The sequence below is a fragment of the Nicotiana tabacum genome, chromosome 6, assembly GCF_000715075.1.
Source record: "Nicotiana tabacum cultivar K326 chromosome 6, ASM71507v2, whole genome shotgun sequence".
Taxonomy (NCBI): domain Eukaryota; kingdom Viridiplantae; phylum Streptophyta; class Magnoliopsida; order Solanales; family Solanaceae; genus Nicotiana; species Nicotiana tabacum.
This window is the reverse complement of record NC_134085.1, coordinates 125,552,935-125,625,023: the sequence shown is the minus strand read 5'-3', so window position 1 is coordinate 125,625,023 and position 72,089 is coordinate 125,552,935. Positions and strand designations below refer to the sequence as shown.

Genomic DNA, 72,089 nt, shown 5'->3' with positions numbered 1-72,089 from the left:
TATATATAATTTTTGGTTGGGAGATCATTAGCACCGATATGAGTTATACCACCATCTTTGTTAGCACGGAGTCTGATCACGACCCGATCGGCTAGGTCGTCCCTTTGGAGACATTACCACGATCACAATTTTCCAGTTTTGAATTTCCAGTTTTTGATTCCTAGCACAATACCACCATATGTGCGGCATGGCATTCGATCACGGTCCGATCGGCTAGGCTGCCTTCCCACATATGCCGTGTGAGTTGGCGTTACCAATTTACAAATGTTACCAAGTTCATCCCAATTAAGGGGAATAACCACGATCCACACCTACACCGGCACGTGTAGTTTCAGGTATGAGCCTTATGACCCACCCTTCCTCGGTTTTGCTAATGATACCCCAAAAAAACATTTTTGATTTGATTTAATATTGCACACAATTGTAGTATAAATAAAAGTATACAAATATAGCATAAACACAACCATGCTTAACTCAATACCCTTCACATTTTATAGTTTTTATTAATGTCCTCAATCTCTCTCGATAACAGTATTTCCTTGGCTCGTTGGGCCTTTCACAAGATTCATCTTTTTCATGCCACAAAGGCCGCATTTAGTTTTTCACATTTTCCATCTCCTTTATTTCCAAGGATCACCAACCAATATCAATGTACCGAATATTCCAGAAATCATATATTTTCAAGTCAATAGTAATAAAATTATCAAACACAAAGGATTCTTCCCAAAGGGGCACATGTCGACCAACAATTAAAATACACATTGAAGTTATAAGCAAGCAATCACCTCAATTATCCTTGAATTACCCCTTTTTCCATCATGACAAATGCACAATTTCAACATCGGAATGTGTAAGGACTAGCATTACAATGAATGTACTTATAAGGCAAAGCATTATCTAAAACAGCCACTTATGGGCATAGTCCAGGTACAAGGCCTTTGGCCATTCTATTTTTGAAGTTAGTTTATATGAGTTGTGTCGAGACTTATTTCATAATTTATTTCATATTTTATCATTCGATTCATTTCCAAACATCTTTATAGTTTATCAACAAATAGGCACATTTAATCAAGGCATTTAGTACACATAAGAGCAACTAGGAGCATTAAACAAATCGAATTCTTCTCAACCGATTAGTATACTAACCTTCATTTAAAATGTGACTCAAGGCTATACCATTTTGGTAGACAAGCCACACTTAAACTTACAAAACAATATGGAATTCACTTCTAAGAGAGAAAGTTTAGCCTACATACCTCAATTGAGCTTTCCTTAAGTCCTACTATACTCTGAGACTCTTAGCAACGTCAATCTCTTTTAGGAACATGACAAATCGAACCACAAATTAGAGAGGTGATCATAGTTCTAGCTCATGTGAGCATATTTCCAAACACTAAGTCGGTGTTATGCTTTTAAAATTATTTGTGAAAGATCCTACCATCCCACATCCCATCCTTAGCTCAAAACCTCACCAAATACTTTAAGAACTCATGCATGCAAGATATCCACTCTCATTCTCATGGATTACCCTTCTAATGGTCTATCCTAGTTATATCTAGTAATGAAGAGCTCGGGTTATAGAACCTTACCTTTTAGGAAGAAAACCTAGGTGTCTTTCCTGACAAATCTTCAAGGTTTAAGCAAGATATTAGGAGAAATGTTGATGAAGAACTTCTTCTCCCTCTAGGACCCTCTCTCTCTCTAAATGCATCAGAAAATAGGCCTAAAATGAAGGGTAGTGTATAATGTATCGACGTGGGGTCGGGTAAGAAAATTAGAAATTTGGAGCCCCGGAACAGATCTGCGATTGCATATGTGATTGCATAATTGACATGCGTCCCGCAAAAGGGACCACGAAATGGCTCCCCAAACATAAACAAACTGCCCGAGTATGCGACAAGAAGAATGCGTTCTGCATACCTGTTCTGCGGTCGCATAATGCACCGCAGAACTGTCACTCGCAAAATTTCAAAGAGATTATGCGATGACTATGCGACCCGCATATTGATTATGCGATCGCATAATTGGCCGCATAGTTGACCTCAAAATTAACCATCAAACTGCCTCACTCTGTTGTGACTATGCGGTCCGCATAGCTATTATGCGACCGCATAATGGACCGCAGAAACGTGCTCTTCTGAAAAACATTATTCCTTAACTTTTTAATGCACATATCAATCCAAAGGGAAGCTCGCCGCGAAGAATTTTACGAATTTCTAACACATATTTCTAACTTGGCACTATAAGATCTCGGATTTTGAGCAAACATTTTTACGGGGCCTTACATGAACTAGGATTTCAAGCATATGAGTTCAAAATTCTAAGTATTTAAGTTATTGGATTCTAAATTATTAAATTATAAATAATCAATGAATTATTCAAGATAAATACAATGTTTGAACTAAAGCTACTGGGTTCGCCGAACACGTAGTCAGAACACTGGCTCCGCCCTTGGTCAATAAGCTCCCATTTAGCCATAAATTTTGGCAATTGTTTTTTGAAATTATTTCAACAACATTGTTTGTTCATGAAATATGATCAGTTTTTGAAGAAAAAAATCAATTTTCCAAAAAATGGTTTAAGGCAGTTTTTGGTGAAATTTTTTCTCGTAGTATTTTCTTACTCCACATTTTTTCATTTTTTATTTTCAGTCTAATAAATATTAACCTAATTAAAATAGGAGAAACATATATCTTTTAGCCGTTCCTAAAAAACAGTCTCTCTCTCTCTCTCTGCCTATATATATATAATTGACCAGTTTGCTGAAACTAACTGCATTTGTCAGCCAAAAAATATATACAATTTGTATATTATATGTATATAATACACACACATATTTATGCTGCTTATTATAAAATTTTTTTTTTTAGAAAAATGGAAGAAACGGGTCTGGGGTGGGGGACCAAGAAGAGATGGAGGTTTAAAAAATGGAGGATGAATCGACATGGAAGACGGAGGGGATATAAAATATCTATGTATAGCGCCACTATACCTGGCGCTATACATTAATGATGTATGTATAGCGTCAGGTATTGTGGCGCTATACCTGGCCATGTCAGCTTTTACAGTATAGCGCCACAATACCTGGCGCTATACATTAACGGTTCCGTTACTGTTAATGTATAGCGCCAGGTATTGTGGCGCTATATATAAAAATGTAACTTTTTTTTACCACCTATTTGTGTAGTTTGAGTAAAAAAAAATCACATTTTGGTTCCGGACTCTTAAACTTTGCTAGAGTTTTTGGGGTTTTTGGAGTTTTTGGGGTTTTGTTGTTATTTTTATTACGCATTTTTATGGTACTAATATATCATCTCCTGTTGCTTTTTTGAGCCGAGGGTCTCCTGGAAACAGCCTCTCTACCCTTCGGGGTAGGGGTAAGGTCTGCGTACATATTACCCTCCCCAGACTCCACTTGTGGGATTATACTGGGTCGTTGTTGTTGTTGTTGTTGTTGACACAGTTACCCACAAAAATAAAATTATTTAATTTTATCTATCCATTTATTTTTCTACTCATAAACTAATTACATTTCCTGCCCATAGTAGTTTTTGTGGGGAATTTTTTCTTTATTCTCCAATTCTTTATTATTTCTATGCTTCTTTTCTTCTTCTTTTTCTTTTTTTTTTCTTTTCTCCTTTTCTTTTTTCTCGTTTTCTTCTTATTTTTTTCTTCCTTTTCTAATTTTATTTAACTTCTTTTTTATATATATTCTTTTTCTCTTCATAATCTAATTTCATTTACCGTTTTCACTATTTTTTATTATTCTTTTTTTATGCAATAAGAAAAAATAATTGATATAGTAAATATTTGTTCACCTTTTTTAATATAACTAGTACAATATACCTTTTGTTTTTTTTTCTTCCTCATTTTTAAATTCAATTATTAAACTGAAATAATATCAGTTGTCACTTGATCTAATTCACTGAATATCACATTGACTGATGTTGAGCACCATAAATTACATAATCAGATTCTAAGAATCAACACGTGATTGTCATGCAAACCTTGATCTCCTTCCCTATAAATATCAATACACACTCTATCATTAGCAGTAACACAACCAGTTATAGAGCAAGAAAACATAATCTACGACAACCAAATCTTCATATATACTAGTTAGAATAAAAATGATAATAAAATATTAAAAAATACAACAAAAGTATAAGTAACAAAAAAGACTTCTAATACCATGTGATACCAATATGGTATATATGTATACCAACAGAGCATATGCTTTCTCTAGAATATTGCTACAACTATCTGCGACTATACTACTGTACCAAAACATTAAAGGACGCAACAAAAGTATGAGAAAATTACATGCTCGTATTGCAAGCTAGATATTCGCAAAACAACTTGCTCATTTCGTATACTAAGAGGGTATATAGTTGTATGGGGTCGTTCCAATAATTGCCTATAACTATAAACACTATTACATAATACACATAATTTATGTCCATCGGCACACAAAAATTCCAGCATTGCAACTCACGTTCATATAAATAATTTCATAATAGAATTCACTTAAAATGCAGCTAAAACAACCAAAACAATGTTCAAACTACCATATGATACCAATATGGCATATAACTATACCAACATGGTATACAATAATTTTACTAGTTAATTCCCCACAACTATATGACTATACTACTATTACATAACACACATGCATAAAGAGAAAAATAAAAAAATAGTGTACCACGTATTAATATAATAAGGTATTTCAAGATATTGTACTATATTACTATTATTAAAAGAAAATCAAATATTGTACCAATTAAATGCAGCTAATACAACCAAAAAATGATTCAACTAGCATATGATACCAATATAGTATATAGCTATACTAATAGGGTATATAGTTAGAATGAATTGTATACTAAAACGATATATTTGTATATTATTTGGGTATACAATACAAATTCGTCTTCTTCTTTGGTTCAACTATATTTCAACCCAAATTTCTAAAATTTACTACAAAATCTCCACCAAATTGACTAAAACTTTAGCTACAACCTCCAATCAACTTTCCAAACTAACCCATACAGGATCAGATCAAAATAATTAAAAACTCAAACAAATCAAGTTATGAGTTTCAAGCTTCAAGGTCCTTAAATGGTGGATTTAAATTTATGTACAATAAATCTCCAATAACAAGCATCAAGGGTACAATTTACACATCAAAGAACAATAACTAACGAATTTTAATAGTAAAAATAATATAAAAAATCAGATTTGGCATTTTGAACTCATTCATATCGAGTTTCAAAAATTGATCTGTTCTTCCTATAATCTACCATTTGGTTCCTCGAACACACAAAACACAGTTAGACAAATACTATCATTTGGGAGTTTTCGAACTATTTAGTGAGAAATTCCAGATAGATGATATTACCATCAGTAGATATTACTATATTAGAAAAAAATGTAGAAGCGAAATTGTAGTTTCAGTGATTCAACCTCAGTTCGAAAAAGCAGTTATGAGGAGAGAACATTGTCATTTCATTTAGTTACGTAAAAAATTCAAAAGGGTGAAGGAGACAAGAATATGCTCGATTGTGTTTTCTTTTCTTTTTTTGAAATGGTAAAAGTTTATGCTCGATTGCTTTCAGAAAAATTGCCATTCAAATCACAAGCAGGTCATAGATGTCTATTGGAAGAGTTTATACAAAATTAATAACCGAGTAAATAGTTTGGGGCACATGTGTAGGAGTAGTAAATAGTTTGGGCCTGGGCATTAAAGGGTAAATAGTTTGGAATTGATAGGTATAAAGTGAGATTTTCTCTTTGTGTTAAAAAATAATTTTTGAAAATTAAAGTTGTGTTTGGAAAGAAATTGTGTTTGAAAAAAAGTTAAAGTTTTGTGGGGTAAATTTCACAAATGGCCATATAACTATGACTTTGTTTTTCACTAAAGTCATAAAACTTTATTTTTCCACACAAAAATCATAAAACTTTTACTAACTCACACAAAAATCATAGTGACCAAAAATATAAATTTTCAGTAGTATTTTCTTGTTACGTAATTTTTAAAAAATAATAATTCAACTGAAATAGGAATGACCCAACCTGGCTCGACCCGCCCAATCTAATACCCATATATTTAAATTAAAATAATACTAAAAGTGAATCATTCAAAATACGATACTTCTATCTTTTATTTTTCTTTTCAAGATTTTCATTCAAATTTATAGCATTTTTGGTTCAAGTGCTCTCTAATTATACCTTTTTTTGTCTTGTTTTTTGTCAGAATCTCATGCATTCCGAACTAAAGTTTTTATGGGGGAAGTTCACTTTTAGTATTATTTTAACTTACATATATGGGTATTGGGTCAGGCTGGGTTGGGTCATTCCTATTTTAAGGGAAAAATATAAAATTAACCGGCCGGCCGAAACTAATTGCATTTGCTAGCCAAAATATATATAGGGTCCCCCCGACATATAAAACTCGAAGAAAAAGGGTCCCACATTCGAGTAGAGTTTCGTGCTATTGTTGATTCACAATTTCGGAGTCAAAATTTCAATCTTTTTGCTTTGCCAAAATTCTAAATCGAGGTATTTCGATTTATTTTTAAGTTGAAACATTTATAATAATATATATTATTTGATTTGTATGTGTTCTATTTCGGTTTGTGTTTTTTTTCGATACTAGCATGTTAAATTTATCCGAATTTAATATTAGTGTTTTCTAATAAAATATAAATTAGTAAAATAAATTTGTCTGTTAATATCCTGATTTATATATATGTTTTTTTATTCCGTTTTATATTTTATTTGCAATTAAATTTATTTGTTGTTTATGCTTAGTTTAGATTATTTTTTAGCGTAGTAAAATCCAAACCTTTTTAGCGTAGTAAAACGTAGACCCTTATAGCGTAGTAAAATTTAGAGCCTTGTAGCGTAGTAATGTGTAGTATTTTAGCTTAGAATTCTTTTTGTTTAAGTATCTTACACTAGTATTTGAAAATGCAAACTTTGTACAATTAAGTTAATAATTGTATCAACACACATAATTAGTAATTTGTACAATTAAGTTATTAAAAAACATGAATTTAAATTATAATAAAAACACATTATATATATATATATATATATATATATATATATATATATAATTTGTACAATTAAGTTATTAAAAAATAATAATTTAAATTATAATAAAAACACATAATATATATATATATATATATATATATATATATATATATATAATTTGTACAATTAAGTTATTAAAAAATAATAATTTAAATTATAATAAACACACACACACACACACACACACATATATATATATATATATATATATATAATTTGTACATTAAGTTATTAAAAATATGAATTTAAATTATAATAAAAAACACATAATTATTAATGATAGTTTAATGATTTTACAGTTAACGACAAGGACGCGACTATACATCCCGGCCCTCGGACGTTGGATCTATTAGCCCTACAGCCCCAGCATAGATCCGAGTATATATGAGACGGATAGTTGCTTACGCAGACTTTTCGGGCTAGGAGAGTGGATCTATTGTGGGAGTTTTTGAGTCCTCCCCGCGTTCTACATCCCCGCGTGGTTCATTACCTGGAGGAAATGGGATTACATAGGATTATTAGGATTGGCCGGATACAGCTCGACTATGCTTTGATCACGGCGTTGATTGAGCGCTGGCGACCGGAGACACACACTTTCCATTTGCCAATCGGCGAGGCCACCATCACACTGCAGGACGCTGAGATTTTATATGGCTTGTCCGTTGATGGCTTGCCAGTTTTACTGCCTGCGACCATGAGATATTATTTGCGGCAGGCATATTGGGATATGGTGCACATGCTCACGGGTTTCATGCCGGAGGACGAGGAGGTAGCGTCTGGGTCCAGTCGTATACAGTTGGTCCCCATTAGAGACCACCTGGTGCAGATCCACCATACTATCACCGACGAGTCAGTGGAGGTGGATGTACAACGATATATGAGGCTGCTGTTGCTCCTTCTATTTAGGAGGGTCTTGTTCCCGAACACTTCGGGGAACCTAGTGAGCCTCCGTTTTTTGCATCATATTGCCCGGTTCGAGGATACAGCCATCTACAGCTGGGGTGGTGCTGTCATCTCATACCTATACAGGCAGATGTGTCGGGCTTGCATCGGCACACAGAGAGACGTTTGTGGCTTTCTGCCGCTTCTACAGGTGACAATATATTCAAATAATATGTCCATTAGTTACAATTGTACTTAGTTATAGTTAATCTTATAATTTACGTCAACTTTGTATGTTAGGTTTGGGCCTGGGAGCGATTTCTGCAGTTTCAGCCACCTCTACCACAGCTACCGGCTAATGTAGAAATTCCGCAACTCCCTCTAGCCTGTAGGTGGGTTATGCGTCGTACTCTTGCACGAGAGTATGATGCCCATCATAATCTCCCCCTCTGCAGGGATGTGTTGGATCTGCTGGATGACGCACAGGTGAATATCTAACTAAACTTACCTGTTATAGATTAACTTAGTGCTGCGCATACTAACTTTTTGTGTTCTTATTTGATAGTTCATCTGGACGCCGTATAGTGATGAGGTGATAGGTACCCTGCCAGCGTATTACACGTTCGGCCGACATATTTGGAGGGCTTCTGTCTCGCTCATATGCCTCGATATTATCGAGCATCATGCCTCCGAGCGGGTATTTCGCTAGTTTGGCCTGCCGCAGCCTATACCGACTCCGCCTGCATGGCATGTTTTACATTATGAGAGGGATGATCGGTCCAGGGCGGACGACACATTTATGGCATGGCTTAACGAGCAGTTGGGTACTTGGGACAGGCGAGGGGACTTGACCCCACCTCCGCAGCACTTTCCTATTCAACGTTATATGGCATGGTACCGCACTGTTTCCCGACTTTTTATCGGGAACCCAGTTCATCAGGCACATAGTCGGTACGTCCCATACGCCGGGAGACACGAGGCTCTGGTATATTTTCTATTAATATTAATTATATACCTGTAATTTAGTGTCAAATATGTAGTTTATATTTTTTACTTTGTGCAGGCGATTGGATTGCATACCGTCTATCATATGGGGCAGCAGATGCAGAGTTATGTCCACGATCCTGTGGCCATGCAGGAGTATAGTCGTCGATTCATGGATGTGGCTGCCCAGACACTACAGTGAGCCCGATCGGATCAGCGTTTGGCACACGATGTTGATTATATGGACCCAACGCAGTACCATCAAGGTCGTGGTATCCCACGAGCTAGTGGTGCCCGACGTGCAGGTGGTGCCGAACGACGTGGTCGTGGGCGGAGAGGAGGTAGTCCCCAGCAAGGGGGCGTTGAGGCTCCTGCTGTTGATGTTGCTTCTGATATGGCAGGTGGCATGCATGAGACGGACATGCCGTCTTACAGCCTTGGAATTTATCATACTCCAGTGCCATCGCAGGTGACCCCATCGGGTCAATTATTGATCACGGACTCAGATATTTAAGGAGTGGATTGGGGTAGATACTTCCCAGGCCCGTCCACCACTGTTGAGGATTGATCGACCCGAGATTTTTATAGTGGGCACCGACTGAGTTATGGCTCCACATCACATGCGCAGGTATGAATTTATTAGTATTGAATTTGAATTTGTTTTAACTGTAACTTATTTATTTCTTTAACTTTATTAATTTCCTTTTTAAGGGTTCATGCGATGCTGCGACAGATGACTATATTCAGGATCCAGACATGATGATGGTAAGACAATATAAATTGTTGTGAATTGTTATGTATTTTCCTATACTAAGTTTCATATTATTATGTAGCCTTCTACTGGAGCTGACAACACTACGGATACATGTCATCCTGCGCCGCATCCAGCTATAAAGAGACGACTTGATGATGATGATCCTGATAGCGTACCCGGGCGGGAGGGGATGCGCCTCAGGCCAGCGGCTACATTGAGACACACCGGATGCGGGACACATTGACATTGCCCAGACAATATTTTTGTATAAATTAACAACAATATTTAATCGAATATGCTCATTACTTTTTTTAGTTCTCCATTTGTTTGATAGTTTCATAAAATAAAATGTAGAACAACACAAGCAGTTAAACTTAACTTCTACTTTAATTAAAATAAAATTTAGTACAACAAACAAGGAAAACATTACTACAGCACAAACACAAACATAGCATGCCAACACAATCAAAATACATGAAATATGAAAAATACACTAAACACATACATAGCCTGTTTAGCCCATGTTGCCATTTATTTTCCGCTCCAACCACTTAAATCGTTCTTGCAGTTGTTCTTTTTCTTCTTCTACATCTTTCAGTTTCGCCTTCACCTCCGCAAGTTCCAATTTATATTTTTTTTTACGTTCCTTTTGTGCTTCACAATTCCATTGCGTTTTCCATTTTTCTTCTCCCACATCCTTCAGTTTCACCCTCAAGTCTGCAATGATTGTATTGCTTTCTTTTTCTTTTTCTCATTGTCTTAAACACGTATTATAAAGAAACTGCAGTTGTTCTCTGTAACATTCCTGATAACATGGTTCATCGACCCATTCCTGAAAATCACAAATAGGTTCGCCGGGAACCTTGCAAATCTGGTTCATACAGTACCAGTATCAGGTCCTTCCTCCTCATCCTGTTCATCACCATCCTCACGAAAAAAGGGTGTCTCGTCTCCGGATTCATCGGCATTGTTATCGTAATCACTGTTCTATTCCTCACTCTATGCATCTGCCAGATCCCGATGTAATACGTCGTTTTCCGTCAATTGAGTGAGTACAGATGGTTCAACTTGCTCGTTTTCACTGCACAACCAACAAAAATATTAGCTATCGAATTAATAAATGATATCCATATGGTTTTATATCACTTCACTTACAAGTCGTAATGTGATGAAATTCCATGATGGACGTTTTCAATTAGGTGATGACTACCGGATGGGCCACTTGTAAAATTCATATCCGGTCGGTACCCCCTATTAAATATATGAGCGTTAATACAAATTCAAGTACGGCAAAAATATACATAATTAACACAAATGAAAATTAAAGCTTACCACTCGTCTAGTGAATTATGGAAAGCAGAATATAAATTATTTTCTCGTTGCTCATTCGCCGCTGGTGATAAGTTTAAATCAATGAAAACTCTTTCATCCGGAACCTGTCCGGCAAAAACTGCTCCAGAATAACCACCCAATGACTGAGGGTTATCTCTGCTACGCACAACCTCGTTTTTGGGAACGTCTTCGACCTTCACGTACATCTCCAACATTGTGATTACAAGAAATTCCTGACATTCGTCCGGAGTCCTCAAAAAATCACTCAAAGTTTCATCATCGCCGATGTTAAACTCCGAGTAAAAAACAACCCCTTGCGGAGTGACGGAATACGGATATCTTCCAGTTACTTTAACTATAACTGAACGTTTCCTCACACTCAGTTTTTTGCATAATAACGATATCAATTTATCGTACTCTATTGTAAGTGGCAATTTAACATGACACTGAGCAGGTAAACTGTAGCCCACAGAATTATTCTCCATCACAACCTCACCCCCCAATATAATGAAACTCTTATTCTACGCTCTTCAGACATAATGAAAAACTGTTGGAGAATTTAAGAACAATAAACGTTTCAACAAGAGTTAACAAATTTTTTTTGGATGAATTTCTATACAATCCTAACCTCTTTATATAGGAAATGGCTAGCCGGATTTTTTTTATATGTATAGCGCCAAAAACGTTGGCACTATACGCTTTTGAATTATTGAAGTCCGAAATTATTGGTGGGGCCAGGAAAATCTATTATAGCGCCACAATACCTGGCGCTATACATTAACAGTAACAGAACCATTAATGTATAGCGCCAGGTATTGTGGCGCTATACCTGGCCATGTCAGCTTTTACAGTATAACGCCACAATACTTGGCGCTATACATTAACGATTCCGTTACTGTTAATGTATAGTGCCAGGTATTGTGGCGCTATATATAAAACTGTAACTTTTTTTTTACCATCTAGTTGTATAGTTTGAGTAAAAAAAAAACACATTTTGATTTCGGACTCCAAAGTTTAACGTGAATACTTCGAATATAATATTAGGGCCTTAAAATAAAAACTAGGGCCAATGAAGAAGTACAACATATTTAGTATAGCAGCAGTCAAAGGACGCACAAAAGTAGAAGCAGACTCGCCAAACGAAGTGAGCCACGTGACAATCTTTGTTACCATTGGCCATCTCTCTGCCAACGTTTTTAAGATACTCTTCCGGTTTATATAAACCTATTTCCTCTTTGATATGTTCCAAAAATAATGACTCCTTTCTAAATTTGAAAATAATTTAGCTTACACTTACAATTCTACCCTTAATGAGAAGATTTTATAACCACACAAATACTTTGGGGCCCCTTTTTAACTTGTTTAGGACCACAAATTTCAAAAGTCTTTATTTCTTCTTAAACTCAGTCAAACAAGTTCAGTAAATTGGAATGGATGAGTAATATAGATTGACATCGACCTGCACATATCACTTCCTAATCCTGTCACTAATTAAGATTTTGATGCTCTTTGCTGCGCTAATTATACAGGAATCTTTCTTTTAAAAAACTAAAGATAAGTACCACAAGATAATAGAAATATGTTTTTGAAGTGTCTAACAACTCTTTGAGCAATAAAATAAAGTGTAATCCCATTTCTGGCCCTGAATTAGTGGTCTCTTTATCTTTGCTGTTGCTTTCTGATATGTGATTACTAAAACAAGATAAAAATGAGTTTTGCCCGGTCTTTCACTTTATTTTATTTACTGTTTTTGTGCTTTTCCTTTCTTTTTTTGTTTGGGTAATATAAGACTGATGGAAAGAGACATATGGAATAATTAGAGAACAATGATCAATATGGAAACTTTGGGTTCTGTGGTCAGAAAATGAAGATTGATACATCAACCCAAAAATAAAGATCCTTCATATATCTTGGTTCTTCTTTATGTATTTCTAGGAATCCAATTGCTTACTTTTTATTCTTAAGATTGTTCTATCTTCATCCTCTTTCCTTTTTCATCCTTGGGTTCTGGTCTTGTTCTTTTGTTTTTAGCAAATTTTTAATGCCTTCATTAATTCTTTCATAGCTGAATGTTTTTTCTAAGATTTTCAAATCTCATCGGTGCATCCTAGTAAGTGTAGATTTTCACAGCTAGGGTTTTCCACAGTCTTTTGCAACTGTTTTTTTCTTTTTGTGTGTGTGTGTGTGTGCTGAAAACTTCAGTTTCTGAAATAGAACTCTTTTAGGGTTTTGAAGTTGTTAGTATTTATTTCTCAGATTTAGTTTTTTCTTCCAACAATCTTTTGGCTTGTGAATTTCTTGGATATTCAGCTTTGCCTTAATTTCTCTTTAAACATTTGGATATCAACTTCTTCTTGCACGGGTTTTCAGCTACCTTAATTTATTGGTAAATTTTCGTTCTTAATATTCGATGAGTTTCATCCTGATTAAGAGCATTTGTCATTGACAAAATTAATTGTGCAGAAAATAAAAATGGTGAGAGGAAAGGTACAAATGAAACGAATAGAGAATTTAACAAGCAGGCAAGTAACCTTCTCAAAGCGCCGGAATGGACTTGTGAAGAAAGCTAACGAGCTATCAGTTCTTTGTGATGCTGAAGTTGCTTTGATCATTTTCTCACAGAAAGGAAGACTCTACAATTTTGCTAGCTCCAAGTACTTACTCCGATCCTTTTTTTCCCCTTCTGTTATTGAAATATCTTTACAATAATTAATGAACTTGCATACCCTCCGATCCTTTAATTTCATTAAAACAGTGTTTCCCTTATCCAATAATATAATATCAATCAATTGGTTTAACGGGTCCATCTTCGTCTCGTACTCGATCTGTTCGCTATTCACTTGATGCTCTCACTTCTTCTTCTTTTTTTTCCATTGAAAAAGAAAGTTCTCACTGTGTTCAATGTGTACGTTTTCTCTTGCTATTCTAATTTCGATCTTTGAAGCTGCTGTAAGGAGGGGCATGGACTTTTGTGTTTGTGTACTTAGAAAGTACGATGACACTGTTTTTTTAAGTTCGTCTCGTCATGACCTCGTATGCATCAATTGTGTACCCCCACTCAGTCTGTTTGCTGCGTATCGATTATTGTTTCATTACTTCTGAGACATATACTTGGATGTCTCATTTAAATCTTTACTTCATCATGTTATCACCAGTGTTTGCTTCGTTCGATGGAACAGTCCTGATAAATTTTAAGGTTTTACTACCTTCTTGAGCACTCGAGTAAAACACTCCATTTGAGTTTCAATAATATTATTCTTTCAACTTCTTCTCTACATGATTTTTTTTTTTTTTTTTTTGGCTCCGACCTTAAAATAAGTGTATACATGCATCTACTTTTCGATTTAAAAATCTAAATGAGTTCTGGATAAATAACTAGCACATATGATCGTTTAGTGAAACATGTTATATATAATTTCATTTAGTGGTGCTCAATGGAGTCTTGAACAAATATATATATATATATATCACGAAGGAGCTAGCTATATGGAACATGAAGTAAGCCTAGCTAGCTATGGTGAACTTAGATTGGCTAGAAGGTTCTGATGCTGTAGATATCTCATGGTCTTTTTCATCATTTTATGCCACTCAAAGGCCTGTCCTACACACCATGTATGATAGAGGTCTCTCTTAATTTATTACCGTATGATATGCACATTTCTTTTACATCTTGAGGAAAGTTTCTTTGATGAGTGGAGTTATTAGGTAAATGGGAGGGTTTTTTCCCTATGGAATTTGGTGGGGGAGGGGTCGAGGTACGGCTTTTAGTCTATGTTGTTTGGACTCGGAGTGTGAGTATCCGATATGAGTGCGGGATCTAGAGGCCAAATTTATCACCACATAAATTTTAGGATTCGGGTGTATGGATCCGATTACGAATACAAGTACTCGGATAGAACCAATAAATGAATATTACGACACATTTAACTATATATCTCGATTAATTAAAGTTATTGATAAAATTAATAATATTTTATTCTTTATAATATCTAATATTTTATTCATAAGATATCTCGTACAACAGCAAAACATACTCATACTGTATATAACCATAGTCCATATATATAGTATATGACATAAACCTACAAAATGAAACCAAATACCTGATCAATCTATACTTCTTGTTCATGGATATTGTAAAAAGCACCCAAGGTCGGTTGACTAAATCCAGTGTGGATCTCATACTAACACCCACACCTATGTTGTATTGACACAGGTCCGACAAGGATTTTGAAGAGCCCTCGCGACATAGCTTTTAATTGTTTTAGTTCTTTTTGAACAATATATATGGTACATGTAATGTTGATTACTACTGCTTGTACTCCTATATATGCATCTTTTTATGTGTTAGGTCGCCCTCCTTATCTCTCGAGTACCCTCATTTCTTTGGGACTAAATCCAACTAAAGTCTTGTTGATTGTGTCTGAGTTCATTCTTTTCATATTTTCTCTTTTTCAAGTGAAGTGATGCAACTATAAGAAAAACTAGCTCCTATTGGAGACATTACAAATCAAACTATATGATTTTAAATCTAACATAAATTAAATGAGAAAGCAATAACAAGTTACTCAATGAGAGAACTAATTAAAGACAACTAAAGTTAAACCTATTCAAGGATCTTAATATATATGTTGAGTATATAGTGCCTCCATCTACTATACAAAAGCACCCCATACCTAGGTTTCCAAAGTGCAATATAATTTAGTTTTGGTGAAAGCATTACAATTACTTCATTTTGGGTGATTCAGTATGCAAAAGACAATTGAGAGATATCACGAACGTGCAAGAGAAACGGTGGTGGACAACAGCACTGAACTCCAGCAGTACATGGAGGTCAGTGTTCTTTTGAATTACTTCCATGGTTTTCTTTTATGTGCATCAAGCAATTTAGTATAGCAATTTATGGAATAGGGCCTTAAATTTTATAATTGTGTATAGATGAATATTGGATTTCATTTGTATCAAGCTATTTGTGTTTGATCGACAAAATATATATATATATATGTGCAGCTACTTTTGAAGCTATTATTTCAATAGTGTTAGATGAAGAGGAATACTAGAGGAGATAATTAAGAGGGTTATAGGAGAATTAATAGAAGACTTTGTTTTTGGAAGAGAAGTTCTTCAACATTTTTCAGTTCAATTGGCAAGTATAAAGGGGACTAACAGGAGAATTTTAGAACTACGTACTTCTAGATAAAGCTAATCGTCTAGAAAATGCAAGAGTGAATTCAGAGTTTTAAAGATAAGACTATCCTTCTAGAGACGCACAAAAGAAGTTCTAGACAAAACTCAAACTTTATCTAGCAAAGCACTTAGAAAATTTTAATTTATATTTACACCATCACTAATCTCTCAATCTTCAAAAATCTTCAACTTGAAAGACGACTTCGTAAATTCATCCGCAACTTGCTTAGGAGTTTTCAGCTTCACTTCCTTTAATTGGGCAGTGCTTTCTTTGTTTCCACACACATCATTGCTCGCTCCGTTATCCAAATACCGCAAACTATATTCATCCCTTTTGTCTTACTTTTTTTAACCAAGAAGAATTAACATTACGTTCTAGCACTGAAGGAAAACAAAAATAAGGAGGAATGAACAAATTTATGACTATTGTACCACTCAATTTAGATTTGTAATACCTTTTTCATTTCTTCTTGGTGGTAACCACATCCTCTTTTTCCTCCTTATTTGCGACCACCACTTCTAAATGAATCTTGGCCTTTTCTCTTTATTGTCGTAATTGTTGATATTGCTTCTTCCTCAACCATGACCATCACGTCCTCTTCCTTGTCTACATCCTTTATAGCTTTTTTCACCTCCTATCATTCTTAAGTATCCCTTGGTTACAAGAAATAGTTCTAGCTAGTGGATCTTTGTGTGTCATCTTGATCTTCTTCTTCTTCATAGACTTGTAAAGAGCCCTTTAATTGTTCTAACGTCATAGAATCTAAATCTTTAGACTCCAAAATTATGCACATCACATAATTAAAATTTAGGTGTTAAAAAACACATGATTCTCCTACCCATATGGACAACTTCTACTTTCACTCAGTATCTTTTTAATTGATTCACAACGAGTTTCACTTTTGAACGATAATCCAAAAATGGATTCGGATATTTTCATTTTTAAAGCTTCAAAGTCGGCCTTTAGAGATTAAAGCTTTACCTTTTTCATTTTATTAACTCTTTAGAGAGAATTTTGTACATCGCTCTATTTTCTTTTGACCTTCTCAACTTGGCATCATCCAAGCATTAGTGAATGAGAGTGAAAGCTCGTCAATGAGAGAATGTGGCACTCATGGAAGAAGCAACATTAACAACTCTACTAATAAAGAAAGATCAACAATCATTTAGAGATTATGATTGTGGACAAGGAAGAGGGAAGGACGTGGTTGCCATCAAGAAACAAATGAAAAAGGTATGACAAAATCGAAACTTGAGTGCTAACATTGTCATATCTTTGGCCATTACTTTAGAGTGCCACACAACATTGAAGAGAAAACCAACTTTATTGATGACAAGAAAGAAGGTAATGTCAATATTTTTCTCACTTTTAAGAGACAAAAGACTAGGATGGTTGCAGTTTGTGGTATTTTAGCCAATGGAGCAAGCAATTATAGTGTGGATACAAAAAATGTATTGCCAAGGAGTAAGTGGAGCTCAAATATGTGAAGACTTGTGATCCAGCATTGTAGATATTTTTATGAAGCCTCTAAAGTTTAAAAATTTTGAAAATTGAGATCAAGACTTGGAGTAAATCAAAGAAGAAAATTAAAAAATTAAGGGTGTGGATATTCTAGATGTAAATTGGGATTTTCTTCTTTGCTTCAAGCCTTGATCTCAGTCTAAGTTGCTCGGACTCGGGTACGGGTATCCGATAAGGGAACGGATTGGAGTATCAGATTCGGCAAAATCTAAATTTTAAGGTTCGGGGGGTGCGAATCCGGATATGGATACGGGTGCGGAGATTCGGCTAATAAAAAATAGAGCTATAAAAATATTGTAAATTTTGAGAGATATTCTCTGAAAAACTTACATAAATATTGTAGAATTCAATCTTTCATTCTCTAAGATGGACATTATTCTTTCATTGTCCTAACTCCTAAATTTGTTTTATTTTTGATTTTGAGAAATAAAAATCTCATTTTTTCTCCCAAATTTGTCGATGAACTCCGATCAAAGTGTCCGAAGTCAGTTGACCGAACTCGGGATGTATCCTGTCCCCATCCCCATCTTGTATCAGGACGGAGATGTCACCAAAATCGAAGAGTCCGCGCAACTTAGATCTCAGTCTTCAAAAAACTGAAAACTTGAAAGAATACGTAAAAGTGTTTACAACTTGATCATGAGTCTTCACATATTTGAACTCCAAGACTTTCATGAAATACTTTTTTTGTATCGGCAACACATGGTTGGCGCTCCGTTGTCCAAATATTACGAACAACAATCAACCTCGTCCTTCTCTATGATCATGATCTCTAAATGATTGTCTACGTTTCTCTTCATTGTTGGAACTGTTATATTATTGCTTCTTTCTCTTTCCCGACCCTACATTCATGCCTTCTATAACTCTTTTCACCTCCATCATCCTTAAGGGATGCCTTGATTTTAAGAAAGTTGCTCTATTAGCTCTTCTTGTGTCCTCTTGATCTTTTCTTCATGGGGTTGTAAAGAACCTTTCAATTGCCCTCTCATCATAACGTTTAAATTTTTAGACCCCTTAATAGCACACATTACATAATTAAATTTAAATGTTAAAAAATGCATGAACTTTTCCACCACATGGATATCCTTTACTTTTTTTTGCTTACCTTTTTAACTTAACATAACAACATTTATTTTTAGAAGAATAATTCGAAACTTTCTTTATTTTTAAATCTTTAATGCTTATGAACTCTTTGGAGAAATCTTTTAATTTCTCCTAAGCTTCTTTTGAGGTGGTTGCATTGGCTACCTCTTCAAATATGGCATCATCCTAGCGTTGGCAATGGGTGTGAGAGTTTATTTATCTTTCCTTCCTATCTTTTCCAAATATGTTTTTATTTTGAAGCAAAGGTCTCTCATTATTGTCACAATTGTAATTTTCTTAACCACAAGAATCACCTCCATGCGACAGTCAAGCTCAGCACTTGACTTCAGCCTTCCAACACTTAGTTTATTTTAGGGTCATTTAAATCTAATTTGATTGTAAGGTAGCAGAGTGAACAAAAAGCAAATGTTGAAGGCACACAATATACATGAAGCTTTTTTCACAACTAGTATTACTAAGGTGAATACAAGAAAACAAAGAAGCCACCATTTGACCTAGTACGAAGAATACCCTAGTTTAATGCCTTAGAATATTTTTGCTACCCTTAGGAATTCACTCTTTTTATCGGAAATTAGGTGCGACTAGCATACATTTATAGTGCAATCAGCCTATTACACATGACATACTCTCATGAGTAAGTTTTTCCTAATTCAGTTGACATACCCAACTGATAAGCAATAAAAATAGGCATTCACTTAGCCTACAAAACCGCCTTCATTAGACAGTGGCAGAAATAATCGCCCAACTATTTTTTTTTCTTGTGCTTGATATGCTTGTCAACTGCCTCATGTGCATTTCATACGTGTGTCTTGCACCCAACTGCATGCTTTGAGTCAAGGCCAGCGGCTAGCCTTGTCAACTTTGCCATGTCATTTGCCTCTGTCGAGTCCTATGTACATGCCCTGACCGATGCACATGACAAGTTCCACACATGACCATGCTAATTCTGCATTGCCCACATCCTGATTGTGCCAAGAACTTGCTTTGACATCGAGTCGTTATGCCATGATGTCATTACCCATGGTAAGTTATTTGCCCATATTGTGCCTAGGTGCCTGCCCACTCACCCAAGCTAAGACAACACTAGGTTGTCATTGCCATAACACTAAGTTACATTGCCTTATCGCCTAGGACTCTTTTGTTGTTACATTACTTTTTCACCGCACAATAGCCCATGACAAGGAGCAACATGTCAAACTCTTATCATGTCTGTGGCATAATCCGAGCTACTTGGCTAACAGGCAAATAAACCACCACCACCCCTCCCCCCCAAAAAAAAATTCACCGTCCTTGATGAAGCAGGTTCCGTATTTTTCAGCACCACCATAGGTCCCAAATATACACACTATTATTCTCTACCTTGCTGCTCTGCTTTACTATCATCTTCTGTAAGTGGAGCAGTAATGCATTCAAGCTTTGAGCATTTCTTTAACGAATAAGGTCTTTTGCAAAGAAAGCAACCATCAAATTTGCCACTTTGTTCCCCTTTCTTTGAAGTTCTTGCACTTTGCTTTTCCTTCTTGTTGGCATTGTCCCCAACAACATCACCCTTTTCATTTTCCTTTTTCTTCCATTTTGTTGCCTTGCCCTTGTTCTTATGTTTGAACATAAAAGAAAAGTTAGAATCTTCTTGTCCCAATTGAAAGTCACCCAATGCATCCGCAACTGTAATAGTACTAGGAAGGTCTTTCACATTTTGTCTTCGAAGTTCTATTCGCGCCCGCGAATGCACCCATACAGGAATTTTTGTAACTTGTCTTCCTCAAACATATTGCTCATGTCTAGCATCAAAAAATTGAAATCTTTAACATATTCCCTAGCCGTTCTAGTTTACTTCAACTTTTTCAAACAGTCTCTAGCAATCCAGTCCGCATTACTAGGAAAGAATTGATCCTTTAATTTTTTATTCAGACCTTTCCAAAAGTCAATTTTAGGCCGGCCAGTGCTTACGTCGGCTGCTATGCGCGTATGCCACCATAGTTTAGCATCGTCTACCAAGTATATTGTTGTAATAGTGACTTTGTCCTCATCTCGCATATAGGAAACATAAAAGTACCGCTCCATATCCCACATGAAGTTTTTGAGTTTCTTGGCACTCCTTACACTATTAAACTTTTGGCTTCGATATTTTCACGTTAGGATGATCTGCACTATGCTATATGTTACATGGTCAATTTCTTTTTCATTTTGACACTACACGGCAGTCACACACAATGACTCAACCCTCTTCCTTTTTCACTCACGCTTTGGTTTGATATTTAGAATATAAAAGAAACATAAATCAAACAAGGCACATAGTTACAGGAATCACTTCCCAACTTTATATTTTAACTCGTGCTACAAAGTACACATGAAATCGGCCATACAAAAGTTAGCCAAAAGATACCCACACCTTTGGCAAGTCTGTCATGCTCATATATATAGGCACACATTTTGGCACATGCTGCCTTATTCTAAACTAGCAGTTGACATCCCCAACTGCAATGGATTCAAATATTTGAATTTTACAAGATAAGTTCCCCAAACTCACATTGCCCACTTTGCTGAAAATCAAGTAACTGCCCAACTGCATGTATATGCGCGACATATGGGCGTAGCCTTCGAATTTTGGCACTAACAAGCCAACTTGTGCCATGCTTTCCCACCATTCCAGTGTGCAACATGCCTTGCGCGCATGTCTGCCAATGCTGCATGCCCCACCCACTGATAACACTGCCTTGCTTGTGCCCATCTGCCTTGTCATGCCCCTTGCTATGCGTTTGTTGCCCGTTGCCTTCCCCTTGCCATGTCCACGCCAATTTCATGGTCTTATCATATCTTGGCGCCTAATCCACATGCAGATGTACCACAGTCCATGCCCATCAACACCTACCCAAGTTGGACAGTCTTATCAACATGATGCAACAACCATCATAATGTTGTGCCAAGGTCCATCATGTAAATCCCTCGTCACGCCCATGTATGTTTGATCAATCAAGCCGAGGGACTAACAAACTTCCCCTACCATATGAGCTCATCGCCAAAGCAGAATCCAGGTACACCTTGATTTGATCTTGAAATTGCCATAGAGACGACCCTTTCTCCCAAGTTGCATCACACTCTTGTTTCCCTGTCCATTGAGACAGGAACTCTGTCCCTCTATTATTTTTGTTTTGACCCAGCGTTTGGTGATCTAAAATCTTCTCAATAATGTCCTCATATTTCTTGCGCTCTACTAGAGGAGCACGTTTTGACACCGCCCTTGTTGGATCATCAGCATTTTCATGAAACGTTTTCAGTAAACTCATATGAAAAGTTGGGTGTATTTTGAGACATTCCTGTAGATTCAGCCGATCTGCTACTTCACCCACATTCTTTATAACTTCGAATGGGCCGTCATACTTTAGATCATTCCACGATGATGCATCTTGCTACTGATTTTCTTCCAAATCTATGGAGTAAGCTTCAGCAACACCTTGTCACCAACATTGAATTCCAATGTTCGCATGTTTCTGTCGGTATACTTTTTCATCTTTTTAGTCGCTCTTCTCAAGTTATCTGGTGCCTATGCTAGCAATTCATGCTTGTTTCGAGCGTATCTATAAACAATAAGACATTTGCCCCATGATTTCAATTGAGCGACTTCCAGCGGTGTGTCAGGTTGTCTTCCCAACACTATCTCAAAAGACTTATTTCAGTTACCAAAGGCATGTGCAAGTTATAACAAAACTACGCACTATCTAGAAATTCAACCTAGTTTCTCTTATTAGCAGTCACATAATGCCTAAAGTACTCTTCAAGCATATGAGTGATATGTTCGATCCGCCCATCGGTTTGTAGGTGACTTGCATCGAGAATTTCAAATCAGTCCCCAAAATTTGAACAAAACAGTCCAACATCGGCTTGTAAATCTCGGATCCCGATCACTCACAATATCTTTTATACCCCAAAGTGTTTTACAACATGTTTGTAGAATAAATCGGCAGCTACTTCAAAAGAACAAATGGTTGGAGCAACAACAAAAATCCCATACTTTGAGAATCTGCCTACCACCACCATAATTGATGCTTTACCATCAACTTTTGGAAGCCCACGGACACTCCGAAACTGGTAGAGGTTGTAGTAAACCAGCTTCTCTCTTCTGTTTAGTCTTGTCAAGTTGGCATACTAGACAAGTTTTCACATAGGCCTCAATATCATCTTCCATTTTCGGTAAAAAATAATTTCGAAACAGCAACGCCAACATCCTTTCAACACCCGGATGGTCAGCATAAGGAGTATCATGTGTCTCTTTTAGAAGAGAACAATGCAACCCAGCACCATGAGGAACAACAATCCCCCCCCCCTCCCCCGAAGTGAAGCAGAATGTCCTCGATCCAATATTGCCTAACTGTCCATCTTTCACTTGATCCATTAATTTCACATATAATGGATCATTTGCGGCACATAACTTGATTGTATCCAAAAAATTAGATTCAATTTGAGTGAGCGAATAAGTTGCAGTAAATACTCTTTACGGCTAAGTGCATCGGCAACTTGATTTTGTTTTCCAGGTTTGTGTACCCACACAAAGTCATATACAGCCAAGAACTCTTGCCACCGGGCCTGCTTCGGACTGAATGTTTGTTGAGTTTTGAAGTATGTATAAGGCCTTATTTGTTTTTTTTAAGATTAAGATGCCTGAATCTGAATACACATCTGAATATCAAGATGTGTATTAAGATTAAGACATCTGAATCTAAATACACATCTGAATATATTAAAATGTGTATTAAGATCTGAATAAAAATAATTAAGACTGTTTGATTTTTAACATCTGAATGTATAAACTTTATTTTTATTGAAAATTAATAAACATAAAATTCAAATGAAACAAATAATCTAATATTCTATCAGTAAAATATATAATTTTTAAAAATATAATAGTTGGTGGTAGTGATGGCAAACGGGTGAATGCCGACTAGAGGCGGTGGTTGGTGGTAGTTTTGGTTGATGATGATGGTTCATGCTAGTAGCTAGTAGTGATTGGTAATGATGGCAATTATGATTGAGGATGTTTGTGGTGGTTGTGATAGTTAATAATGGCGGCTGGTGGTAGTAGTTGTGACTAAGGAAGGTGGTGGGTGGGTATTGGTAGGTTATAATGATGGACAGTGCTAGCTGTGGTTGATGGTGATGGGGTGGTCAGTTGTGGTAGTTGAGGTGGATGACTGTTGATTGTGGGTGAGAATGATGGTGGTCGGAGTGGTGGGGATAGTAGTTGGTAATAGTCGATAATGGTGGCGGCTATGATTGAGGATGATGGTGGCAAGGTGGTGGTGGTGGTGGTGGTGGTTCAGTATGGTGGTGCCAGCGACATGGTAGTAGCTGATAATGATAGGCGGTGGCGGCAGTTAATAATGAATATGTGATAGCATCTTAATGAAATTAAGTCTTTGTTATAGATCTTAATCATACAGACATATTCAGACTCATTAAGTGGTTGTGAAGTAAAAAAAATCAAACACACTTAATGATTAAGATCTGAATAATTAAGATTCAGCTTTAAAAACAAACGTACTTAATATCTGAGATCTGAATGATTAAGATTCAGACTTCCATTAAGCGTAAACAAATGAGGCCTAAGCCATGTTATCCATACGTACCACGAACTTTGTTTTAAGCAAATAAATTCTCCAAACTTGAAGACAATGAATTACTACAACCATCTCTTTCTCATGTGCAGAATAACGTTGCTCCGTAGTGTTCAACTTTCTGCTTTCAAGTGCAACTGGATGATCCTCCTGGACCAGTACACCGCCAATAACATAATCTGAAGCATCAGTATGTACTTCAAATGACAAGTTAAAATCTGGCAGCTTCAATATTGCTTCGGATGTAATGGCCTTCTTCAGTAAAATGAAGACCTTATCCCAAAAAGAACCGGTCTGCCTCAATCGTTTCAAGCGATCCCTAGCAACCCAAGACGAGTTGATGGGTAAGAACTTGTCCCTCAAAACGTTACAAAGTTTTTCCCAAGTATCAACCTTGGGTCTGCCGGTACTTTCATTGTCTGAATTTGTCGTACGCCACCACAGCGCTGCATCTTCCTAAAATATCGCACTGCTATGGTCAGTTGTCCTTCTCTGGAACTTGAGCAATAGAGAAGTAATGCTCCAAGTCCAATAAGAAGTTTTTCAGTTCTTTGGCGTCTCTAACGCCATGAAATGCATTTGGCTCGGGAATCTTAATTTTGGTGTGTTCTCCACCTCCTTGGGGCACATTTACAATATCCCGTCGAATGATCCAAATTTCTGTCTTAAGTTCCTCATTTTCCTTTTGTAAATTTTCCAACCGCTCTTCAGCAGTTTCGTGGAAAGTCTGCAATTCCACCAATTGGGTATCAACACTCTCACGAACGTATTGAAGTTCCATGTTAACAGCATGGATCTGCGTCAGAATATCAGATGCAGGGCGTCATCAGTTATTTCGACCAGTGCCTCTAACTTCTCAATTCTTTCACGAAGTCCTGCATTTCCAGCCATGATTATTCCAAGATCTTCCTAACGGAACTCTGATACCAGTTGCTACAGAGTAATTTTTTTTCGTTTTGACATTGCACGATAGTCACATACAATGACTCGGGCCTCTTCCTTTTGCACTCACGCTTTGGTTTGAAACTTAGAATATAAAAGGCATACAGAAATCAGACAAGACATGCAATTACAAGAATCAATTCCCAACTTTGTATTATAATACATGCTATAAAGAATGCATGAAATCAGCCTTACAAAAGTTTGCCAAAAGACAGCCACACTCTGCCTTTGACAAGTTTGCCATGCCCACATATATATAGACACACGTTTTGGCACATGTATGGCACATGCTGCCTTATCCTAACTAGCAGTTGACATCCCCAACTGCAAAGGGTTCAATTATTCGAATTTTACAAGATAACTGCCGCAAAATCCATATACCCACTTTGCTAGAAATCAGGTAATTGCCCAACTGCATGCATGTGCTCGGCACATGGCGCGGCCTTCGAATTCTGGCGCCAACAGGCTAACTTGTGACATGTTTTCCCGCATGCCAGTGTGCAGCATGACTTGGGTGCATGCTTGCCAATGCTGCATGCCCAGCTCGCCCATGATGCTACTTTGCATGCGCCCATCTGCCTTGCTATGCCCTGCCTTAGCCTTTCCAACCCTTGCTATGATTTTGCTGCCTGTTGCCTTGCCATGGCCACGCCAATGCCATGATCTTGTCACCTAAGCCACAAGCCGACGTGCCACAAGCGATGCCCATCAACACCTGCCCATGTTGAACAGGCTTGTCAACATGATGCAACAACCATCATAGGGTCGTGCCGAGGTCCATTATGTAAATACTTCATCGCGCCCATGCCATATTGGATCAATCAAGCCGAGGGGCTAACACTAAGCATCATCATTGCCAACAACCTGACATAACAACCTATTTTTCGCCTTCAGGTTTTGCATTCTTGGCTAAGGCCGCATTTTTTTTAAGATTAAGACGTCTGAATCTGAATATCAAGATGTGTATCAAGATTAAGACATTTGAATATGAATATACATTTGAATATTAAGATGCGTATTAAGCTCTCAATACTAAATGATTAAGACTGTTTGTTTTTTTATGAATGTATAAAATTTATCTTTATTTAAAAATTAATAAACATAAAATTAAAATAAAATACTAATTAATCTAATATTCCATCAATAAAAAATATATAGATTTTTAAAATATGGTAGTTAGTGGTGGTAATGGCTAACAGTGGTCCTTGTGAAGTAATGTGGGTGCTTGTGAATGCCTATTAAAGACGCTGGTTGGTAGTGGTTCTGGATGGTAGCTAGTGGTGATTAGTCGCGACCGCGATTATAGTTGAGGATGGTGGTGGTGGGTGATGATAGTTAATAATGGTGGGTGGTGTTAGTAGTTGTGGTTGTGATTAAGGAAGGTGATGGTGGGTGGTGGTAGTTTATAATGGTGAGTGATGCCGGCTATGGTTGTTGATAGTGATGGGGGTGGTTGGTTGTGGTAGTTGAGGTAGGTGAGTATGTGGTTGTGGTTGAGGATGATAGTGGTGGGGGTGGCGGGTGGTGGTAGTGGTGGCGGCTATGGTTGAGGATGGCGGTGGTAATGGTTGAGTATGATGGTAGTGGTAGTTGATAATGGTAGGCGGTGGCGGCATCTAGTAACAAATATGGATGATAGCATCTTAATGAAACTAAATCTTTGTTATACATCTTAATCATACAGGCCTATTCAGACTCATTAAGTAGTTGTGAATTAAGAAAAACAAACACACTTAATGATTAAAATCTGAATGATTAAGATTAAAATTTTAAAAACAAAGACACTTAATATTTGGGCTCTGAACCAGTAAGATTCAGACCTCTACTGCATGAAAATAAATTAGGCCCAAGTCTTTTTCGTCTCTACCTTAAGATATGCAAGAAAAGTTACAACAGACAAGAGTTGCTCATCTAAAAAACAGTTCCCACCAGCGCCTCTAATGCTGCCACTTTTTCTTGCATTTCTGCGTTGCCACCAGCCATGTTCACGAACAACACTGTCTTTGTCATGAAATTCAGCCACTTAACGTCATGATTTTACATACCATTTATCTACAATCTCTCATGCATTTTGAGAACCAAAATTGACCATTCGAAAACACCATTTTTCATGACTTTCTTCGCTGAGACGAGGAAATTGAAAAGAAGTGGTGCATTATTTGTCGTGACTCTAATACTACCATGTTAGAGGAGGAGGAATAGTTGAGGAGATAAGAGGATTGTCGGAGAAGAGAAGATCGAAGAGTATAGAAGAGACAAGTTCTTCAACTTTTCTTATTGCAAATAGCCACTAGGACAAAGAGGGTTATTTATAGGTGTTAAAAGAGAATTCTAGAACAATTTTTAGATAAATTTTATCACCTAGAAAATACAAAGGAGAGTCTAGAGGTTTTTCTAGATAAGATTATTCTAGGCTAAACTCAAACTTAACAGCTAGAAAATTCTTAATTACAATATTACATTTACAACTAATATATCGATGACATTCAGTTGACGATAGATTATTAGTCTTTCTATATCATAAATATTTGTATAATTAGCACTGTGGTAAAGATCTTACAGTGGACAAAATCAAGAAACCTTCCTACCAAAATCTGTAACTGTGACTATTAATAAAATTTAGTTTGTCATTTCCAAACTGAGAAGATCCCTCTTGTATGATCGACAAATATGTGCCACAATTGAGTATGATGAAACTAAGAGGTATGATGAGGGAGATAATTAGCATAAAATCAATCTATAATTTTGCATTTTATGAGATTGTTAATTTTCGACCTAATTTATGACCAAACGATGTACCGGGTAAAACTATAAAGAATATCTCATCGATCATCATAAATATGTTAATAATCCACTTTTTGCATATAACTATTGCAACACTTTCATCTTCTTTTTTATTTATATTTTTTTTAAGTATGGCTTCTTTCGATATTGATTTCATATGCAGCACTTGAAGCATGAGACAGCTAACATGGCAAAGAAGATAGAAATCCTTGAAGTTTCCAAACGGTTATATATTCTCTCCGCTTCTTCTTCAAACTATTTGGAGTATTTACTTAAATTAATGTTGAACTTATTAAATGCCTTAATTAGGAAGCTGATGGGCCAAGGCTTAGGGTCATGTTCAATGGATGAACTACAAGAGATTGACAGCAAGCTCGAGAGGAGCCTGGAAAACATTAGGGCCAGAAAAGTACTATCAATTAATTAATCTTATTCTGCAATATGCACTTTGATTCCTTTTTCTTCCTTATTTCTTGTCTGCAATATCAGACCATTTTATCCAATATTTAGGTGTTTTCGCAATAATCATATATTAACCTGTTCCTTCGTTGGTCATTTTCTAGGCTCAATTATTCAACGACGAAATAGAAAGCCTAAAAGCCAGGGTATGATGAACAGTTGATGCATTTTAGGGTTTTACTTCTTTGGTAAATTAATTGTTTTCTGATATATTTTTTGTCTTGTTCAGGAGAGTCTATTGCTCGAAGAAAATAAAAATTTACGTGAAAAGGTGACCTCTCTGATATTTGCTACTCCTACAATTATTTAATTGACATACCATGTGATATAGGATCCCGTTAAGTTTTATTTCAAGTTTAATTAATACCATATGATATAGTAATCCGTTGCATATTCCACAATTCGTTTTCCCCCTAGACTATTAGTTGAAGAAATTAAAATGCATAGTCATTGGACACAGATGTCCAAGGGGAGTCGATTCGTCAGCAAAGCCTGTACATAGGTTAATTTTGTATATAACGATATATACCAGATGTTGTTTACTTCTTTATAGTTGAATATTAGCTTTAGTGAAAATCCTGACTTATTGAACAAGCAAACTGAATCTATAAGGATTTCTTCTATATATTCTAATTAGCAAAAAGGGGTAATGGAATTGTCTGAAGTTGTAGTTCAATTGCATGCAATCCCATTTGGAAAGAGTTAACTTTGCTACTATGGCTAATCATACCGGTAATAAAGAAGTGATGTTCCAAAATTTGCTGTGTTAGAGGGCATCCTACCTTGATTATTCTTTATTTTGGCAAAACGAAGTTATAGTATCAAATCCCGTTTGACTAAATCATAAGGATTTATTGTACCTTGCTTTTCTGAAATCTAACATTTGTGCAGTTATACAAAGTGTATAAGCATATATAGGTTAATGCAAGTGTTTATGCATGTAAAGCGTTGAGTATTATCATGATTGCATAGTGGTTTTTACTCAATTTCCATTTCTATACATTTTCTCAATATCTACCAGTGCTTCGGTCTTAGTTTTATTTGTAATTAATATTTCCGACTACGCGTAAGTTATGAAATGTAGCCAGCTTATATCATTGTGGCTTCGTTATACTAATTAATCATGTGTTTATTAATTTATACAGTTTGTTAGACTAATATTTGGAATTATGTTCTCATTTGCACATTTGAAAAATCATATATCAACACAGTGCCGCCTAATGCCAACGCCATCAGCACCACCACCACCACCACCAACTCAGCTGAAAGAAAGGGGAAACTGTAGCAAAAATACTCAGAATTTGGAGGTGGAGACTGAATTGTTTATCGGCCTTCCTGCAATGCGCTGCTCATAGCCGCTGGGACAATTAATGGGATATATTTCGATTTGCACAATTGCATACATATTTAGGGCTTTCCTCAGTAACATAACATAGAATAAATGGCTAGCATTGCTCCATTGTTTACACGCATAAGGGCTTGCAAATTCAACAAATAAAACATTCCAATAGAGGCAATCTTTTCCCCTTCTTTTTTTTTTTTTTTTTTGGGTTACCTTTTTGTTGTTTAGCAAGTGTAACTACATTTCCCTGAACAACAGTCATATAGAGAAGTCTGATTTGAGTTGCATATTTACAATATCGTTTCTTTCTTTTGTTTACGTTTTAAACTCAATTTTCTGATGAAATTGTTTTATGGTCATATTCGACAACTGGGAAAAAAGATAGTAATGTTTACTTGCATGAATAAATATTTGGAAACACTTCTAGGATCCATCGGGGAAGATCCACAATGTAACATGTAGGTTTATACGTGAATCTAATAGTTTTTAACCAAACTTTATATAAATATAAATAATTAGATACATCGAAAAGTCAAGGGGAGTCAACATATTATAAATATACATAAAATAAAAAAATTTATCTAGCAATATATTTTAATTTTCCGGCGAAGGGATATCGCTTGACACCCCTAGGTTAAATTCTGGCTCCGTCACTATATATATATATATATATATATATATATATATATATATATATATATATATATATATATTGTGTATAAATATCTAACTGTAAACCTATTTATTATTGTATATTAACAGTTTGTTGTAGGAACCCATCTACTTCAAATTCGGAATCCTCCTATAGGATTAAGGGTTGAAGATGTGCGCGATCTCTCACACATATGGGTTTGTTTTTGCCCGTTACCTTCCTAACTGGTTAAAGAATACAATGTTCACTAGCATGTTTCGGGGTAAATTTCACAAATGGTCATATAATTATAATTTTTTTCATCAAAGTCATATAACTTTATTTTCTCACACCAAAATCATATAACTATGATTTTTTTCATTAAAAAAATCATTGTGACGAAAGACACAACTTTCCGGTAGTATTTTCTTATTTTATTTTTTTCGTTTAATAAATAATAACTCAATAAGAGAAATATATTTTTTTAGCAAATCCTAAAAAATAATAGCTGATAAAATATATTGTATTCTAAACTAAAAAAAATCTTTTTTTTCTTTGTGGGGGTGGGGGGTGGGGGGAGGGGATTCTTTTTTAGTATTATTTTAATTTATATATATGTAAATTAAATATATATATATATATATATATATATATATATATATATATATATATATATATATATATATATATATATATATATATATGAGTATTGGATCGGGTGGAACTAGGTCATTCTTATTTTAAAAAAAATATATAAAATTGACTGATGAGGCTAAAACTACTTGCATTCGCTAGCCAAAAATTATATAAAATGTGTATATTATATGTATATAATATATATAATTTTAGACATATAATATACATATTTTATATAATTTTTTCTAGCGAATGCAAGTGGTTTCGACTCATCAGTCAATTTTATATATTTTTTTAAAATAAGAATGACCTAGTTCGGCATGATCCATACTCATATATATAAATTAAAATAATACTAAAAAAGAATCCCCTCCCTCCCACCCCCTCCAAAGAAAAAAAGAATAAAAATTTAGTTTAGAATACATGAGATTATGACAAAAAATTATGGATAATTAGAGAGCTCTTGAAATAATAATGATACTAATTTGAATGAAAATCTTGAAAAGAAAAATAAAAGATAGAATCATCATATTTTGGAGGATTCACTTTTAGTATTATTTTAATTTTTATATATGGGTATTGGATCAAGTCAGATAGGGTCGGGTTGGTTCATTACTAATTTAACTTGATTATTATTTATTAGACAAAAAATAAAAAATCTAAAAATAAAATTAGAAAACACTACCGGAAAGTTGTAGTTTTCGGTCACCGTGATGTTTGTGTGAGTTAGTAAAAGTTTTACGATTTTTGTGTGAAAAAGCAAAGTTATATAACTTTGGTTAAAAAAAAATTATAATTATATGACCATTTGTGAAATATACCCGAGTCTTCAACAGTTACAAACTATCGCGCAAAAACATTAAATTAATAAATATTTTTCAATTACATTGACTCTTTTCCAGATTACACATTTAACGGGACCTATCCCCTAGTTTTAACGACTTTATCGGCATTTTCTATACTTGAAAATCACAAAGCATTTCCTTACCATTAGTTCGTGTTATAATTACCAGCATGGTCAATTTTTTACTTTCCTTTTATTTTTATTTTCTTTTCTTCTACTGCGTTCGAGATGTTTGTGGCGCAATGTCTGGATACAGTGGTCAATACTCCCAACAATCATCATCTTTTTGCATACTGAAGTCGAGTTGTGGTTGTAGTACATGAGCTAGTTGGGCTTCAAGACCCCAAAAAGAACTCTACGGCTGTGTTTTGCGCTCAAAAGTTTGATAAGATTATTGGGAAAATGACATTGTATAATCGATATTAAAATAATAGCCGAAAAATATATATTTTTTATAATTATATACTTTCTTTATGTTATATACAAAAATTACATATATTTTTTTGTTATCGAATATAAATAATTTCTAACGTGGGCTAAAAGTGAAAAAAATCCAGGACTATTTATATCGTACAAAGTTCTAGTTTTAATTAGGACAATGTTAATGAGATGAAGAAAAAGTAAAGAGTCTTCAGTCCAGCTGGAACTTGTGTTGAAGGACTCGATGACTTCTTTTGTTCAGTCAAATTTGACAAGAACTATATTACTCTTTGCATTCTTCTTTGAAAATTTAAAATCTTTAAAATTTCAGAGAGGATATTACAAGAAATATAAATTAGTTTAGCTTTTAAGAAAAGATATATTAGAATCGAACCACGATATCACCCTAGTACAGTTCATTGTAGAAATGATACCAGATAGCCACTTTAAAGGGCTGCTATTTAAGAATTAGCCAGTGCATTCTGAATTCTAGTTTTTCAATTTAATTTTTTGGGATAAAAATGTCCCTGAATTGTCCTAAAATTAAGATTTTTAGTTCAAAATTTTAGGATAAATAAGTAATGATTAATCTTTAAATGGCGGTTTGTACACCTAGTTCATTCATGTAACAAGAACCCAATAGATCAGATATGCAGCACGAATAATGATCCTAAAGTAATTGGATCGACTATATACCATAGCCCAAAATGAATTCTTAATATGTTCAAGCCCATTGACTAATCTATCTAGTCTTCACTTTTCAAACAACAAACCGAGACATGCTAACAAAATAATTTGTCATCATAATTCCCAAACAGAAACAATTAATATCATTCTGCTGCATCATTTTAACCTACTGTTCCACTATACAAGTATCTATAATCTCACGATTTTAATTACTAGATGAGAAGCAAGATAATAGTTCTCATCATTAATAAGGAAATAATAATGTGCAATATAACTGTTTCGGTGCTTCCATTGGAATGGTTTTGCAGTTTTCTTTAGTTTACTGAGACGTACATTTGCCATTTGATTTCACGGGTTAAAGTTTGAAAAGAGTGGTCAAGTTTACATGTGGCCACTTCCAGTTTTTGTAATGGAAAAATAACCATTGTCCTAGCGTTTCAATTTTTTATAGAAATATTCAGGATATTGTGGGTGTTTGGCTAAGCTTATAAGTTGGTTGGCTTATAAGTATTTTTAGGCTTATCTACGTTCAAACACCCAAAGTGCTTATAAACCAAATGTCTATAAGCTAAAATCAGTTATAAGACATAAGTTGGTCACCCCTAACTTATAGTTTTTTTTCAGCTTATAAGCATTTGTAGTTTGATCAAGATTTTTACTAGTTTATCCTTAAAAAATTTATAATTCACAATTTCAAAATAAATTTTCTAAGATTCTCTTCATTCCATATTCGTTGTTCATCCTTTTCTTTGCAAAGAAACTTTTTCACTTATAATATTTTAAGGTTATTTTAGTCTTTTGAACAAAAAAATAACTTATAAGCACTATTATACCAAACATATCAAACTGCTTAATATCAGTTTCGGTACATCTATCAAAACACGTAAATATTTAATTTAAAAAAAATCAAATTTAGCACTTCAAAATGCACTTCAACACTTCAAAGTTTATCAATTATTTACCGTCACCTAATCCAAAGTGGCACATTCTCATAAAATTTGAATAATGGAATTTGAAACTTTAGTACAGTAACTATTTCTCAAAATATGACCAAAAATAGCTAGTGGGCGCTAGTTTTACGAGTAGTCAAATGAGGAGTGATGACTGGCCCAACATGCGATCCATTATGTATAGCTAAGACTAAGAGTTCAAAAAGTGATTCTAATTGGCACTCAACGAGCATCCTCAATCCTCATAAGAAAACACTTCAAATGTAAAGGTTTCCTTTTTCACGAAAAGATGTGGTGAAAGCTGATTAGCTGAAAAGCATGTCCTCGAATATATGATACGTCAATTACAATTGTAATAGTAAACTATATGCAAAATTAACCAGTGTGAATTTGAGAGAATTAGACATAATCTTGGTTAGAGCTTTTTTTTTTTTTTTTTAATGTTAAAACAAGAAATATGCTATTAAAAAAATTGAGTTTTAGACTTCATTCGTACATGAAACTAGTGTTCTTCTGTAATTTGTACGTTTTTGAACTTCAATCAAACATTTCCAAGCGCCTGCTTAATTAAACAGGGTGCTTAAAAGGGTAAAAATGTATTTGTACCGGCTATTTATATCAAATCGTACAAAGTTATGTTTAAGTGATATATTAATGTGAGAATATGTATCTACTAACCATGATTTTTTGTTAACCACGCTTATATGAAGACATGTGTTACGTACTCCCTCCGTCTCAAATTATTTGTCGTATTTCTCTTTTACAATTTACACTCCCCTTAAGGAAATATTAATTAGAAGGGGTTTTGAATTATTTTACCCTTATTTTTGTCTTACAATATAATTTATATTCATTGATATTTATTCTATTTATGTGCTATCTTCATCTTCAAAAACACATACTATTAAGGGTAAAATAAAAAATAAAAAATAATTTTGTCTTGAAGTTCTAATATGACAAATAATTTGAAACGGATAGAGTATTTACTAAATTGATATAAATAGTAGATGCAAATAAATTTTTGTCATACTTAGAGTCTATGGTACATAATTTATTGATGAATTAAAAAAGGGCCTACCTATTAATAGTATGGTGACATTAAGAAAGCAATGATTCAAGTAACGACAATGTTGTTTGCCCCTCCCTATGTTATTTGTAATGTAATGTCCAGACACCCCTTTGTAGCGGACGCTCCTCCTACCCTTTCCTTTCTATATTCCTACCATATATACATTATTGTCCGAGTTTTCTCTGTTTGTTTCTGTTATTATTTCCTTCTCTTAGTTTCTCTCCAATATTCTCTGTCTAATGCTTCAAATTATTTTAAGCCTTCTGCGCAACAGATCTCAAATTTCAAATGCAACTAATAGAAAATATTTTCTTTTTTCTTTTTAATTTTGCTATGTTTTTTTGGGATAGATAGGGGAAGAAAATAACACATTTTTTACTCCGTGTTAGCAAAACATTTTTAAAAAGGTAGACCTCTGAATCTCGTTAACCTAAAATATAGCAATACAGATAGTGTAAAACTTTAAAAATTATTTGTCTAATCACTTAAATCTATCCAATTATAGTATAGTTAAATATAGATTCTATTTTGAAATATACACACGTTTTTAAATAAGTTATATACTGTTTAGCTGTACACTTTCACCGAAAATTTCATATTGAATTGTGATTTCACATTTTCCAATAAAACAAACATCCCACAGTATAAATTTTAATAAGCATAAAACATCCGATTTGAAATATTTTTGATCTTTTAATTAATAATTTCAGGAAATGGAAACGTGAATGTAACGTAAAAAGTTTAACCCTGGGCGATGAATCTATTTGTTTATTAAAAGACTAGTAAAAGTAGCAATTTTGCGATTTGAAGAGGGACGAATGGAGACAATGAGTGTGACCTAATTAATTAAAGCTCCGTCGGATTTTGGAATCATCTCAATCTGTACCTATTTTTCATTCATTATTCTGTTTTGGTGGTTGCTTGTATCAGTAACAACCCGCAAAGAAAAAGAAAGCTTATCACTTTTCACTTTTCAAAACTCTAACAAATTAAAATTTGATCAACATCTTAAACTGTACTGTTTTTGCTATTTTCATATAAGTAAATCGCAACAAAGCAATCTTAATTCATGTAGATCTGAATATTATTATTTTTTTACTTTAAAAGAAAAATAATTTAATCTGGCCCAATTCTGGAAATTAATTAAATTGGCCCTTTCAAACAAAAATAGACCGATGGATTAATAATTTTTAGTCACACATTTCTTGATTATAGAGATATCATACTAGCCATGTTAAGGAGAGAAATATACTAGCGCTTCCTATTGAAATTTCAAGCCGTGTATTCTCACTAAACCCTTCACGATTGTTACTACTCCCTCGATTCCCTTTTACTTATCCTACATTTTGTGCTCTCCTTAAAAAATATTAATTAAGTACTTGTTTTACATTCTTATTAATGGTACTTTGAAAATTTAAATTTGACTATTACCTAAGAACTTCAATTAGTTTGAAAAACGATATATTACTTAATGTTAAGGGTAAAATTTTAAATATAGATAATTCTTTTTTAAATTGTTGAAATGGACAAGTAAAAGAAAACAAATGATTATAATTTAAGATTGCAGGTAGAGAAAGACATGTTCAAACACAAGGATATGTATAGAGAGCATACAAGAGGATCAATTGGCAAGAAGTCAAACCCCATCCTAGCTCTAGGATAGTAATTGGAATCATAAGGCTAAAAATGTAGCCAGATTTGTTTGCACAAATCATGAACAAAATATCCAGGTTCCTATCGTCCAACTTATACTACTCATGTCTTTAATGCAGTTATTTAAAGCTTTGCCAGAAACAACGGATTACAGTATGAAATTTTTTGCACGTCCTTAGTTGTTAACTAAGTACACGTGCGGCACTTGACAACTCGCTCACGATCTTGCACAACTTACTCACGTTCTTGCTATGTCAAGTCAGCCTTACTACACTCAAGATCGCTAAGAGAATGGAAGAAAGAACACAAGAGAATTGTTAAAGGAAGCTTTGTATTAGAGAGAACTTGAATTGTTTGCTTGATGAATTACAAATGAATGACCCTCTTTATATACTAGTCTCCTAGGGGCTAGTGTGTAAATATTAATTATTACACAAGTCCTTGATATTTACAAGATAAGGGTTTTTTCTAGAATTCTCTACAAGCCTAGAAGATTCCAAGGACTTTCCTAGCAAATCCATAAGGATCTAGGTTCTTTCTAAGGAAATGTCCATATCTCTCTAGAATCTTCTCACAAATGCTAGCCTTCTTCTTATGTAAGCTTCCACGTGGCATTAATATATGCCAAATGGAGACTATGTGGCATGATGACATGGCGGGTCATCACACTCTCCCCCACCCAATATTGCGACGACCGCGACGCAATGCTGCTGCATAAACTCTCGGATCTTATCTTTGAATTGCCATAAGTCTTCATATCGTTCCCACGTGGCCTCCTCCGGTGATTGCCCTTTCCAATGGACGAGGAACATAGCAGTGGCTTTTTGCCCTTGTTTTCGCCTGGCCTGGTAATCTATGATAGCCTCAATCTCCCGATCATGCGAGGCGGTGATACTCATTGGCGCCCGACTTGATTGGCCCCTGCTCGGATCATCCTTATCTTCATGATATGGCTTAAGCATGCTAGCATGGAAGACATGGTAGATCGTGAGATACGATGGCATGTCAAGCTTGTATGAGATCTTGCCTACTTTGGCGACGATCTTAAATGGCCCCTCATACTTGCGAATCAGTTTCTGATACATGCCTCGTAGTGCCTTGAACTGTCTTGGGTTAAACTTCACCATGACCATGTCCCCAACTCTATAGTATGTGGGATGCCACTTACGATCCACAAACTTCTTCATCTTCTTAGCTGCCTTATCCAAGTAGGACTTAGCAGTTTCGAGTTGCTCCTCCCATCCTTTGGCCATATGATAAGCCCCCAAACTCTTTCCCTCGAACGCGGCTGGTAATGAATGTGGAGTTTGTGGTTGTTGGCGTCTGGTTAGCTCAAATGGTGTCCGCCCAGTGGACTCATTCCGCTGCAAGTTATAAGAGAATTAGGCGATGTCTAGGAGCTTTGCCCAATCTTTCTGATGCGCGCTTACATAATGCCTCAAGTAGCATTCTAGTAAGGCAGTGACACGTTCCGGTTGCCCATCCATTTGTGGGTGGAAACTAGTAGAAAAGTGCAGCTCTGTACCAAGTATGTCAAACAACTCTCTCTAAATGTTTCCAGTAAAGCGGGGGTCTCGATCACTGATTATATGCCTTGGTAAGCCCCAATACTTCACCACGTTCTTAAAGAACAGCTTGGCGACTTTCTTGGCTGTGCAACCTGGTGAGGCGGGCATGAAGGTGGCATATTTAGAAAATCTATCCACGACCACCATAATAGTACCATAACCGTCGGACTTCGGTAGGCAAGTAATAAATTCCATAGTTACGCTCTCCCATGGACGCTCTGCAACTGGTAGTGGCTCCAAAAGTCCTCCGGGTTGTTGTTGTTCAACCTTGTCCTATTGATAGACAAGACAAGTCTGCACATAGCACTCTATGTCATCTCGCATGTGTGGCCAATAGTAGACTGACTCAACCAGGGCCCTAGTGCAATGTTGACCTGGATGACCAGCCCATATTGTGTCATGACTCTCCCTTATGATCCGTCGTCTAATGTCTCCAAATTTAGGCACGTAGACCCGCCGACCTGTGGTAAGTAGTAGGTCGTCTTCTATCCAAAACCGTCTCGTCTTGCCTTTGTTGGCTAACTCGATAAGCTGTTTGGCTGCTAGATCATGCTGCATGCCTTTTTTTATAGCCTGCCTAATGTCCCATCTCATTGAAGTAATTGCAGCAAGCTCGGCTTTCCGGCTCAAGGCATCGGCTACAATATTACCTTTTCCCGGCTTATACTCCAGCGCATAATCAAACTCGGCCAAGAAATCCTGCCACCTGGCCTGCTTTGGTGTGAGATTCTTCTGTGTCTGAAAGTAGCTAGTAGCCACATTATCAGTATTGACCACGAACCTCGACCCGAGCAGATAATGTCTCCATGTACGAAGGCAATGCACAATGGCAGTCATTTCCTTCTCTTGTACCGTGTAACGCCGCTCCGTCTCATTTAACTTGCCGCTCTCAAATGCTATGGGATTGCTTATCCTGCATCAGGACACCCCCAATGGCGAAGTCTGAGGCATTTGTGTGCACCTCAAATGTCTTGGCAAAGTCAGGTAATGCCAAGACTGGCTCCTCTGTTACAGCTGTCTTAAGGCATTCAAATGCCTTTTGACAATGCTCCGTCCAAACCCATGGCTTGTTATTCTTTAACAACTCAGTCAATGGGGCGACCTTTGCTGAGTATCCACTGATGAACCGACGATAGTAGTTAACAAGGCCAAGGAAGGATCTCAACTCAGTTACCTTTATAGGTGCCTCCCACTCCTGGATAGCACGTACCTTAGCCTCGTCCATGCGTAGCTCTCCATTGCTAATAATATGGCCCAAGAAGTGCACTTTTGATTGTGCGAACTCACATTTCTCCCTCTTGATGTATAGCTCATTCTCTCACAAGACTTGGAAAACCTTCCTTAAGTGCTCCATGTGCTCCTCCAAGGTGTTGTTGTAGATGACTATGTCGTCTAGGTAGACTACCACGAATTGATCAAGGTAAGGATGGAAGATCTTATTCATAAGGGTGCAAAATATGGCCAGTGCATTGGTTCCGAAGGGCATCACCAACCACTCAAAGGCTTCATATCTAGTCACACATGCTTTCTTTGGCTCATCCCCTTCCGCAATGTGAACCTGGTAGTAGCCCTTTTGAGGATCCACCTTGGTAAAGTACTTGGCTTGCCCAAGTCTATCGAATAAGTTAGCAATGAGCGGGATCGGGTACTTATTCTTCACGGTGACCTTATTAAGTGATCGGTAGTCTATACACAAACGCAACGATCCATCCTTCTTCTTCTGGAACAATACTGGTGTGCCAAAAGGTGCCTTTGATGGGCGAATATGACCAGCATCTAGCAGCTCATTCAATTGTTTCCTGAGCTCCTCTATCTCAGGATGTGCCATACGATATGGGGCAAATGCGGGTGGCTTAGCCCCTGGCTCCAACTCAATCTTGTGATCCACCTCTCGCCTAGGTGGTAGGTGCTTAGGCAACTCCTCGGGCATGACATCTTTGTTTTCCTCAAGCAACTTCTTTATGCAAGGCGGCAGTGTCTCTTGAAAACTCTTGTTTTCCTCCAGACTTGTGATGGTTGCCACGAACGTCGGCTCCCCTTTCTTGATCCCCTTGACAACCTGCATAGCTGAGAGTTGTGCTTGGCTCTATCTGTGTGCCATAGTCATTGTAGGTACCATGCAAGCTCCTTCTCGCCCCATAACCAAGAGACGTTGGAGATAGGGGTCGATTAAAGTATGACAATGTCTAAAGAACTCTTGCCCCAGTATGATGTCAAAGATATCCATAGCGGTTACGGTAAAGTTTGTCATACCTTTCCAAGTTCCCAATTTGACACCAACTCCATTAGCTACCCCACGAGCATTCTGTATCTCGGCATTCACAGTCTTGATGCGAGAGTTGGTTGGAGCAAGCTTCAATTCCAGTCTCTTTGCGGCAGCCTCAGTCACGAAATTATGAGTTGCTCCAGTATCCACCATTGCACGAGCGGGCTTGTTGTTGATGGTGAGATCCACGTACTAATTGTCATTCTCAGTAGGTTGGATAGCTTGCTTCGTGGCAGCGCCACATAATCCGATCACACCCAACTGTGCAGTTCCCGGACTCTCTCCTTGTGGCTGCTCCTTACGCTCACGTACTATGGCACTGAGGCTCTTGAGTTCAGGACAATTCCTGAAGCCATATGGCCCTCCACATATATAGCATCCCTTCTTCTCGACCTGCACCTTTTTCTCGGCGTAGCCCTGACGACCACTCAACTTTTTGAAGTCTTGAGTCTTGAAGTATTGTTGTTGTATCTCCTTGACTTTGCCACGGTCTCCCCCACCTTTGACATTGTTAACCTTTGACTCGTTTCCATTGCCTTTGTCATGTTTGTCATGCCTCAAATCCATCAATGATTCGGCCTCCACTATGGCTTGGTCTATATCAGTGACTTGTCGGCGTTGCAACTCCTGCATAGCCCAATTTTGCAACCCGTCCATGAAGTGGAACAACAAGTCATCATTGGTCAGGTTGGGGATTTGAAACATAAGGGTAGTAAACTCATTGACATAATTACGTAAGCTCCCTATTTGCTTCAATTCCCTAAACTTGTGCCTTGCCTCGTACAAGACATTGTTTGGAAAGAACTGTCGCTTGAACTCCGCTTTGAACTAATCCCATATGCTAATAGTACATAGACCTTTATCCACGTCGGCCATCTTCCTTCTCCACCATAGCATGGCAGTCTCTGAGAGGTACAATACCTCAGTGTTGATCCTGGCCTCGTCATCCCTCACTTTGCTGTGCCTGAAGTAGTTCTCCAAGTGCCAAAGGAAGTTTTCCACTTCTTGTACATCACGAACACCTTTGAACACCGGGGGTTTGGGAGCCTCGATCTTGGCCTCCCTTGTCACCATAACATTGCTGGCTACCTCGGTCACGCCAGCATTGACATGCTCCTCGAGTGACTCTATATTTGCCTTCGTAGCATCAATAATACTCAAAACCTCCATGAGTCTGCACTCTAAGGCAGTGATGGTTTGCCTTAGTTCCATCTCAGTCTGTGTACGCCCCTCCAAGTCATTTCGGATACTCTCAAAATCTTTAAGAGTATGCCCCTCAAAAACGTTAAGGGTGCCTTCCACCTTCCCCAAGCGTTGGCCAAAGATCTCCACGGCATCCATCATCGCATTCATCTTCATCACCCACTCTTTACCAAGCGAAACGTCCTTTGGAAGGACCTCCACTTCATTCTCGCTCGCCTCAGTGGCAGATGGTTCTTGGGATGTAAGCCCTTAATTTGACATAACCTCAGGTGGCACCTCCTGGCTCTTGTTGGTGACATTCCTCTTTTTGCTACAGCCGCTCTTACCAGCAGCATCCTGGATGACGTTGGCTTGGGTGTTGGCAGCGTTAATTTCTTCGTCGTTCGCCATTCCCTTAGTTGAAACCTTCGCTCTGATACCACGTTGTCACGTCCGTAGTTGTTAACTAAGTACACGTGCGGCACTTGACAACTCGCTTACGATCTTGCACAACTTGCTCACGTTCTTGCTATATCAAGCCATCCTTACTACACTCAAGATCGCTAAGAGAATGGAAGAAAGAACACAAGAGAATTGTTAAAGAAAGCTTTGTATTAGAGAGAACTTGAATTGTTTGCTTGATGAATTACAAATGAATGACCCCCTTTATATACTAGTCTCCTAGGGGCTAGTGTGTAAATATTAATTATTACACAAGTCCTTGATATTTACAAGATAAGGGCTTTTTCTAGAATTCTCTACAAGCCTAGAAGATTCCAAGGACTTTCCTAGCAAATCCATAAGGATCTAGGTTCTTTCTAAGAAATGGTCCATATCTCTCTAGAATCTTCTCACAAATGCCAGCTTTCTTCTTATGTAGGCTTCCACATGGCATTAATATATGCCAAATGGAGCCTATGTGGCATGATGACATGGCGGGTCATCACATTTGTGTTTGAAATTGTGCCTTTGTCATAGGATTGTCATAGTTGTATGTCACTATAAGACCAAAATTTACAATGTTAAGTTGGGAGATATAAGGACTAGATTAGGATTTTGTTAAAAAGTCTTAGTATGAAGGGAGTACAAAAGAAGCACACATTATTAGAATATGATTTGCCACTTCCTTCTAAAATATTCACATGAAAAGTTTATATTCTATTTCGCTTCATATCACAAAAAAGAATTATTTATAAATTATCCTAATCCTAATTTAGCTAAACTTAAGAATTATGTCTTTTTTTTGGCAGCAGGTCATTTGATCAAGATTTTAGTCGGAAAAAAATATATTTGTGTTTACGCTAAAATTCGGATAACAATTAAACTTATAATGTGGTTTTAAGTATTTGTGATTTAGTCTAATACCAATTGATAAACGTAATGATAAATGATGTAAATTGACAATAATACAAAGCAAACCAGTGTTTGGTCAATGCCCTCGAGCTTGGTAAAGGAAGAATAGTTAAAGAGCAGTAAGTTAATCAGCAGAAGAAAGAAATATTATATTGCTTTTATATTCATGAATGTAAGGTAAAGAAATAGTGTTATATTGCTTTGATGTCCAGAATGTAAGTGTTCTACAAATGATTGGAACTCCTCTTTATATAGTAGAGGAATCCTAATTATGGTATAACTCTAATTACGAAAGAAAATCCCATGATTGGCTGAACAACCGGTCTTGACTTGATTCGTGCCGAGATTCTTTCCACGATCCTTGGACGATCCCGGATATCTCGGTTTTCTATTACTCAACTTAGCTTCGATCTCCATCTTATTTAATCTCGATCTTGGTCGTCCCCAAAATTAATCGGTCCCAGGGTCTCAATAACTTGACCCCGCGCCATAGATAAAAATCAAGGTTCAAACTTGATCTACCACGTTCCAGCCTTGGTCAGTCGAACAAAAAGGGGCATCCCGATTTTGACCGTATACAAATAGTCCCCTCGTTTTTTGTAGTGTAATAACAATAAACGAATTGAGTCTAAGTTCCTTTGCTTGTTCTTCTCAAAGCACCAAATATCCCAATCTCTATACTTCCTTGCTCACAAAAACAAAATGGCCAAAATATCTAAAACTTCTACAAAAGAAAACCGCTCAGGTTCGGGCAAAAGAGGTTGCCGAGTGCGCCAAGTGTCAGTCTCGGAGGGGGGCCTTTAAAAAAACCCATGCTCGGGGCTTTGATCTTTCGACCAAGATTGGTGGACCCCGAATTACCATTTGAACTAGAGTTTGAGTAGCTTTTAGGCTTAACAGTCGAGTGAGGATTCGCTCGAACTCGAAGTAAAGTTAGCCCTTAGGCTTTATAGATAGTCCCCGAGTGAGAGTTTGCTTGAACTCGGGTTAAGATAGCCCTTGGGCTTTTATGATCGAGTGAGGACTTGCTCGAACTCGAAGTGAAGTTAGCCCTTAGGCTTTATAGTCGAGTGAGTTTTTGTTCGAACTCGAAGTAAAATTAGCCCTTAAGGTTTATAGATAGTCCCCGAGTGAGAGTTTGCTCGAACTTGGGTTAAGATAACCCTTGGGCTTTTATGATCGAGTAAGGACTTGCTCGAACTCGAAGTGAAGTTATCCCTTAAGCTTTATAGTCGAGTGAGGATTTGCTCGAACTTGAAGTAAAGTTAGCCCTTATGCTTTATAGATAGTCCCCGAGTGAGAGTTTGCTTGAACTCTCGTTAAGATAGCCCTTGGGCTTTTATGATCGAGTGAGGATTTGCTTGAACTCTAAGTGAAGTTATCCCTTAGGCTTTATAGTCGAGTGAAGATTTGCTCGAACTCGAAATAAAACTAGCCCTTAGGCTTTATAGATAGTCCCCGAGTGAGAGTTTGCTCGAACCCGGGTTAAGCTAGCCCTTGGGCTTTTATGATCGAGTGAATACTTGCTCAAACTCGAAGTAAAATTATCCCTTAGGCTTTATAGATAGTCCTTGAGTGAGAGTTTGCTCGAACTCGGGTTAAGATAGCCCTTGGGCTTTTATATTTGTTACGGATTTCGGACGTCTCCGATCCGCATTAATTTGGTTGTAGCCTCTTTAGTTCGGAACCTGCCCTTTGGGCTTATTTTTCGTTTCACTTCTAGCTTGCCTGAAGTGTCAGTCCCCGAGTGGGGTGGCCGTGGCCTGGAAAATTAAGGGTCTCCTTTAAGGTCTTATGGTCTCGAAATTTTAGTAATTTGATTAAATTTGTTTTTCGGACGACAGTCCTCAAGCGTAGTTGTTCGAACTTCCGTCATGATCGGTCCTTAAGCCTATTTACACAATAGATCAAAAGTATGAAGTAGGAAATTTTTCTAAAGGCACGAGATATCGGCAAGGAAAAATACTTCTCTCAATAGATGATTATACATGCGTGCATGTTTGATGTTAGGTCTCGAGTATCTTATATGGGCACGGTTCATCTGACCGTTTGACCCTTACAATATTTTCCTATCGAGATCCCGCTGTCATGAAGTAATTTCCTTGTAACAAAGTAGACATTCGAGAGTAATGCCCCTCATTACTCGAGGCTTATTGTAGGGAACCTCGGATATTATTGAATTGCTCTAAGTTAGCACGAACAATGATTTTCTCATTAAAAACCTCGCCGGAAAAACTCATTTAGGACAAAAACCAGTCTAAGAAAAAAAAGAGTGTGACGCGTGCTTTAAAATCCAAGGCTTTGTGCCGATCCTTGTCGATAACCTACAAGTGTTATTCAAAAAAATAGAAATAATTTGACTGGGGTCGTACCTTCATTCGGATTTTGGATATTTAACGTGATCTCCCTCAATATCAAGTCCCCATGAATTTTGACCTCGATCACTTCTCCTCTCATTTCGTGTGAAGCTTCGCCCAGACCCTGCTGCTTCTACGGTCTCTGTTGTATGGTTGATATCGATCTCTATTCAACCTTAGCTCTCGATCGATGTCCCTTTTGTTCCTATCTATGGGCCTGTTAGGATAAACAGGCCCAGAAAAGGTCCTCAGTTGATCATCCTCGGCCCTGATTTTCGATTGGTATGGATTATGTACGTCGGCCCAAGTGATAGTGGGTACTCGATCAAACTTCACTTCAACTGTTGTGAAGCTATGGAACTCTGTTCGTTGAGACCTTGAGTGAAGGCTTGTACAACCCAATCGTCGGTGACCGGTGGCAGATCCATCCGTTCCATTTGAAATCGAGATACGAATTCCCTAAGCATCTCGTTGTCTTTTTGCCTTACCTTGAATATGTCCAACTTTCTAGTTGCAACCTTAATGGCTCTAGCGTGTGCCTTTACAAAGGAATCTGCAAGCATAACAAATGAGTTAATAGAATTAGGTGGTAAATTATAGTACCATACCATGGCACCCTTTGATAGAGTTTCTCCGAATTTCTTCAGCAACACAGATTCAATCTCGTTATCTTCCAAGTCATTTCCCTTAATGGCGTACGTATAAGAAGCAACATGCTCATAAGAGTCAATGGTCCCATTCTATTTGGGTATTTCTGGCATGCGGAATTCTTTGGGATGGGCTTCGGAGCCGCACTTGGAGGAAAAGTCTTCTGCATAAACTTCTTCGAATCCAAACCCTTTAGAATCCGTGGTGCCCCCGGTATTTGATCAACGCGGGAGTTGTATGTTTCTACCTTTTTATCATTCAACTCGATTTTCGTTTCTCCTGATTCAATCCGTTTAGTGAGCTCCTCAAGCATTTTCATAATAGCAGGGTCAGACCCCGAGACATTGGCGTTCAATCTCTCTAGCATAGGTTCGGTCCTACGAACAACTTTTGGTTCGGGTTCTGGTTTGATCCCACTTGGTGCTCGATGCTGATTATGTAGTTGTGCAATAGCGGCTTGCTGAGCCTGTAGCATTTTAAATATAAATTAGAGGATGACTCCACCATCTTCTCCGCCCTGCGTACCTCGACCACCTGATCAAACTTCCTTGCGTACACTACCTTGGGGATCAATGCTCAGATTTGCATTTAGGGCGACATGTGAACTGACATCGACAGGATCTGCAATTGGTACTCCCTCGAGGCCAACCTGAGGCACTTCGATCCTTGGGGTGGCTACATTGTCATTTTCTCCATCGAAACCGAGGCCGTTGTCGGTGTGAGTGGATACTGCTTGTGAGTTTGACATGTTGATCCTGAAATCAAAAACACTCACAAGAATAAGTGTACAATAGTGTGTGTTATGAGAATTAATACCAGGCAATCACTATTATCCTTAGTCCCACAGTGGATGCCAAACTGTTTACTCTAAAATTCGCATAACAATTAAACTTATAATGTGGTTTTAAGAATATGTGATTTCGCCTAATACCAATTGATAAACGTAATGATAAATGATGCAAATTGACAATAATACAAAGCAAACCAGCGTTTGGTCAATGCCCTCGAGCTTGGTAGAGTAAGAATAGTTAAAGAGCAGTAAGTTGATGAGCAGAAGAATAATATTATATTGCTTTTATATTCATGAATGTAAGGTAAAGAAATTGTGGTATATTGCTTTGATATCAAGAATGTAAGTGTTCCACAAATGATTGGAACTCCTTTTTATATAGTAGAGGAATCCTAATTATGGTATAACTCTAATTACGGAAGAAAATCTCATGATTGGCTGAACAACCGGTCTTGACTTGATTTGTGCCCGGATTCTTGCCACGATCTTTAGCCGATCCCGGATATCTCAGTTTTCGTTACTCAACATAGCTTCGATCTCCATCTTATTTGATCTCGATCTTGATCGACCTCGAACTTAATCGGTCCCAGGGTCTCGATAACTTAACCCTGCGCCATAGATAAAAATCGAGGTCCAAACTTGATCTACCACGTTCCAGCCTTGGTCAATCAAACAAAAAGGGGGCATCCTGATTTTGATCGTATACAATTTGGAACTCTCTCTCTCCTTTTTTTTTTTTTTTTTTTGAGCTCAAATCCAATTTGAATCTGCTAATCGTTATTTCACTAGATCATACAAAAGTGAGATGTACGTATGATGAAATTAATAATATTCTCGCCTAGAGTCCAGTAGGGGACTAGGTGGTTTTTAGAGAAAAAGACGTTGTTTTCTGATACTCCTAATACTAGTGATTTTTTCTTTTTACAATAGAATCTATATTTTAGGAAAACCTAGTCCACTAGGGGTTGAGCAGGTTAATATTGTATTTGCACCCAAAGGGAGTGTGCAAGTTTGAAGTTCCCCTTCCCTCCTTCTCTTAATAGTAATAACAAACATATTCTTCATTTTAGGAAAACCTAATCCGCTCGACGTAGAGCATAATATTTATAGTAATTGTGTTTGCTCCCAAAGCGAATATAAGCAAGTTTTCTTTTTCTTTTTTGTCTTCTAGAAGTATTTTAAATCGCTAATTTGTCAAACAAAGATTGAAGAAATTAAATATGTGATGGACCTTTTTATTGAACATAAAACTAAATGACACAGTAGGATAACATAATATAATCCTGATTTCAAAATTTTAAACCATATATATAGCTAGAGTTGTTCTTCAAAGATAATAATACAACAAAACTCAAGAGAAATTGTGGATTCCATACTGAATGGACAAGTACTCATATGACATCCGAAGAGTAACAGAGCTTATTCATCAAAGGATAATATCAAAGTTTAACACACACACACACAAAGCCTCTACATTTGTCAAGGAAAATGTGTTCTCCTGCGACGAATTTGGTAAGCATGCGTTGGCAGCGTTGCATTGCTATCTAAATAAGGGATATATGGAGTATGGAATATTTTTATACTTCTTACGTCCCAAAAAATGGTATTGTTTGCGGTACAAATTTTGTGAAATAAGCTGTTAAATTTTTAAAATAAAATTTACATGTTTACAAACCTAAGCAATTACAACTTTCTGTAATTATAAATATTTAAAAATACTTTAAAGGGATAATAAAAGAGAGTATTTGCCTCACCAAATAATAACAGTACTATCTTCTTGGAAAGAGAGTAAATATTTAAACATTTTCAGTAAAAAATGATCAACGGATAGCCAATTATTTTATGCAGAAAAGAAATCCTAAAAAGCGTGGCTGTGGTCCCTCCCTAAACTTTTGTGGGCCTTTCGGAGTCCATGAGGCCCAGGATGAAGATCACAGGTTTTCCGCTCATAAATTACGCAGAATGGACTTTTTTTTTAAATTACTGCATTTAGAATTATTTTGGAAAAATTGCATGTGCTAAAATTTCAAAGAAAGTTGGACAAAATTTTCATCCATTGCCAAAATTTTGTGGCGATCGTCTGAAAAATTCTGATAATCTATCAAGATTTATAATAAAATTTTAACGATCACCATAATTCTTACGTGCTTTAAAATTCTGTCCAATATACTTTAAAATTTTGATATGAGTTATTTTCTCAAAACTTCAGTCACTGAATTTGTGTCTTTCGCCCAAACGAATGAAAGTAAAATTTTTTTTTTTAAAAAAAGAGAGTAGATTTTAGGGGTATTATCACTTTTAGCTCGCGCCAGAAACTATTTATATTTGTTAGCCAAAAAAGTGTATAAAATTTGTATAATTTTTGCATATAACATACAATATATATATATATATATATATATAAATTTTATATATTTTCGATTATTATTTTTACAGCGACTAAACAGTGTCATTTTTTCTAAATTGTATTGGGTCGTGGCCCATGATAGTCGCAGGGACACTTTTGTCATTATATAGGTTAGTGATTGTCGGGAATCTTACATGCAAACGTGCCAGGTGCTGAATATATTCATAAAATTCAGTATACGACATTATAACACCCAGTGGGAGTATTAATGTGGTGAAAATAAATAATAATCGTGTCATGTCCATAACAAATCAAACGGTAGCAATTAGATTATCACTTAACTGTGGATAATATTTGTATACATAATTGTTGACGTAATTTCAGAATGTAAATATGGTGAATTCATTCTTTATATTATGTTTTTATTACTTAACTCATTATGAATTCAATATTATGAGATCAACATATGATGTTTACTGAAATTTTACCACTTATATAAAAGCTCCGTGTGAAAATGTTAAATTTTGTTGAGCCTGTACCTTATTATTTATATCCACCAACGTAAAGATTAATGCCTTGCATTATAAAGAATAAACACCAGATTTAAGTAAATTCCCAAATACAATGTAACATATTATATTGTTGCACGCCGATAATTATGTTTTCTCTTCGTTTGTTGACACAATTATTATGAACATTGCTCTAACATAATTTGTTTAGCAGATTATTCATTGCAAAGTTTACAAGTTGGAGTTAATTTTAGTTGATAAGTAATGATTATATGACAGGTGAAGGGAAAAACAAACAAAGAGGAAAGACAAAGTCGAATCACTAATCTCTCCGTTTCAAAATCTCATTTCCTATAGGAAATCGCTTAACAATATCTCCTCTCTCTCTCTCTCAGAGCAAACTAACTTTAACAAGTTAAGTGTTTATTTATGAATGAATTTGAATTTTATTGCCTTCGCTGAACGTCTTATTCAAAAAATTAAATAAGTAGTCCGTATATTCAGATCATATTTATTGTCACGTTCCAGAATTTTTGGACCCGGCCGTTTCTTGGAATTGACTTTTCGAAAATGTAGAATATAGCATTAAAGGGTAAACACCAAGTGGAGATGAGTGGGCCATTCTCTTTTTTCAGTTTATCTAACTTTTTGGAGGTCATATATTTACTGAAAGTGTATTACTCCATATTTAAGACGATTATTAGTGAAGGATAAAAGGAAAAAGCATATTGTTAGAAACATCACAGAAACCAAAAGGCCATTCTATTGAACAAGTTATATATAAACTCACAGAACTAAATTGACAAAGTAATTTTTTTTAAAAAAATTAAAGGAAAAGAAAGAAAGAGCTTAAATTTTGCACTAACAATATATAAATTTCTTGCACCATGAGATAAAGTTGTCCTTTCATAGCTTCATATGGTAAATTTAAAAAAATGGAAGAGCAACCTGTTATATCCAATTAAATTGGATTAATAGTGTAAAACGAATTTGATCTAAGTTTGGTTGACTAACACTGTAAAATTCTATACCATGAGGTTAAATTACCCGCAATAACATGAACTTATTCATAACAAATATGATAAGATAACTTGCTATAACAGGTAAAATTTCACTAATAATATACTCCAATTAAAAGTTCTGTACACTACCTATTTATATAACAAAGCCAAATTTCTTATATTACAAATATATACTTACAACATAAATCCTTTAATAAAACTAGAGTGGAAGTGGAGGTGTTTAACCACGGTTAGAAAAGAGAAACAAAAAGAGAGGAGGGAATAAACAAACAAACTACACGTCATGATTCAAAAAAACAGGGAAGGAGCTAGGGACTTATTGCAGATCCCCAATATACCACACCTCGTATTTTAAAACCCCACAAAGAGTAAGAATAGTGGACATTGCCTCGTTACTCCTGAAATATAAAATAAAAACATACTCCTATATAGAGCTAGAGCCTTATTCATATTTTCATCTCCTGCATTTCTTCTTCCCATTTTTATTCCCAAGAGAAAAAGTTGGTTTTCTGGTCTTTGCTCTGCTATTTCTTGCTTGGGAGTGAGTGACTGAAAATTAAACCCCTTTATCTCTTAGTTAGATTAAAAAGAGAGTACAAAGAAAAAGAGACAGATAAAGCCATACATCATCAGCACTGTTTCATGAAACTTTTTCTCCAGCAAAATCATAAGGTAACTGAAATCATCTCATTCCATGAATCCGTATTTTGCGCTTCCATTGTACAAAGCAGTGCACTACCCTTACTTTTCAGCTCTCACTTCTTGGTCTGCAGTGACTACTCCTTGAGCTAAAGCAGTACGTAGTACTTCTGTCGTTTTCATTTTTTAACTTTTGAAAAACTTGTTTATATTTCTTGTGCAACCAGCTTTAGAGAGAATAATATCAGTCTACTATCAAAATGGGCAAAGAGTGGCTGTACTGGGGCAGCAGTGGCAGTGGTACTAGTAATAGATCTACCCATAGAAGAAGAGGATCAAGAGGAGAAGAAGTAGTACTGAATAATAATGAAGAAGCTCCTCCTCCAGCTGGTTGCATGTGCTTCCAAATCTTTGATTTACCTCATTTTCAGTTAGCTTTGAACCAGCAATCTCGTTCTTTCAAACCTCATTCAACTTCTTCTGATTTCCTTCAACAAGAACAAAAACCTTCTTTCCTCAAAGGTAACTTTTAACCAAATCACCCCAACTTTATATATGGGGTTCTTTCTCTAGCCTTCTTTTTGGTTATATGTGGGAGTTTGACTAAAAAAACTGCAGGACTTGAAGCACCAAGAAACAGCTTGGATTTAGAAGAGCCTGTTGTGGAACGGAAATCTGTGTCAAGTTCATTGTCTTCATCAACCATGAAAATAGACGACCAAAATTTGAATATCCCGGTTAGTATAATTGTAACCGTTACCTTCATTATCTTGACATTAATATTTTAATAAGCATTTCATTTTCCAAAGTCTTAAAGATAGACTTTTTTTTGTTGTTTTTTTTTTTGGGGTGGGGGTGGGTGGGGTGGGTGGGTTAATGTTTGATGTTCTTTGAAAGTTGAATGTTGTGATAATTATGATGCTGTTTGAACATTTAATTATTTTGTTGTGAATTAATTTTGGTCTACGTAAAATATTTCAGGTGGGAATTCAAATCAGAACAAGCTGTGATTCCAGATCATCAAGAGTGTCAACGTCAACCTCAAGAACAAGGACAGATGATATTTCATCAGAATGTAGCAGCACTTCCCCAGCGGGGACCAAGACTCCAACTCTAGTAGCTAGACTTATGGGTCTTGATCTTCTCCCTGAAAATAACTCCCCTCGTATTTCACTTTCCACTTGCAATAGTAATAATCCTCCACCAAAGTCCAAGAATGTGGTTAATAATCAGAGCCACGGCGGCCAGTCAAACAGTAAAAACAGAAGATTGAGCAACTTTGAAAGTAGTGACAATGGTACTCTGTCACTTCCAGAGACACCAAGAATATCTTCAGCTAGCAGGAGGTCAGATGTGGATCATTATCATCACAGGTTATCACTTCAAATCAACAAAGAGAATAACATGGGTGACGTATTTGAACATTCGGCTTATTCTACTGCTAGCAGAAATATGGCCAGGAATAGGAGGATGAGCAGCTATGAAAATATTGAGAATTACAACAGAAGTCCAGGGTATTATGCTAGGCAAATTGTGAAGCAAGTCAAAGAAAGTGTTAGCAGAAAAGTTGGTCATGACATTACTAACACAAGTTTCAGAAGGAAAGATGACCAATTAGCTACTGCTAAATATGATGATCAAGTTGTTTTGCTTAAACCAAAGAAACAAACATCTAAGGTTTTAGCCAAATTACATGGAGATGATCATGACTTTAGCCCAAGTAAACAAACAACTCCTTGCTCACCTAGGTTCAGATTCTTGGAGCCCAAGAGTAGTAAACCAGTCAACTCATCGACGGCAAAAAGTCAAACTTCTCATTCTCCTAGATTTTCACCATTATCTCCACTTCCAGAGAACCCCACCACATTACCAGCTAAAATAGTCACAAAGCCCAAGACTCAAAGTTCACAACAAGAGCAAGTGAAACAGAAGCGCCATTTAGAGCAGAATGCTATTCAAAAGGGCAAAGGTGACAAATGCCGCAGTAGTGCACATCCTAAGAAGCCACCGCAAGCTTGTGATGCTATTCGTAGCAAGAAAGAGGAGCCATTCGTTCGTTCAGCAGCAGCAACTAATAAAGACAAGAAGTGCAAGAAAACTTCATTGTCAAATCAACTTGTTAACAACAGCGTTCCCACCATTTTGCCATTAAAGAAAGACCCTTCTCCACCACCCACCAAATTACTCATTAAGCAGGTAATACAAATATTTTGTACTATACTTTTACTATTTGAAAGTCAAAGGTATTCTTCCCAATGAACCCAATTTTTTCAAATATTTTTTTCATATTTTAAGTAAATTATTAATTATGATTAATTGTAACATTTTTGAATTACCTTTTAAATATGTAGATTTTATGTTTAAATTAACATTGAAAAGTACATTGTTTGACTCAAATATTATCATCCCTGCCACAAAAAATAAAACCAGGACGTTTTTTTAGTTTTAATTTCAAACTTAGTAGGATTAATTAAATCTTGTAATTTTCAAAAATGAGTAAATCTTTTTCATGACATTTTGTGCATTATTTTTTTGGTTTGTGATGACAGTCACAGCAGCAAGAATCAGATACTCATCCATCGAAAAGGAACACACAGTTATCTAGTAGTTCGAGCCATAGGTACAAGCATTATAAGCTCACCACGAAATTCCAAGAAATGAACCGCGACACATGTAACGGTGCTACCATTTCCGGTGATGGAGCCGAATTTCAGTACATTCAGAGAATACTAAAACGTACGGGTATCGACAAAAGTACTCCCCTGTCCTTAGCCAAATGGTACTCTCATTCTCACCCTCTTGACCCCTCCATTTTTCACCACTTTGAACTTTTTCACCTCCCTATAACCACTTCCATTTTCACCACCCCGAATTCTACTTTAACCCTGAGATGTAACAGAAAGTTAATTTTCCAACTTGTGGATGAGCTCCTAGTTGATATCTTGAAACCATATTTTAGTTTCAAGTCAATGCAACGTTGTCGAATGAATGGGAAGGAATTGATTGACACGTTGTGCATGAGAATACGAAGCTTCCCTTCAGCTAATTGTCAAGTTCTTGAAGATATTGATGCATTGATTGACAAAGATTTGGAAAAAACAGAGCTTGGAATAGCAAGTGATCCATTTCAAGAACAAGTGGAAAGCATAGTAAGTGAAATTGAACGTGACATTATAGAAGAACTAATGCATGAAACGGCGTACAAAGTAACGGTGTGAGGGAAAAAAATGAGAAGGGGTAAGAGAACAAGGTCTGACGAAGGTCACATGGGAGATTCACGTGACGAGATGCCATTCGTTTAAGGATATGGGACCAATTAACTTTCTCAAAGGTTGGACTGCTTGTGCCTTGGAAAGGGCAAACAAAACTTGGGGTTAGAGGGGTACACATGGGGTCGTAAAAGTGATACGTATACTAGTTGCTTTTTGGAGGGGTCAGATGAGGTGGATAAGTAAAGTGGGTCGGTTGGATTTAATTAAAAGTTGGACGGGTTAATTTTCTTGGCAGAATGGCCTAAATAACACCTATACTTGTGTCACTTTGTTATGTCAGTCCTTCTATGTGTCAATTGAACACTTATACTCCTTCAAACCGTGTATAATAAACGCTTGTGATAGGAGGCTATCAATGCGTGTAATACAATCTCCTCCACGTTAGCTGCCACGTCAAAAAATAACAATGTGTAGATGCCATGTCACATGGTAGATTAAAAATAATCAAAATCAAAAATAAAAATAAAATTCAAACATAAAAATCCTGTATTTCGATCATGCTTTTCCCGTTTCCTTATCCTTACCCCATTGTCTTTGTATTTTATGTTTCTACTATCATATGGGTTTTAGATCCGAAATTTTGACCGGAATTTTCGCCAATAATGACTCTTATATTGTATTGTATCTCGTCGATTGGGAGGTTGGGAGGTCGGTCACTTCACGACAGGTGGTGGAGAGGCCAACATTGGCGAGAGTTAGGGTTTTGTAACGGGAGGCGGAGGAGGAGGCCTTGAGGTTTTTTAGGGTTTGGAGAATGACGGAATAGGGTTTAGCTTGTATTTGAAAGGGAGGGTGCCAAAATCGGAGTCGGAGTCGTGAGCTGCTCGCCTTGAGTTTCAGATATAAAATTCTGATTTTGGGTTGGATCGCTATAACTCTTTTTTTCATTTAAAATTTTGGAATATTTATTAGGCTTCCCTCTATTGAAGACTGTTCTTCCCTAGTTGAGCACAAATTTTGATTTTTCTACTATTTCTCTTTCAGGAATAACTTTTGCATTAACTCTAAATTGGGTATGATGCAAGCAGTTGAGGATAAAGAATTTAAGTAGTAGAACCGTGTGTGTATTTTTGTATATAATTTCTAATTTATTTCTTTGTGAATCTGATGGATAGGAACAATAAATGTAGAAAGCAGCTTAGCGGTGGCGGGATGTCCGGAAAAATGGAGGATGTAGAGAAGGGGAAGGGGGTTTACGCGAAGAGAGGAGTGGAAAATATTGGAGGGGTTGGGAAATTTCTTCCTTTTCTTTTTATCTTATTTTATTTTATTGTCATTACTTTTTTAGTTTAAAATATTTTCTTAATCAAAACATTACCTTCATTTACTCTTAAGCGTGTGTACCCACGCACTCTGTAAAACTTAGTATATTCAATGCCACATAGGCTTGTAATGGTCAAATATGTTTAAAATATTAGTTTTAAGTATGTATAGGTGCCTATTTGAAACTTTGTGAGGTAGGAGGACCGGCTTGTCAAACTCGAATAAGTAGAGGTGTCTCCCAGACAATTCTGCCTTCTTTTAATCTTTTTGGGGTTAGTCCCATGCATGTTCTCAATTTAATTCCTGTTATCAAACGTATATTATTATAGATCTTGAATAATTTTCTTATTCTTTGGCGAGATGCTTATACTACGTCAAATCAAATCCCTTTAAAATTGTTTTAAAAAATTAGCTTTTTCCACTTTCACGCGCCAACAACTATTTATATTTGGTAGCCAAAAAAGTGTATAAAATTTGTATAAGTTTTGTATATAACATACAGAATAGAATGTATATATATACAAAAAATATATATTTTTCGGCTATTATTTTAAAAGCGATTAAACAATGTTATCTTACCAAAAAAAAGAAATACCTTAATAGTGCAAATAGTTCAATTCAAAATGTAGTATCAAATGTTGTTGTTCAAATTCCAGTACTGGCTTATAACAACTCTAATCATTTGCATATTATTCGTTATTCCTTTTTGAAGTATACGCAATAAAAAAAAAATTGGAAGGATTTGAAGACAAAAATAACAAGACAAGGAACAAAAGGTTATGTCATTACTTTTAGTAAAGCGACTCAGTTATACACCAGAAAGAGGTATCAAATCATAAATCATTACGATATGATTCCTAGGCTTTTTTATGAAAAGATGAGCTTAAAGTTTGTCATAATAACACAACAATTAAGCTAGTAAGAACGAGCTCATTGTATAATACAAGCTGTATTAAGATTCCGTTTTAAAAAGAAATAAAGTACTACCCGAACAAAAGGAGGACAAGAAAACAAAAGCACCCTTCCAAAATCTTCCAGTGAAAGTTCAGCTAATTACCCCTCAAATGAAGTAAAAATGAAAAGAAGCAACTATTCACCGTTGACTGTCAAAATCGCCTGTAATTAGAGAGCATATCTATTATCTGAAGTTGGTACTTTGTGCATATATCTGAATCTGATACAAGCTAACACGTTTAAATGTTAACCTTTCTATCGACTTACAAAACTAAATATATTGACAGAATTTAATAACTCAATTAGTTTCTGAGTTAAAGTTCAAATTGCCTCTGCCTTCCCTAAAAGAAGCACTCCGTTTTTTTTTTTTGAGTCCGGAACCAAAATGTGATTCTTTTGGACTCAAAGAATCGAAATTTGTAGAAAAAAAACACGGTGACCAATTTATATAAAAAGACGCTATACTTAGCTTTGCCAAACGGCCATTAAGGTATAGCGTCTTTTATATAAATTGGTCACCATATTTTTTTCTACACATTTCGGTTCTTTGTGTCATGACCCGCCACACCATCATGCCTCATAGGTGCCACTTATCATATATTTTTGCCATATGGAATGGTTACATAAGTTAGGAACTAGATCTTGGTGGAATATTCTAGAACTATGGAGAATTTCCTTGGAAATGTTCTAGATATTTATGCATTTGTAGGAAGGTTCTAGAGAAATATAGAGGTTTCTTAGGAAGACCCTAGAACCCTATAGAACTGTTAGGAAAGTCCTTAGAAGATTCTAGCTATGTAGAATATTCTAAAGAAGGACTTATTTGTAAATACGGAAGGACTTGTAGAACAATTATTATTTACATACTAGCCCCTAGGTGATTAGTATAAATAGGGGGCATTCATTTGTAATTCATCAACTAAGCAAAATAATCAAGTTCTCTCTAATACAAAAGCTACATTTGACAATTCTCATGTGTTCTTTCTTCCATTCTATTAGCGATATGAGTGTAGTAGGGCTGACTTGACATAGCAAAAACGTGAGCAAGTTATGCAAGATCGTGAGTGAGTTGCCAAGTGCCGTACGTGCAGTTAGTTTAAGACTAAGGACGTGACATTTGAGTCCAAAAGAACCAAACATTTTGGTTCGGACTCCTTTTTTTGGTTGTATATATTGTAATACTGAAAATGTACTTTATATTACATAAAGTTAAATTCTTCAAAAACTTTAACTTCATCTACACTTTGTAAGTCACTTTCATCAAAACACTTCACTTTTTCTTTCGTTGGACAACTTTTTAGAAAGAAAAAAAGATCTAGGTATGGTTTTATGGAAAAGTTTTTACTACATAAAGGAAATGTGTTTGGTTCTTTTTAGCTTTTAAGAGGGATTGTGAGTGTTTCAAAAATATGTATTTCAAAAAAATTGCCAAGATGCTTTTTTCTTTCAAAACTTTTTCTAAAAGAAATAGTAGTAACCTTAGGTTACTTACATAGAGATGAGACCTTGCAAACAATGAAACAAAAAATCTTTCACTAATTAATTATGTCCTGCCCTTTGACCCACCTACATCGTCCGCCTACCGAAAGGGAAGAATAAGCAAAGAAAATACTTTTTGTATGTTAGTAAAATCATACGTACTATATACAGTTACAAGCTAAAGCTAGCTGCACGAGGTGAACACTCAACTATCTCTGGCAAAAGTTAAAAAGGAGTTCCTCATCATACTCTACAAGAAAATTTCTTCCTTAAATAGGTCCAATTCACCACTACACTTTCCTTTCTTTCAAAAGAAATTCCTTTCATTAGAAGCCAATTCTATTCGTATCTTATCTTATCTTTCAAATGAAGTTTTGTTTTTCCTTTCTTTTCGGCCATTACTTTAAGGTTTTGCTTTTTCTCTTCCTTTTCAACTTTTTCAAATGTTCTTTCCCTTACCTCTTTATCAAAAAAATATTTTTTACATTGTCTATTTAATTATTTTAATCCGTTGTAAAAATAATCTACCTTATTTTTCGGGTTGGTAATGTCACTTTTCATAAACGTACCTATAGTTTTATCTTTTAAGTAATATGATAAGTGTACAAAAGTTAAGCTCATTCAAGAAGTAGAAAGAAATAAATGAAGTCATAAACACAAGGTACGAAAATCATTCGTTTGAACCTGGCAACCTGCTATCACGTATAAGAACAGAACCACCATGTCCATTGGACATTTTCCAGTTTCAATTTTGGTAAAGACTCCAAAGAGGGAGTTAGGCATTAAATTTGAATTATCTGTAAAGGGTACTTGGACAATTTTTCCAGTTTTAATTGAAGACAAACCCGAAAGAGGGAATACGTATATAATTCAAATCTGCGGTACATAAGTCTTGTGTCGGTATATATGGCACTGTATATAAGGCATACTACTATATAGGAGTAGTATTTTGGAGAGGAGATCTGAGAAAGATAAATTAATTGGTCAAAAGAAATACACGTGACTAGGAGGAACAGTCTTCAATGGATCTGCCTTCTCCGATCACGAGGCCACAATTCTCAAACCCAATATTGCATCCAACAACTTGTGTCGGTATCCGTATATCTGCCCCGACCCTTCCCCCAACTTTTTTCCCACTATCACTCCCACCCTCCCAAGGAAAATGGAATTGCAACACTGTACTGACTGCATTTTAATCGTTTCATAGCATAAATACAATGTTTTTTTTCCTTAAATATTCGATATTCATCTGGACTAATTTGAATTCGCGTGGTAAAGGCTTTCCATGTTAGAATTTTTATGGCACTATCAATTGTGCGAATGCGGCCTCAAATAATTGCAAGTAGTCGATGTAGAAATACGCTTAACTTGACAACCTTTGAAAAAATGGATTTACTTGAAACAGATATATATATAGTATTATCACATCATATTAAGAATGTTTTCTAACCATCATATTCCAAACATTGTTACATGTAAACATTGTCATTTTGTCTTAGTCCTTTAATCGGGTGGATGCATGCCAATGATATTAGCTAGCTAGGAACTAGGAGTAGCTAGCTATATAAGTGTCATTTTGTACTTATCAATTAATAGCATCTGCGGTACATAAGTCTTGTACAATAACTAAAATTTGAAGAAAAATATTAGCCAATGTGAGGCTTGATTGTAACATAGATCAGAAATAATGTACAAAATTTCACATAAATCAACATAAGTATTTGCTTGATGATTCATCGCACCCCTTGATCTTCATGCATCCAAGAATATTGTGATGACACGAAAGGTCATCTTATGTTTTAGAACCCGATTATGCGCTCTTAAGCCTTAAAAATCTCATTTTTATCTTTCTCGATTTGCGTGCTCAGTACGGACGTGTTTTCAAAAAGTTTTTATGTTAAAAGTTGATAAAAATAAGAAATTTTACCTTAAAATTTGATTTTAGTTGGCTTCGGTCAACATTTTGAGTAAACGGATCCGGACCCGTGTGTTGACGGTACCGGTGAGTCCGTAATGTAATATGGGACCTGGGAGTATGCCCGGAATCAAATTCTGAGGTCCCTAGCTCGAGTTATGAAATTTTGTTAAAAATTAAAAAGTAATGAGAATCTAATAGTTTTAAAGAAGGGATTTTTACCTTCCTATTCCATATATGAAACTTTATTACCCTCAATGTTTAAGGTTTGTGTTTATTACATTTCAGCATACCAAATTACCATTTATATACCATAATTAATTTAGAGGTATAATTAATTGGCAGTTTCTTACTCCTTAATTAAAGGTGTCCATATATCTCACGTTTCTCTCTCCCCTTAATTACTAAGATCTGACTAGCCCGTTATCCCCCTCCCATTTCTTTCTCTTCTCCGTTTCTATTTCTCATTTCTTTCTTATTCCACTCTGTTTTGCTTTTTAATCCATTTTTATAAACTTAAAAAAAAGTATACTAAATAAGTTGTTGGCTAGGTGATGAATCTCATTTTACCTAGTAATTCATGTAATAATTGCTAAAATTGTAGTAGCTAAATGAAGCTATTTTGCCAGCATAAGTTGACGGAAGATGTGTTGATTTGATAGCTGTACGCAGTACACTTGTGGGTGGTTCTTCAATTACCGGAAAAAAATATCGAAGAGTACAAGGTCAGCACCACCGTCGCTGCTCCTTTTTACCATCGCTATTGGAGATTTCAGAAGGTGTGTTGCTTGTGGTAGACTTGTAGGTAGTTGTCCGATTGCCAGAAAAGTTGCCAGAGTCAGAAAAGTTCAATGTACCAATCCAATAAACGGTGACGATTTTTGTAGATGAAGAGCAAATTTTGTTGTCAATATTTTTTTTCACATAAGATTGAAGTTTAATTGTAGTATAAATGTAGTAATTTTGTAGAAATTGTAGATAAATTATAGAAAAATTAGAAAAATTGTAGACTATTTTTTGCAGAAGATTTTGTAGAAGCTTTAGTCGTTTTGGATTTGTGAAAACAGAAAACAATGCATCTACAATCAGAATACAAATAATCTACAATTTATCTACAAGATATCTACAAACTGGATACATTGAATTTTAATATCCCAATTCCCATTTCAATTGTAGCATAATTGGCATTTTCGACATAATTGTAGAAGATTTGTAGAAGTTTTAATCTTCCCAATCTATAATTTATCTACAATTTATCTACAATTTCTGGAAATATGTCTTCTTCTTCTTCTTCTTCTTCTTCTTCTTCTTCTTCAAGTTTCAATCTGAAATTCAGTCAAAACCAAGTCTAACCTTCACCAAAACCCCTCAAAATTGAGATATAAACTCCTAAACATATTCCGAATTATTTACAAAAACACCCAATCCAAACAAATAATGATTTTTGAAAACCCAAATTTGAATTTAAAGCTTTCAAGCTTTTTAATGACTATCAATGGTGGAAAATATATGGAAGAACAGATTTTTTCAACTTTGAGTTGTTGAAACTCGAAAATTTGAATTGTTCGTTTTTTTTTTTCGAGAATTTGAATTGTAGTTCAGGAGAAAAATACGCAGATGAGAAATCTCCTTTCCCTTTTTAAAAATTGAATTTAATGTAAAATCAATTAACACCAAGATTCTTTCCTTAATTTTAGCGCGTTTTTAGGGAATATTTTGCCCTTTTAATGCCTAATAGTCGAATGGTATATAAATTGTAGTTAAAGTGTGGACTGGACGGGTAATTAACAAACTATGCACATTTAGGGTAATAAGGTTTCATATATGGTATAGTTAGGAAAAAATCCCTTTAAAGAATTGATTGATGTTTGGCCTTGTTGATACCGGGTCCGTATTTTGGTTCCGGAGTCCGGTACAGGTCCAATATAATATTTATAACTTATTTGTAAAATTTGATGAGAAACAGAGTTGGTTTGATTTGATTCGGACGTCTAGTTGAGAAAATAGAAATTTTAAAGTGTTTTTGAGAATTTCATTTTATTTGGTGCTAAATTCGAAGTTCTACGAATTATTTTGGTGATTTGATCACGCGAGAAAGTTCGTATGATGTTTTTGACTTGTGTGCATGTTTGCTCCGAGGGCTCGGGTGAGTTTCGGATAGACTACAAAGTGATTGAACTTAGAAAAAAATTGTTGGTGTGCTTCAGTTCATGTTGCACACCTCTGATTTCGCAATTGCGAGATCAAGATTCGCATTTACGACTACTGTTGTGTTCGCATTTGCAACCTACTCATCGCATATGCGAAGAGTAGCTGTGGGGGCCAATGTTCGCAATTGCGATCAATTTCTCGCAATTGCGATCAATTTCTCGCAATTGCGATGTGAACTGGGGAGGGGTGCTTTTCGCATTTGCGATCACATGGTCGCATTTGAGGTCTTGCCCATGTTCGCATTTGCGAACTAAACACCGCATTTGCGAACAAATGCAGAAATGAGAAGGGATTCGCATTTGCGATGCCTCATTCACATTTGCGGGCATTTGCGACATCTGCAGTTGGGTAAATGAAACTTAGACGGAATTTTCTTCCATACTCCAAACTTTCAAATCCTAGAACCCTAGAGGCAATTCTTCCAAGACCAACTCTTTTCCAAAACTTTGTAAGTGATCCTAACCCACTTTCTTTTAATTTCCATCACATTTCATGAATTTTCAACCTAAAATCTAGAGTGTTCATGGTAGAATTTGGGATTTTTGGGTAGAGCATAGGGATTTGAAAAATTGGGGATTTAAACCTCGAATTGAGATCTGATTCCAAAATCAATTATATATCTGGGCTCGTAGATAAATGAGTAAATGGATTTTGGTCCAAACCTCGAGTTTTGACCAAGCGGGCATGAGGTCGATATTTGGCTTTTTGGGGAAAAGTTTGGGAAACCTAAATTTATGCATTGTAGTTGATTCCTTTAGCAATAATTGATGTTATTGAGTTCATTGTGGCTAGATACGAGTGGTTTGGAGGTGGATACTAGAGGAAAAACGGTAATTGAGCATTGAGTAGCTCGTGAAGCGAGGTAAGTGTCGTGTCTAACTTTGACTTGAGGGATTAGGAACCCTTGACTTATTTGCTATATGGAATCCATCTGAGCGGCGTATATGCGAGGTGAAGAGTGCTTATACGCCGCCGGATTATCTGTTTTTCCCTGATTTACCATTTTTCCTTAATTGTTTCCTTCCTATCTTAACTGTAATATGTCCTAAATGCTTTTCATGCTTAACTGCTACCTGTTAGTCAATATCGTGTCCTGCTAATTATGTTAGATCTTTACATAGTTTCACGAATCCCTGCTATTTTGCTTTAATTGGCTTGTTTACACCTTATAATTGAAAATTGCTAGATTGATCTCGCTGTGTAGTGTTACTTGTGTGGATTCTATATTGTGCAAGGTTTCCTTTGGTTCGGTTTGGTATTTACTAATTGTAAAGGCTTGTAGTCTGAACTGTTGATTTGACTATGTGCAGTGAGTGTTTGGTACTAATATGGTGGAATGGGGCTGCACGCCGCGACAAGTATAATAAAGGTAGATTGATATGGTGGAATAAGGGTGAATATGTTTATATGGTGGGATCCAGTTGCACACCGCAACATGTGAAATAAGGGTAGATTGATATTAGAGCACTACGTTACATAGGTCTCACGAGTCACGAACAGACTTAGTAGAGTCTGGAGGATCGGTACAGAGACGTCTGTACTTATCTTCCAGAGGCTGTGGAGTTAGGAACAGTTTCCCTTCTATTCTTCTCTGTCGTGCGATTTTATTCTATCATTGCTGATTGAAATCTTCTATTCTATTCTCTCGTAGATGGAGAGAACGCATACTGTATCTTCAGCTGAGTAGCAGCTAGAGCCCCCAGCAGCAACTCCTACAAGGGAAAGAGGCCGAGGCCAAGGCAGGGGCAGGGCTCAGCCCAAAGCTCGAGCAGCAGCACCAGCGGTGGAGCCTCAGGTAGAGCTTGATGAGTATGCTCCAGCCTAGACCGTCCCAACGGGACTAGCTCTGGTCCTAGATGGGTTCATCGCCACCCCGGTACTTCAGGATGCTTTGGTCCGTCTAGTGGGCCTCATGGAGAGTGTGGCACAGGTCGGCACATTTCCTGTAGCACCAACTATCTCTCAGGCTGTGGGAGGAGCATAGACCCCCGCTACTCACACTCCGAAGCAGGTGGCTCCCCAGTTTCAGACTCTAGCAGCTCATCCGGTTGGGGTAGTTCAGTCGGGTGTTGCGGCACAGATCGGTAATGGATCGGCTATGTCTTCTAAGGCCTTGTGGAGATTGGATAGGTTTATTAAGCTTTTTCCGGTTCACTTCAGCGACGCATTTTCAGAGGATCCCCAAGACTATCTGGATAGTTGTCATGAGGTGTTACGGAATATAAGGATAGTAGAGACCAATGGAGTCGACTTTGCTACTTTTCATTTGTCGGGTTCTGCCAAAAAATGTTGGAGGGATTATATGTTGGCCAGACTAGCTGGGTCGCCGACTCTGAGTTGGGACCAGTTCTCTCAGCTATTTCTTGAGAAGTTCTTTCCTATCACTCAGAGAGAGGACTATCGGAGGCAGTTTGAGCGTTTGCAGTAGGGTTCTATGACTGTCACTCTGTATGAGACTCGATTTGTAGATCTGGTTTGTCATGCTATTCTTAGGCTTTGGGGTTCATTTTGGGGTCATTTTCTACTGATTTTAGAGAGAGAGAGAGAGAGAGAGAGAGAGAGGAGGGGGGGGTGAGGAGGTTTATTGAGGGACTTGCTCAGTTTATCAGATTTCAGATGGCTAAGGAGACTTGGAGCAAAAATTTTTTTCAGGCGGCAGCCAATGTTGCCAGGCGAGTCGAGATGTTACTAGCTCAGGGGAGTGGTCAGGGATCTGATAAGAGACCTCGTCATTCTAGTAGATTAAGTGGTGCCTCGTCTGGAGGTAGGGGTACTTTTGATAGAGGCCATCCTCCAGGGCTGTTTCATTCAGCACTCCAGGCATCCCATGGTGCTTCAGGTGGTCGTGGTCCTCATATGCATTATTCGGTTCAGCTAGCCTACCGTGCACTACCATCTCCTATCAGTGCACCTCCCATTTGTCATACCCCTTTTTCACCTCACTAACCCTCTTAAAATAATAAGAAGATTTTGTAAAGCTCAAAAGGGCTTTCAATTAGAAAGTGACAAAAATATTGCATTTCAAAGAATTTTTCAGAGTTGCCACCTGACATTTGGTATCGGTGTGCCAGGTCACCATTTTTAAAATAATAATTTTCCTTCAAAATACGTTTGACTCTTAAACCAGTATGCATCAGAGTTCTAGATAAGGGGGTTCATTTGACTCGGGTAGAAGGTGTTAGGCACTACCATAATCCCGTAACTAATACGATTGCGTACATGATCTAGTTGACTTTTAAAATATTTAAATTGAGGTAAAAAAACACATAAAGAAAAAATAAACACGAAAGAGGCTCGAGGTTGTCACCACCTAATAAAAAAATATAAAAAATAAGAATAAAAATACTACAACTTCTACTTTCGGCCTTTAATTACAGAATACCACGGGGCATTTGCCGGAATAAAGGTATACCCCAGACAAATTTAACTAAAGGGGGCAACCTTTTGCCTCGAAAGCCAAAACAAGAAATGTCCTAAATTTCCTTCCCAAGTGTGATCTGCCTAAAACATGCTCCTAACGATCGGGGTAACAAAATAAATAAAGACAGCCGAGTAAAAAAAACTTATGACATGCTCATTTTCTTTTTAATCTTTATTTCATGCATTTGGCCAAATCCTATTCCTAAAAGACATGGAAAATATTAATTATTTAGTAGGCTGGCCACCCCAACTCCCACGATCTAATAATCATTCGAAAAAAATGACAATTCTATATCCAACCAACTAATCAGCCAAAGAAATGTCTAGCAGGCAAAGATCCAAACTATTTAAGGAGAAAGAGGTAAGAGAACTAGAATAACAACAAAGTAAGAAATGTGAATCCAATCATCGAACAGAGCTATTCAAACATCTTCTACTACTCCAATTCCCTTGTAAAATTTTCAATTAAAACAGTAATAAACATCTAGACATATTTAACAATCCAACACACAGTGGGGAGAGAAAGAGACATAATGGATTAAACGTCCATGAGCCATTTAAGGCGTGGAGGTCTTAAAAAGATCACTATGCTATTTTCCTAGAGATTGTTACTGTATGAGACTTGCAAAAGATGAGATTAGGACACAAAGAAAATTTAGACCTAAATGCTTCAAAATAGACCTAATTAGCCGACCAAATAAGCTAAAAAATTGCTAAAACTGGGTCCAAATGGGTAGGAGGACTCACAAGAAATTCATGAACTTACTCTAGTTAAGAGACTATGGCAAAACTCATGAAAAGAACTAGATCCACTAACTCAGATTAAAGGACAACTTAAAAGTATGCCGATTATTTTTGATGTAGACCAATGGATCAAATAGTGACAAATCAATTTTTACGCCCGTTCGATGATTCCATCTTAGTTCAAAAACCTGGGACACCAATAAAAACTTCCGCCCATTTTAGAGTTCAAACCGAAGAACGAAGTTTTTAAACCAATATACTATTACTTCCTCAGAGAATTAACCAAACAGGTTAACACAAATTAAGCGCAATAATTATACAAAAATGAAGTAGAATCATATTCCAAATTTGCTATGACTAAACAACATAATAGAGTCATGAAAGGAAAATAATCCAATTGATGCAATTCGAACCAAATTATTTAAACAAACCATAACTATCACTAAATTAATCTATATTAACAGATTCTAAGGCTCCATTCACAATAAGAAAGTTAAGAGAGATACGATAGTAAGAAAATGGACATGTTGTGGCAAAATCCTTTTGATAATAATAGAAGCAACCATCAATGACTAAATTTTGACTCCAAACTCCAAATGAAAAAATCGCAGTAGGAACCGGACAGAAATCGATACCTTGAACAACAACGAACTCAACAACTTCTCAATCGAACTCCATTTTTCAACCAACATCCGAATCGAAAAGAAGAGACCGAATATCTAGCTTTTTCTCTAATATAAACTCTTGATCAATGATTGACAAAATAATCGGAATTCAGTAGTTGCTTCAATGTTCCTTTCCCTTATTTCTTTATGCTTGACGTTCCTTTCCCATCTGTTTTGGTTTTGATGTCTTCCCTTTTCTCTTTTGTTCTCACTCCCATTTTTGTTTGTAGGTTGCGACTGGAATTAGCGTGGAGGAGAGGTGAGGGTGGTAGATGAATTTTTGAGAGGTTAGAGAGAGTCGCTGATCTTCTTCTCTAGGGTAAAAGAGGTGTGTCTTCAAGCTTAGGGGTCCAAGAAGAAGGGTCTTTCTAGGATTTTAAAATTGGAGTTTTATTTTGGGTGGGTAATTAATGATAGCCCTAGGATTAGATTGGATAAGTGGTTAGGATTTAGAGGGGAGATGGGTCTTGGTTTTGGTCGAATTTGGGCCTTTTTTGGGACAAGTCAAGCTCAAAATAATGGTCTTCTCAAATAAAAACAAGACAAAATTAGTCCAAAATTTTCCTTCTTATTTTTTTTGGAAAAATAAAATATCAATATTATTTTTGTATTTTTTAAATTTTTTAAATTTTATGAACGGTAGATAAACTAAAAGTAATTAGATAAAATGTTAATTATCTAAATAAATAAAAAATATTCTTGTAATTTTTATTTTTGTGATAAAATAAAGTAAAAGAGTCAAAACTAGTTAAAATAGCGATATTAGACCAAAACTAAATATTTAACCGCTAAAATGTGTAAAATCTCGGGGATGATAAAAAATTACATGTCTACAGCTGCCCCTCTTTGACTGAAAACACGAAGAGTTTTCAGACAAAGAACGACGAGATAGGTTTTTTGACCCGATCCTTATGTAGAGAGACCAAAAACTAAAAGAAAGGAGAATGTGACCGAGCTCTAGTATCTGAGTTGCCTACATATCCTTGGCTATAAAAGAATCAGGTCACGTGTAGTTCAGCAATGAATGAAGTGATAAAGTACCGAGGTGGGGAGCCGATTGAGGTGCCGTCGAGGTTCCGGTCCGCAGTTCCTGCCATTACATTAAAAATAAAAGGAAAAATAACAGCAAAAATAAAAGAAAAATACAAAATCTTATATACTTCTTGTCTTGAATCTTCTTTGAATCTCCACTTGCTCCTTCAGCATGAAACTGAAAATTCACTCTATTCTTCGGGTGGCATCCTATTGACTTGTATTTGAAGAAAACTGGAAATTGACCGTGTTTTTCAGGCGGGCTCCTGCTAATTCGACTTGAAATAAACATGAAATTTGAGTAGACTTGAGCTTGCAAACCTTGTCTTTTGGCTGGGCTCGTGCTACTTCTGATTTGAACTAAATATTGCCCCAAATTATCCAATGATATCTGACGTCAATATGTTTTGTTCTCGCATGGTGTTGATACCCAATTTTTTCCTATATATTTTTTATACTCAAAATACTTTCAAAATAGCATGTGTATGCATATATAAGCATGCCCAAGTATTTTGGTATTTTTTCCAAATTTTTAAAGATTTTCAAAACCAATTTATTGTCTATTTCTAACAGTACAAAATCCAATAATTATTTCCGAAATTATCATTTTGGTGAATAATTTATTTCCATCCTCATAGTTACACCAAAATATAATTAATGTGATTTTTGCATATTTTTACAAATTCAATTTATATTTTTAAGCTAAATTACATAAAATTGCAATTATGGCCTATATTACGATTAATAGCGTTTTGCAATTATAAAATCATTTCCAGAATTTTTAGATTAATATTTATATATTATTAATTAGTTCATTACTTTTAATTTATTTTTAAAATTATTTTAGCTATTGTTTATAAAATAAAAATGGGGAAATTGGCTATTTAACACATAGCCCATTATTATTTCAATTTTAGCCTCAAATTGATCCCCAGTTCCGCCCCAAATTGAAACAACCCAATTTCAATTTTTACCCCACCCCTTGACCCGTTTTCAGACCCGCCCGGCTTCCCTTTTAATCCTGGTCGTTGATCATTTTGATCAACGGCCGTGATTCGTCCTTTCCTTTTTTAATCCCCTAACCCCTCTAACCCTAACCTCATTTCCACCCTTCAGCCGCCCTTGAATCCCAAACTCTCTCAAGGTTCTTCGGAACCCTAGCCCATTCCTACCTTGTTCCATCGTGTTTTCACTGGAGTCCATGGCTTCTCAGGCCATGGACAGCTTATACTCACCTCCTCCGGCCCTTGTATGCCTGATGCTCGAAGGTTCGAGGCCAGACCTCGAAGGGCTTCACTCATACCTTCACCGATTTGAAGATTCCGGCCATCTCCAGCCTTGCTACGGTGGCTCTTGGTCTTCTGAGCCTGTTTCTGACCTCATCCGACTTAGATCGGACTTTTCCAAGCCTTTCTCATTCAGGGTTTTCTGAAACCCTAATTACTCGAGGTTTTTTCTGATTATTTTTTAGATCTGTCATATATTTGCACTTTGCATAAGTTTCTTAAACGTTTTCTTCGATTTTCTTTCAAAAGTTACTTCTTTTCGATTAGGGTTTCTGGAAAAGGTTCTTAAAATGTTTCTAACTCTTCTTCTTCTCTTCTTGGTGTGAATCGATCCTTGCTATGTTCTTATTTTCTCTCTTCTAACTCGCATGCTTTTTCATGTGTTCTCATGTTTGCTATATTATGAAGTTTTTCCATTGTGCTCCGTTCTGTCTTCTACTGGTTCCAATATCATGCTCTCACATGCCTATGTGCTTTATATATGAGAACTTTTCTTTCAAAAGGGTTTTACCAACTGTTAATTGATTCTGAATCCCCTCAGTGTTTCTTACTTGATTGTTACTGATTTTCCCCTAATTGAACCTCTCTTTACCTCTCTTTCTGACTTGGTTTATTGGTAATTTCGAATCCCTGATTCCTTGATTTACTAGGTACTAATTGATTTACTGTGTTCTTGCCTTATTTGGGCTAACCGTATATTTTAAAATTTTCTTTCCTTAGTTAAACCCCTATGTATTTTCCCCTAATTTCCTACTTTACACAAGATGTTTGCTTGCTTCTCTTTCCTTAACTGATTGCTGTCCATTACTGTTTGAGTTTGAACTCCTTAATTAAAGGAAGTTCTTATGTTGATTGATTATAATTGATACATAGTTCCATAATTACTATGATTCTTCCCTTACTCTCTACCTATTTTCCAAGCTATAAATACTCGACTCTTTTTCTTTTCACCAAAAAAAAAACGGAATACACTTCAGAGCTTCACTTAATTCTCACAACCCCTTCTAAAAATTTTTTCCCTTTGGCTTTCTCAAGACTTCTGCTTTCATTTGTTTTTCCTGAAACTGGTATGTCCTAGTTTTGATTCTAGCATCAACCCCAATGTGTTTACTGTCCTAGTTTTGATTCTAGCATCAATAATTTGTAGAGTTCAACTTCAATAATAGTATGCTTATGTCTTGCTATCTGTTACTGCAATGAATCCCATTCCCCATACCCCTTTATGTGCTTGAGCTGTGGTTTAAGACATGACAATACACAAAGTTATTGTCCATGGATTAAAACTGGATCCTTTGGATCCTAGACTCTTTCTATTTCCCATACCTCATTCCCTTAGGTGTGTTGAGTTGAGGTATAGCCTGGCAGTATCCAAGTTGCTGTCCAGGGCTAAACCTGACCTTCAATAAGTCCTAACTCTCTAATGTTTAGCTGACAGGATGGTCAGGGGTGGGCCAACACTCCTAATTGTTGGGCATGACCACCAGCCTGCCTTGGCATTCCCTAATTCCCCTCTGTTGCACCTACACTTATTCCTAGAACCTTAAGTTCTGCCCTCTCTTTTGAGCCTTGCTTTGGGACCTTGAGTTCCCTCTGAACTTGGACATTTGAGGGCTGGTCCTTCCACACTGCACTATAATATAATTCTGCAATATATTTGGGGTGTAAGCACTGCCTGGAGTTCCTGAAACTCCTTGGATCTCTGAAACACCCCGGATGAGAGAAGGCTTTGGAATCTGATTTTTGGAAGTTGGTTTATTTCATATTTCAGACCTATGGTCTGAATTAGGCTCTCCTTGGTTGGAATCTTTAATTTCTGATATATTTTCCTTATTCATTCTGATCTGTAATAATCTTGTAATAAACATTTGGGGTCGGCTAGTGGAAAAGGGTAGTGGACTATGCATGCAAGGGGTAGATACAATGCTCATAGGGAATTACTATACTTCTGAAATTCTGCACTCATGTAGATACCATGTTCATAGGGATTACTATTTTTCTAAAGTTCTGCATTTTATAAATCATTGAAACTCTGCATTCTCATATAGATACCATGTTTATAGGATTTTCTGCATTCTCATATAGATACTATGTCTATAGGGTTTTCTGCAATTTCATAACAGATGCCATGCCTGTAAGCCGATTCTAAAATTCTGCATCTTCATATAGACACCATGCCTATAGAACTTTCTGCATTCTACATCCGTTATTAGGCAAACCTATTATAGGATTTAAATACCTAATCAATTGCACGTAGACAACCTGCCTATGGGAT

The 72,089-nt window shown here is 36.3% G+C and overlaps 2 protein-coding genes across 3 annotated transcripts; both read left to right on the top strand.

Moving 5' to 3' along the window:
• Positions 1-12,864: 12,864 nt before the first annotated feature.
• On the top strand, positions 12,865-30,292 carry LOC107763429 (MADS-box protein AGL42-like). Its single transcript, XM_075255300.1, has 8 exons — positions 12,865-13,439; positions 13,517-13,707; positions 15,802-15,886; positions 28,368-28,429; positions 28,514-28,613; positions 28,768-28,809; positions 28,893-28,934; positions 29,875-30,292. Exons 2-8 carry the CDS (start codon positions 13,526-13,528, stop codon positions 30,016-30,018), a joined length of 657 nt encoding a protein of 218 aa, XP_075111401.1. The 5' UTR covers positions 12,865-13,439; positions 13,517-13,525; the 3' UTR covers positions 30,019-30,292.
• A 20,971-nt stretch (positions 30,293-51,263) lies between these two features.
• Positions 51,264-54,997, top strand: LOC107825904 (uncharacterized). 2 transcript variants are annotated; one of them, XM_075255299.1, is made up of 5 exons: positions 51,264-51,609; positions 51,804-52,098; positions 52,204-52,313; positions 52,558-53,772; positions 54,126-54,997. In XM_075255299.1, the coding sequence occupies exons 2-5, from the start codon at positions 51,837-51,839 to the stop codon at positions 54,792-54,794; spliced, it is 2,256 nt and encodes a 751-aa protein (XP_075111400.1). In that variant the 5' UTR covers positions 51,264-51,609; positions 51,804-51,836; the 3' UTR covers positions 54,795-54,997. The 2 variants fall into 2 exon arrangements, with proteins under 2 accessions (XP_075111400.1, XP_075111399.1); XM_075255298.1 differs by having other exon boundaries at positions 51,267-51,609; positions 52,195-52,313.
• The last annotated feature ends 17,092 nt before the right edge of the window (positions 54,998-72,089 follow it).

What these genes read in the sequence shown, in the direction of transcription:
- LOC107763429 (XM_075255300.1), top strand. Translation starts at nt 13,526, where the DNA reads ATGGTGAGAGGAAAGGTACAAATGAAACGAATAGAGAATTTAACAAGC. An exon ending in AACTCCAGCAGTACATGGAG is followed by an intron (nt 15,887 to 28,367) that starts GTCAGTGTTCTT and finishes TTTCATATGCAG; the next exon opens with CACTTGAAGCATGAGACAGC. An exon ending in AAAACATTAGGGCCAGAAAA is followed by an intron (nt 28,614 to 28,767) that starts GTACTATCAATT and finishes GTCATTTTCTAG; the next exon opens with GCTCAATTATTCAACGACGA.
- LOC107825904 (XM_075255298.1), top strand. Translation starts at nt 51,837, where the DNA reads ATGGGCAAAGAGTGGCTGTACTGGGGCAGCAGTGGCAGTGGTACTAGT. An exon ending in AAAACCTTCTTTCCTCAAAG is followed by an intron (nt 52,099 to 52,194) that starts GTAACTTTTAAC and finishes AAAAAACTGCAG; the next exon opens with GACTTGAAGCACCAAGAAAC. An exon ending in CCAAATTACTCATTAAGCAG is followed by an intron (nt 53,773 to 54,125) that starts GTAATACAAATA and finishes TTGTGATGACAG; the next exon opens with TCACAGCAGCAAGAATCAGA.